At 35.9% G+C, this 64,639-nt stretch overlaps 2 protein-coding genes across 3 annotated transcripts; both read left to right on the forward strand.

Annotated features, from left to right (window-relative positions):
• The first annotated feature begins 2,009 nt into the window (after nt 1-2,009).
• On the forward strand, nt 2,010-37,855 carry ZIGA4 (ARF GAP-like zinc finger-containing protein ZIGA4). Of its 2 annotated transcripts, none has more exons than XM_082898853.1 (13): nt 2,010-2,523; nt 3,133-3,194; nt 7,330-7,417; nt 7,502-7,563; nt 7,649-7,745; nt 7,957-8,397; nt 11,224-11,916; nt 12,111-12,224; nt 12,316-12,426; nt 12,613-12,699; nt 14,187-14,316; nt 14,399-14,444; nt 37,149-37,855. In XM_082898853.1, exons 1-13 carry the CDS (start codon nt 2,428-2,430, stop codon nt 37,201-37,203), a joined length of 2,082 nt encoding a protein of 693 aa, XP_082754979.1. In that variant the 5' UTR covers nt 2,010-2,427; the 3' UTR covers nt 37,204-37,855. The 2 variants fall into 2 exon arrangements, with proteins under 2 accessions (XP_082754979.1, XP_082754978.1); XM_082898852.1 differs by having other exon boundaries at nt 2,041-2,523; nt 12,111-12,239.
• A 9,264-nt stretch (nt 37,856-47,119) lies between these two features.
• LOC114311906 (Presenilin-1) lies at nt 47,120-57,781 on the forward strand. Its single transcript, XM_028258071.2, has 2 exons — nt 47,120-48,877; nt 57,385-57,781. Exon 1 carries the CDS (start codon nt 47,335-47,337, stop codon nt 48,691-48,693), a length of 1,359 nt encoding a protein of 452 aa, XP_028113872.1. The 5' UTR covers nt 47,120-47,334; the 3' UTR covers nt 48,694-48,877; nt 57,385-57,781.
• Nucleotides 57,782-64,639: the final 6,858 nt, after the last annotated feature.

The following is a 64,639-nucleotide window of genomic DNA, read 5'->3' on the forward strand; positions in this document are numbered from 1 at the left end:
TAAAGATACTAAATTTTTTACTAAATAAATGATCAAATATCAATGTGAAATTCACAATTTTATAAGTCCTACACTAGCGGTAACCCGTGCTATGCACGGGCAAGTACCAAAAAATGATAAATAATGTTGAACATGCTAAAAATTAACAATTAAATACTATGATATTTATTAAGATGGGTATTGAAATAATATATTTAGTGATCTTACTATATTTAATTAAATAAATTTTAGAAGAAAAAAAAGTTGAACTGAAAATTAAGAGTAAGAGTAGATTCTGTAAATATAAGATATAGATAAAAATAAATTAAGTTTAAATTTGATGATAAACTATAAATATATATATATATATATATATAAGAAAATTAGACAAATCCTAGAAAAATGAGGTAGAGAGAAATTCAGTAATTGAAAAAAAAAAAAAAAGTTGAAATTTAAAATTAAAAAATAAGATAAGACAAGCTTGAAAAGAAAAATAAAATCTAATATAACTCTAATAACAGAAGAAATGGAGAGGGTAATAATTAAAAAATTAGATAAGAGTGAAATGCCACTTATAATTTTTTAAAATTCGTAAAAAAAAACTAAAATAAAATCGAGGTAGTATGTTAAAAATCATATAAGATTTAAGTGTCACTTATAATTTTTTAAAATTTAAATTTTGTGTAGTTAAAAAATAAGCAATTATGTTATCTTATTATACAAATTTTAACTCTATTTTGTGTCTACTACCTACAATTTAATCAAATTTTGTCTTCTAAAGCTACTTAATTGAAATAAAAAAGAATAAAAAATTATAAGAATATAGAAAGTGAAAATCAGATAAAAATAGAATAAACTTAATTAAAAATCAAAAGCAAGAATCGATCCTGTAAATATAAGATAAAGATTAAAAAAAAAATCAAATGCAAATTTGAAGATAAATTATACGAATATAGAAAGAGAAACTTAGATAAATTGAAAAAGTAAAAGAGAGCAAAAAAAACATAATATGAGATTTAAAACATGTGCTTCTTTTCACATAAGATGCTAAAAATTTTGCATAATTGGTTAAATCACCCGTTTAATTTCTTTAGAACGATATTTTTGTTCTCCAATCTTTTTGTCTAATTTCATATTGTCATAGAAGTTAGGTTTTGAGATTTATAAATTTATTTATTTATTTATTTCATATATCCTTGGGTAAGACATAAATTGATGAAAAAATTTGAATTAGAGTCAAACTCATCTTTTATTTTTAAATATTTTGAAAATCTTTTTTCTTTAAATATTTTAAAAATCTTTTATATCCATGTCATAAGTAATTAAAAAGTGAAATAAAAAATATAAAAAAAGATAAGAACAAATAGGAAAATAGAATGAGAGAAGAATGGATGTGCCACGTAGGAAAGAGGTTCATGAGATGTTAGGATTGAGAGTTTTGTTTTGATGAAGAAATTTGAATTAGAGTCAAACTCATCTTCTGTTTTTAAATATTTTGAAAATCTTTTATCTTTAAATATTTTGAAAATCTTTTATATCCATGCCATAAGTAATTAAAAAGTGAAATAAAAAATATAAAAAAATCTTTTATATCCATGTCATAAGTAATTAAAAAGTGAAATAAAAAATATAAAAAAAGATAAGAACAAATAGGAAAATAGAATGAGAGAAGAATGGATGTGCCACGTAGGAAAGAGGTTCATGAGATGTTAGGATTGAGAGTTTTGTTTTGATGAAGAAATTTGAATTAGAGTCAAACTCATCTTCTGTTTTTAAATATTTTGAAAATCTTTTATCTTTAAATATTTTGAAAATCTTTTATATTCATGCCATAAGTAATTAAAAAGTGAAATAAAAAATATAAAAAAAAGATAAGAAAAAATAGAAAAATAGAATGAGAGAAAAATAGATGTACCACGTAAGAAAGAGGTTCATGAGATGTTATGATTAAAAATTTTTAATTTTTTAAGAAATCACTACATTTATTTATAAAAATAATATAGATTCGTGTATACATGTGAGAAATTTAATCATTTATTTGGTGAAAAGTTAATAACTTCTAACATTTTCCATAATTTTATTGACAGATCGTCGGTACTAGCCACCGCTCATCCCTACATACATGGAAAGTGCATAGGGAGACGTAAACGTCATAATCCAGGTCGAACAGAGAGAGAGGAGAGAGAGAGAGAGAGATAGTGGTGGTTTTAATTTCTTTTTCCTCAAAATTCAAAATCCTAGATTACGCATCTCAATTTATTACTCTCCCACTAATGATATACTAATAATCCCTATACTCAACCTCATACCCTCGTTTCCTCTCCAATTTCCCTAGAAAATTCGTTTAATTTTCTCGGTTCTAGGGTTTGGAGGTACTTCACAGTGAAAAAAATTCCCTTTTTTTTAAACTCTCGAATTTTCATTTGCCTTTTTTTCGAGTCGAGGAAAATGAGTAGTAGAAAGGAAGAAGAGCGGAACGAGAAGATAATAAGGGGTCTCATGAAGCTTCCCCCCAATCGCAGATGCATCAATTGCAACAGCTTGGTGAATATTCTCTCACTTTGTTTCATTTTCCATATGGGTTTCTTGGGTAGTTTCTCTGTTGTTAATTAAGCGTTGGTTGTTGTTGCGTTCTGTCAAATTTGTTTGGATGCTGAGAAAATGTAGTGAGGGAATCAATATTCAAAATTTTGAATCTTACATATGCACACCCAAATGATTGGAGCTTAAATAAAAATCAAAATAAGCTACTTTTAAAGATATAAAATTGTTATTGAAATCACCACCCAGAAAGGGACCTCTATTCCACTGTGCCTATTCACAACTATTTGACTCGGCTGACTTGAAATTTTGTTCATTTATTGATATTGCTATTGAAACTTAAATGTGAGATCCAAAGCCTATGTCTTTCTCTATTCCCATTTTTCTTTTTTTTTGGCAAATGCGTGTCAACATTATTTTCTTTTGCTCTGGCGACAGTACTCTTTTTTTTCTAATTTTTTTTTGTTGTAACCAGTAACATTAGTCAATTTCATTTTTTTGGGGGTGTGGAAGGTTCAGTATTTTTTTTAGGGTTCTTCGTTGCCCCTCTTATTTAATTTTCGTTGGATGATTCATGTCACATTAATTATTATGATGTTAATTTGTCTGCAGGGACCTCAGTATGTTTGTACGAACTTTTGGACATTTGTTTGTATCACATGCAGTGGGATACAGTGAGTTTTTATTTATTTATATTTCAGTTCATTTGATTATTTTTGATTTCATTATTTATAGTTATGGGTATATTCAGGAAAAGACGATCTTGTGTTCTATACAATGGATTGTTTGGTTTTTTCGCTATGGACAAAATAAGTTGTTATATAACTTTGTTTTTACTAAGACAAGACATCCTACTTAGCTTTTTCAGTTACTTCCCAAATTTGCTTTGATAAAATTGGACAGTAAAGTAATCAGATGGTAAATTTGATTTAGATACCTTAAAGAATTTGACATATTTGTAATATAACTTCAACGGATTCATTTTAATTGTAAATGACTAGATAGTGTCATTTATTTTAGGCTGCATTGCCCTTTGTTTTATAGTTATGACTTTTATTTTATAACGTTCCTCCAAATCAAATGGGTATAACTTTCCTCTGAAGGTAACTTAAAAGGTTTATAATGGTAAATATTTTTGGGATCGCTAAATCACCATTTTATAGTGAAAATGTACCATGTTTTGCAATGTGCATTCTAAAAGTAAATCGCAATGTGTTAATGTTTTTTGGTAACATTGGTTTTGAGGGGTGGCAGTGGTCAATGGTGGAGAGCAGGGGAGGGTGGAGAAGGGGAAAGTAAAGGGGGAAGTGAAGGTTTAAGTGTTGTGAGATCACATTTTAGTGGATGATGTGCTAGGTTTTGATTGGGAGAAAACTGTTTTTTTAATGAGTAAAACGGACCAAATTGGGAAAGTCGTTGCTTAAAGGACCAAAGTAGAAAGGGCCTATACTTTAGGGAGTGAAAAACTAAATTACTATATTTTCGTGGATTGTCTTGGACTAAATCAGGAGCGTTGAGTGGGTGTTTGGGATTATATTTTTTGGTGGCTTTTTGGCTTTTTAGGAGATAAAAAATTAATGGGTGTGTTTGGTTTGGGTTTGTAGATTAGTTTTTGAGATAAAAAGTACGAAAACTTGTTTGGTTTACTTTTTTTCCGAAATGGTTTTGGAAAATTGTTTTGAGAAGAGAGTTTTAAAAAAGTGATTGATTTGATGTGTATGAGAGAGAGAGAGAGAGATTTTGGAAAGTAGGTAACCAAACAAAATTTTGAGATTTTTTTTGAAAAAATTTGTTTGGTTTGATTACTCTTAAAAATTTGTTTGTAGAGAATTTTTTCCAAAATTTTTTCTGAAAAACAAACCAAACAAGGCCAATGTGTTTGGGAATGGCTTTTTAGTTGTATGGGAAAGCATGAATGACTGATGTCATACTTTTTTTTGGCTTGAATTTCTTGTTTTACTCCTATGCACTAATGAGGGTAGTTTGGTCTTTTCAAACTAGTGCACTGGATTGTAACAATTGATAACTTAGGGGTTGTTTGGGATGATCTAAATAAGTGTACTTTTTGACTTTTTATGAAATGTGGGTTGGATTTGGGTTAGGTTTGAAGTGATGTGTTAGAGAGGTGATGTTAGGAGTTGTTTGGGGTGTCCTAAATAAGTGCACTTTTTGTCTTTTTGGACTAAAAAATTGAGAAAAAAAATATGGATGTTTGGGTTAATTTTTTGACTTTTTATGGAAAAATGTGTAATAAAAAATTGTAAAAATTGGTTTGTAGGGAAAAATTAGGATTGGGAGTTGTGCAGCCGTAATTGTTGATTTTTGGTGAATAGTGTTAACTTTTTAACTTTTTGAGTAACTTTTTGACTTTTTGACTTTTATGGACTTGCCAAACTTGGCCTAAGATAATGTGAGCTAATATCAATTGGTTTGAAGTTCAACATTCCTCCATTTAAATTTGTCTCAGTTTTAGCCATTTTCAACCGTGGTTACTCTACTGGTATAGAAACTTTAGGTACTTTGAATTTTGAAATACATTGATATACGCTAGGGATGGCAACGAAGTGGGTTTGGTTGGTAGACCCCTTTTTGTGACTCCTTTTATTTAGAAGAGAGCCTGAACATGATTCTTTCCCAACCTCATGCCAATGGAGGGTGGGGAGGCATGCCAAACTCAAATGAGGGATGTTGGGCTCCTGATAGATTGCCTACAATAATATTTAAAATTGATTTATTAAATTGTGAAAACACTATTGATGGAGGCCCACTTGGCATTGTCATAGTCACGTTGGAGTTAACATTGGAAAGGTTTTTTTGTTGTGGTGAGAGAGTGAATGAAGCTTTGGTTTTATAAGGAATTTGGTTTATGAGACTCTCCTATTGTTTTGAGATGGGACACAAGTGGCGTGAGTTCCTTAAATGCAACCACAAAAGTATGTTGTTTAGGAATGTTAGTCGCATGTCTCTCCTCTTTTTTGCCTCACTTCGAATTCACAATAGCTATTACATGCTTATATTTAATAATATAGACAAAAGCCAAGCAAAAGCTTGTTTGGATGTTGGGAAACCTTGATGAAGTGGGGTCGGGATGGTTGGTTTAGTCCGATCCCTATTCCAAATGCTGTTTGGGTTAACCCTTTAATTCTTTCCCCACCGCCCTAATTCCAAGCATCGCATCCCCATCTCAATAGGGGCCAATTTGGGTGGGTTACCTTATCTTCAAATTAGAATTAGATTACCATCCTAATCAAGTTTTGTGGTTGGGTTAATATCCTGTGAGAAGCATAAATTCTAAGGATATGCAACTTAATATTTGATGTAGAGCATGTTGGCAAGAAAAGAGGCCAATTTGTACTTTCACATAGAGTACACCTTACACATTAAGTAACCATGTTTATGTTCAATTTGACTTATAATTTTATTACATTATAGGTTGGTATACTAATTGTTGTTTTATTAGAGTTTAGTAGTAAGTGTATCTTAGTAATTCCAAATTTGCAAGTGTGAACTTTAACATGGTTCCATGGGTGTTATTTTGGGTCAAATGATTTTTTGGGGTATTATATGTAGTTTTAATAGTCAATTAGTAAAAGTTTCTTATTCTTTAGCAGTCCTAGTAGTACCTGCCCATAAAAAATTTATGTCAAAAAGGGTGACTTATTGCACATGGCTTTCACTAAAGCGGGGTCTGGGGAGAGTAAGATGTATGCGACCTTGCCATTCACATTTTAGGGAAGACTGCATCTGTGGTAATGACAAGCCTTATTGTTGAGTCTATTGATATTTACGTGGTGCTTCTATTTAACAGAGTTGAGTTATAAAAATTTGAAATTGTGTTTGTCTAATTTCCTTAGCCCTTGTGAGGTTAATTCGTTCTTTTTTTCAATGCAACGAAAGTTCTGTAGACGTGGAACCATTCACTACCCTTCAAATTCTCTCATTAAGCTCAAAAAGCCTACCTAATCAAGCTAAAATCAAGCCCAATCCTTTCTTGTGCCGTTTGGCCTTGAACATTATATGAAGAATTTAAATATTTGTTGTTCATAGAATTTGATTTGACCACCTAATCTCTGAAATCCAGCGATTAACTTCTTTGGGAACCAAGACAATTCCAACCTTGAATTGAATCCCACCTGAAACTCAACCAAATATTTTTCTTTGCTCCAAACCCACCATAAAACATAGTTGTTGGCAGTTTTAGTTTTAAGTTTCCAGAAAGCTGTCTTACCATTTATAATTGTTTATGTACTCTTTCTATTCAATGAAGATGAGTTGTGAGGTTTTGAAATTGTGTTGGTGTAATTTTGCCAAACCCTTGCGATGGTTAGTCATTTCCCCCCTCTTTTCCCTCCTCGTTGTCTTTATGAATAGCAAAAGTACTATTCCTGTGTTACCATTCACAACCCTTGCACATTCCCATATTCAGCTCAAATCAAACTAAGCCCTTCAATTTAACTCCATAAACCTGACCTGTTTTCTGAAAATCTAGTAATCTGTCACTTCAGAATCGGAGTCAAATTTCACTTATTTTAGTCTAGAAACTTAGAATCTTTCTTCTGTCTTGATAAGCCGAAAATGTACTAGCATTTTTTTTCGATAATAAAATCAATTGTAGGCGGCCTTACGCTATATTTCCTAAAGCTATTGTGCCTCAGTATTCTTAATGCTAAAAAATTTCGAGTCTTTGTTTTCATTTTCCGTTGGTTAAAATTCTCTATTAGATGATATAGTTTTGACCTTGGCACTCTTTGCTGATTTTATTCCTTTGAAACTTCACTTTAATATCTATTCACATTATGTGTGTTGCAGTCGTGAGTTTACTCATCGCGTGAAGTCTGTATCCATGGCTAAGTTCACTATCCAGGAAGTTGAGGCTCTTCAGAAAGGTGGTAATCAGGTATAAGTACTGTCAAAATTTTTCTCTGTGAGTGGCAGGGGTTTAATTTTTTCACTGATCAGACATTCGCTTCGCTTTGTTCAGCGTGCTAGGGAAACTTTTTTGACAGATTGGGACCCACAGAGGCAGAGACTGCCTGATAGCAGGTGCAAGATGCAGAATTTGTTGCACTGTTTCTATGCAATTTAGCATTGCTAAAATGGAAATTTTAATCTTGTATTTGTCTTGCAGCAATGCTGATAAAGTTCGGGAGTTTATAAAGAATGTTTATGTGGATAGGAGATACGTTGGGGGAAAAAACTCTGACAGGCCTCCAAGAGATATGCAGGCAATCTATTCCTAAACCAATATTACTTGTAAAAATGAAAAAGATGAATTCTTATCCAAATTGATAATTACATTTAGCATAGGATAGTTTGGAAATTTCTTTTTTTTTTTTTGTTGAACTAACAACCTTTTTGATTGTCCTCGTCTTTCCAGTAAATTTTCTTGCTTCATTTTGTGGGCTAATCTGTGGTAATTTTAAATGAAATTAACAGAACCCTAGGCACCATGAAGATGAGACGAGACGAGCCAGTTCATATCACTCTTATTCTCAAAGTCCACCATATGACTATCAATATGAAGAACGTCGTTATGGAAAACCAGCCCCTGTACTTACTAGGAAGCCTGGTTCAGATCGGGGCCTTTATGAAGGGAGAATCTCTAGTTTCTTCAGTCCTAGTCGTTTTAGTGACCAAACGAATGAGGACAGGTTTCCAAATGAGGGATCAAATCCCAGAGCTTCAGACTATTCCGTGTCTAGTGCCGGTGATCCATTCAAGTCAGATACCCAGTCACCAAATTTTCAAAGAGACATTATCAGTCCTCCTTATCAAACTTCAAGGGATATCTTAAATGAACACATTCAACGTCAAACAATGAGTACATTCTCAGAGTCAAACACCAAGACAGATGCAGACAGGGTTCACCGTCCACAGGTCTTGTTATTCTTACACCTCCTTATTTTTTCAACCATTGTTGTCAAATTGTGATTTGTTTTGCTAAAATAGTGGATTGTGAATGTATCAAATTTTGACTCGTAAGATTCAATTTATTTAATATAATATATAATTTTTTATATGTATATATATAAAAAATACAGTGTTTAAAATGAAGTAAATATCAATATAACTAAATTGTATTTTGTATTTACATATTAAAGCACGTATTTCGATAAAAATTAATTGATATATATATATATACATATTTTTTATTTCTTGATAGAGAGGGAAAAACACCGTCGTTTCATGCATTATGTAAACAAATAAAAAAAAAAAGAAAAAGAAAAAAGAAAAAAAAGAATTGAATTGTAGTGAATCATAGTGAATTGCAAATTGAATCACATGATATACTCAATTTTTTATTCAACAACACGGTTTGAATCATATTGGTTGAAACTCATATCGAATTCTAACAACCATGTTTTCAACAATGATCTGTTGGTAGTCTTGTTTGAGGTGTATCTTGATACAAGTTAAGCATTATGAATGCAATACAGTTGATGACTTCATCTTCTTTATCTGTGTAGTGTGCATGAATTCCACCAAATGACAGCCGGATATGTAGATTAGGGCAGATTTAGCAGGAGTTAGCAGCTTTTGTATTTGATGCATTGGATTACATCAAAACTGGCATCACAATAATTTCCTGTCAAGTGCTTCTTTTTTTTTTTGTGTGTGTTAAACTTTTTTGTTTTCTCCCTCATTTGACCACTTAGATTTTATTAAGCAAGTATATATCAGATTGTGTGGCCTGCAAACTATTTCATGGTTACAGTAAAATTGAATCTACTTAAATTGGAAATATGAGTACCTAGAATGATAAATGGACTGCTATTATAATGGATGTTTATCCTAATTTTTCCTCTCAAGAGTTCTGTAGTACATTGTAAAATTGAATTTTATATCAGGTTTTTAAACAATGTTTTGGTTGTTACAATGCATATCTAAAGTATCAGATGGTTTCCGTCAATGTCTGTCTTGCAGATTCTTTTTTTTAAAAAAAATAATCTCGACATTGCAAAGGGTCATCATTTCCAAGATTCCGATGAAGATTTGATTGTTGCCATGCAAGTTTAAAACTCACATTTGTAAATGGTTTTTTGTCATGTGGACACCCTGTCGGAAACTTTATAGAAGAAATGACTTGAATTCTTCTTCAACATCTGTTGGATATTATCACAATATAATCTGAAGGAATATCTCTCTACAGAGATCCTATTGTGTTGCGATGGTCCTTGTAAAATTTTGCTTTACCTGCCCTGATGAATTTGACTTGTGATTTGAGGATATTTCACTACTAATCTTTAATTCTTCCTGGGGACACTCTCACGTACAATTTATACTTCATCCCTCCCTCGTGAGTGGAGCCACTATCTTACTTATCTGTGTTAACAGTCTTCTGAACTATTTGCCTCTTTTTTTCTCCTTGTGAAAGATAGGTTTCTCCTGAGAGGGGTTCGGATGGCTCTTAGATACAATTATGCTTTCATATTTTAGGAGGACATTTAGTGTGGATCCACTTCTCTTTAAATTGCCTAGCTGGAGGTTTTCAGCATAGCCTTATATAATGATGTGTCTGTGAGTAGTTGTTGGAGCTTCTATTTCCACACATGGTTTCTTACTAGTGCACACATCTTTTTTGTTCGGAAATCAAAAATTAACTCCCAAACAAAATTATTTGATTCAGTCAGCTGTATCTTTGGTTCAGAAGTTGATTTCTGAACATAACTATTTGCTTTGGAAATCAACTTCTGAACCAATGAGTTTTGTTCAAAAATCAACTTCTGTACCAAAACTTCAGAAATTGTGTGTGAACTGAGATAATGCGGTGTGTGGAAATAGAAGCTCCCACAGTTGTTATTGATGATTCAAATTCTAGAGTTGTGGTCCATAAGAAAAAGTGCAAGTTTTTGACGTGGAATCACTGTAAGCATGATGAAAATATCATGTAATGTGAAGTTGAGGTTGTGAGCTGATGTTACTGAATAACTTTTATGAACTCTGGCATTCCCTTTGAAATCTTTCTTCTAATTATGATGGTCATTGTCAAGACTCTCCTCTGTCAGCTTATTTAGAAATCCTGATTCTTTAGAAGGTGGGTTTTTGCGCATTGGCAGGTGCTTGGAAAATGCTACTGAATATTGAATCATTGATAACCTCATTGCTGGAAATGGACAGACCAGCTGATGTTTGCTCACTTTGAGAATGTGCACAGCATTGTAAATCTTATTTGTTGCTATTGCTGTCTAAATTGTGCAGTACTTTTTTTTTAGCTGGTATTTGGTCACTTTGAAAAGATTAGAATAAGATGAGTTCTCTGGTATAGAATTAGAGATCTATTATGTGGATTCCAACGGATTCTTCAGTCATTAATTTAGTGCCTTTTTTGGTCTCTGCCACAGTTGATAGACATTGGCCTAAATGTCAATTTGGACGTTGTGTACACATTTTACAACTTTTGCATGCATGCTTCTGGTTATTAACATGAATTTATGTCTAATTGAAAAATTGATAAAATGTGGTAGAAAAGATTACTAGATGATCAAAATGTTTATTGTTTTTGTCTGACATATGGGTGGAAGCAATTATACGAAGATAGTGTAAATTTTGTTAGCACTATATTTATCCCTGTGAATATGTTAAATTGTGGTGTATGCATAGGCTGCGTAGTTATTATTTTATTGGTTATAAGGTAGTGTTTCTTCATTTTGTTAATGGTGTTTCTTCACCTATCATCTGACATTTCTTTACCCTTTTATTTAGAGAACTGCATCTTCAGGCAGCTTTGGATCATTTGACAGCAATTCCATGTCTCTCAAGTCAGTTAATTCAGTTAGTTTAGTGGATATTGCCTCAGAATCTGAGCAATCTGGGACCAACCAGGATAAACAGTATGCTGATCCCCCTTTACAACAATCATCAGTGTCTGGAAATTTTGGTGGCTTGGACCTGTTTAATGCACCATTTGCGCCACAAATTGTTCCTTCAGCTTCGGCCATTGATTTGTTTCAGTTTCCAGCGACACTATCAACTCCTCCAGTAGATTTGTTTCAGCCATCTTCTATTGCTTCAGTTCCAACTTTGCATGCTCATCAACCGTCCCAAACAAATCCCTCATCTTTAGATCTATTCGCTGATATGCCTCATCAGCAGCCAGCAGCAACCTTGGATAAAAAATCACCAGATGAGGTTGTCCCGAAGAATGAAGGATGGGCCACGTTTGATTTGCCTCAACACATGGCATCTACTCAGGGCATTGGAAATTCTACAACTGCAGTAGTACCTCCTACCGATGGAGGTTCTTTGGGAATGTTTGACCCACATTTACTGCCATTTACAAGCCTGCAGTGGCCAGCATTTGAAGATAGTAATGCTCATGTGCCTTCATCAATCACCACTCTATGGCATGAGACCCCGGATAATGTTCAATCTGCCAATAATGCAACGAGAACTCAAGTAAGTGATCTGACGTGACAATGTAAATGTGCTCTTCTGAAACTTCTCAGAGGTGTTGAGATCTATTAGGAAATCTTTTGCTTGGTGCGTGGTCATTCTATTCAAGCTGAGTGATAGGCTCCAAATTTGACGGATAAACTCAAATGGCTTTGAAATGTAACTTTTCAATTTTTTTTTTTTTTTCTTTCAAGCAGGCATGGAATGCTTTTGAAGATCCCACTGGAGTCATACCTCACGGGAGCATTCAACAAAGTAGTGAAGAAATTGCTGTGCATGCACCTTCTACAACTGTGAATCAGTATTTGGGTGTAAGAGTCTCAGAGGTTACATGATTGCTCTAGCAATTCTGAGGAGATTTTTTCTTTCCTTGTGCTCATTCTTGGATTTTTAGCTTAGCAGGACTTTGGGGATGGACTTCAAAGAGCTGCCTTGGATAATGGACCTCTTAATCCCAATGTACCATTACATGTTAATGGATCATCATATGCTTCATCTTCAATTCCTTCTATGGTTTGTGCTGTCTCCTTGCTTTAGGGTTATTGGTTGATTTGATCAGCTCTTTTCTTCCTATTTAACTTTGTTTGTTTGTTTGTTTTTTCTTTTTCTTTTTCTTTTTCCTTTTCCTTTTTTCTTGGATAAGTTCTTATTTCACTTTGTGAATTAATTTTTATTTATTTATTTATTTATTTTTCACAGGTAGGAACACAGTCCCATGCAACAGATGGCAAATCTATCAACCCATTTGATCATCCCTATGATTCTGATTTTGAATCCAGCAGTATGGTATGTTTCGTATATGTGTTTTTGGTCTTCCTAAGTAAAACTTTGACATTTAGGAATATACAACAATGTGCCTAGCTAAAAGAAAAGAGAAACGTATCTGCAATAAACCCTCTTCTTTCTCGCACTCTCTCTTGTTTGAGTTGTCTCATCAATATAGCAAAATATTGCAAAATCATAAAAATGTGCTTTTTAAAGATGCCTGGTTTACTCATTCTTAATTCAAAAAGAGATGGGCAAGATGAACACCCTTTTTGTAACTACTTGATTGTAATTTGTAAAAAAATTTAGTTTACAATCAGGGTTTTGAATGGAAAATGTCATGTGTCTAGCACGACACGGTAATTTTCTGACTAAAATGCTATTTATTTTTTGGGTCGTAAATGTCTAACTAAACAAGCAGTGAAGGCATTGCTTTAGTAAATGGAGAGCTGATGTTGATTGCCTCCAAGAAACTTAGATGTCTACTATTTTATGAAGTTTTAACAAGTATTTGGGGAGGGCAATGGGTGAATTGGATTCATTTGGATGCAGTCTAAGAAGCATAGACAAACCCAGACATCAACACAGGACACAAAATTTTCGAAAGAAACTAAGTCATCTACTGTCTAACGAAGTTAAGATGACTTACTACTGCTCCTGGATTCACCTAATAACTTCACATATTGAAAAGTTAAGATGACTCATTACTGCTCCTATGATAATTGGATGCCGGGGAGACTGATGAATTGATGTGGGCATACTTTCTCTTGAATATCTAATGCCATAATATGATGTTTCTATAATCTTTCCATGGTACATGGCTAGTGTGTCTTGATGCACACTGTAGGTTTGTACTAATATCTTTGATCATATGCGTCACTTGTTGAACAACCCTCTGGTTTTGTAAAGTGAAATTTAAGTTTAGTATATGGGAACAAAGTGTTTCCGACTTTATGTCACATGATTACCTAAAGGAACATTATTATCTTCAAGTACTGAAGGAGATAATAACGTCTACCTGTAGCATAGAAAGCACAAAATGCTATTTAGTTTTGGAAGTGCTATAACTTTTTAATTTTGTTCACTTACTAGCTGTGACTTTATTTTGTGAAGATATTTTCCCTTTCTATTTTATTTCTGTTGAAGTTATTTACAGCGATGATTCTGCTCCAGTAGGCTAGTTATATTAAAAATCAAATAATCTCAATTCTTGCAGTTTACACAGCTTACAAAATTCTCTTCTCTAGTTTTACATATAGAAAATATGCAAAAAAAATGTTCCTGTCTCTTGCTGAAGAGAAGTTTAATTGATCACTATTGTTGTAATATGTTTGAAATGAGTCTGACATTCTTTCTACTGGATGTTATCAGTGTAAATTTAAAAAAATAAAAAATAAAAATTGAGTTTTCTTGTATCTGGGAAAAAAAATTGTGCACATGGATTTTCTTGTGGCAAGTACATAGCTTGTGGTATCTATTCTAATTTCATGTTGTGTTTCTATTTGCAGTTCTTGGACATGAGTTCTTTGCAAGCTGCCCTGCCAAGTGATCAAATTCCAAATACCTTCCTTGATGGTGTAACTCAGCCATGGTTTCCTCAGAATCCGGTTCCGTCTTATATTCCAGCTGCACAGCAAGGTCCATAGTTAACCCCTCCAGGAATATTATTCTCTGGTTAACCACTATTTGCATCCAGTCTGACTCTGGTATGATTTTGCAGGTGCCTTGGGATTCATGGGAGGACCAGCGCCAGGCACTCAAATGCCGTAAGTTGTTTTCTTGCTCTCATTGTTGCATGTAGATGATCTAAACCAAATGGATGTACATTAGATACAAACTGCTGGTGATTTTGTGCAATTTATCTTTTTCTTGCTCTGCAGCTGAAAATACTGTTCCATGTCTTTATTTCATAAGAATAAAACTGGAATGATTGTTCCCTTTTTCTTGTGAAATGGTATCAGTGTCACTTCTTTTTGTGTGGCACTCATCAATTTGTGGTAGGCCAGTGAGAGTAATTGTTGAAGGAGATGCTTCTTTGTGGATGTGCGTTTCCTAGGCCAAACCAATAAACCTTATTGTGGTTTGGTCTTTGTTTCATTGAGTAAATATTTTGGGAATATATAATATTTAGAATTATATAGATTTGTGAGTGTTGTATTTTCATTGCAATTTCCTGTTATTTGGGTGAATTCAGGTGTTTATTTTTAGTGGGAAGGTGATGATTTTCTTTGATGCAAAACTACCTCCTTTGTTTCATAAATTGCAATTCACGTGGTAAATGGTGGTCTGGTTATTCCAATTGTGTCAATCCTGTTCTTTCCAAGTTTCTCACATGCTCCAATTGTTTAGCAAATGCTACCTCTGCCCCATTTTTTTGTGGCATCGTATACCATGCACGCAATTTAAGGAAAGCATCTTGAGTGATAGATAAAATGCCCTTTGTCTTATTTGCATGAAGCTTTGGAAATTGGGATTGTGTAACATGCCTAGGGGGTAACCCGTGTGCGTTAAACAGTTCGAACCCTCAGTCTGTTTGATTTTGTCTCACGAGTGCAATATGAAATGTAGACGAGAGTTCACATTTGACAACTTTTAGAAAATTCATTTTATTGCAAAAACATTTGCCGAAAATAGATTGCGTCATCAGATCTCAGAGTCGCCACTTAATATTTATTTTGGGAAACTTAGAAAACTCAGTACTCGTGCCAAGGCCACTGTTCGTCGTAACTAAGGATGCTTATGAAGGGGGAAGGTCATTAATTGAGCACCCTTGCTCACACGATTAAAAGATTGGCTTTTAGTAACCATGATATGATTTTTTTTATTTCCTTTATGTGTTCATATTCCGATTATTTAATAAATCTTAAAAAAATTACTATGTGAAGTATACATGTATAGATTGTGTCACTCACTTTGGAACAACTTGATATCATGTAGTTTTGAAGATGTATAACCCAAATAAATTGAGTTTACAAACATGAAAAATCAACATTATTCCAAATTAAGCGACGCAATCTCCACCCATTGGCATTCATACAGTTATATCAAGTAAGCAAATAGCCACATGGTAGGATGCTAAACATAATAAGAAAATTATGTACAAGCGGGATGCTAAAGCATAACAACTTACATATTTACCGACGTCCCGCGAACAGTTATAAAACAAAATTAGTAAAATATGCATGATCCTATATACAAAATCCTAAAGCAATAGGTACACAAGAATGCTTCTAAAGATCCGGCTTCTAAAACATGGCATGTGAAACATTGCAAAACATGCGATAGCGCACAAAATCATATAATAATCAATTAAAGTACAAAGATGCAAATTTAGCCGGATCTAGGCATGAATCATGTAAGTAAAAGCATGGATATGCATGGCATGCAAGATATACACATATGTACAGTTAGGGAAAGTGATTAAAGAATGTGATAGATAAGAAGTGGAGATGAGAAATTATTACAACATTTTAAATATTACAAATCCGAGGGAGATGAATAAATATTACAACATAATATAAAAATCCTCACAAATACTCAATATAAAATAAACAAAACAAAATAACAGTTTCAAGCGCCTCAAAGACTATCGGAGGTTGATCTTCTCAATGTCAGAAGGCTGTCCGGTTTTGCCTAGAAGTCGCGGGCACGGTCATGAAGGTCGTGGGCGCGATGGTGTATTTTTAAGTGGCTACCCGACTAACTAACAGGCCGGGTAGCCCAGTAGGCTCGGCCAAACTCTGTTTTCTTAGATTTCCACAACAAAAACAAAATTAAAAGCAATATATATTAGAGTCTCAACTCACTACTTTCAATTAAATTACAACAATATATAATGTAACAAGAAATCAAAGCAAAAAAGCAAAATAAGTAAGAAATGCAATAGGTTCAATATGACGTCCGATTGAACCCAATTCAATTTTATTATTTTGCGTCTCTTTTAGTCCAATTTTATTAGCCATTTTTATTACCTTTCAATTCTTTAATTATTTTGTCCAAAAGTAATAATTACATCCACTAATGAAGAGAAGTGTCAAACAAGAAGTTTGTTCTTGGCATGAGAGAGATATAATGCCCTGGTTATGAACCTCCGAAAAGATTAAACCATTAAGTATGGAAGGTCTCTTTCTCATGCGTAAAACAGAACTAAGAATAATATATATGGGACTCTCAACTCACTACTTTCAATTTAGATTACAACAATATATAATATAACAAGAAATCAAAGCAAAAGAACAAAATAAGTAAGAAATGTAAGAAAATGAAATAAATTGAAAATTCACATTTTCAATAAAAGATGAACTTCATGATTTCCAAACTTCCTTTTGATCACCCTAAGTGTATGAATTATGTTTTCAATTCTCAATTTGAAAACTTGGAATTCTGGCTAGAATGATGGCTTGGAGGTGATTTATCTCTCTTATTTTTGTTCACTTTTACCAACACCCACTCTTCCTATTGATCAAAGATACTAAAATTCAAGTATTTCAGAATTTTTGGAGGAGTTTTGGGTGTAGAAAAGATGAAATTTCAGTTGTATCGAAGGTATGGGTGTATATGGAAGATAAGAGTATTTTTAGTTTAAAAACTTAACTTTTCTCTATTTTTTTTTCACTTTTTTCTCTAACTCAAATGTTCTTTTCTTAGTCTATCCTCTTGCTCCTCTCAACAATTTGATGTATACATATAGGCTAAGCAAGTGGAGAAATGGTGGAAGACAATGTGGAAGACAAGATAGAGCATTAAGGAAGATAATGGAGTTAATAGGAGACAAAAGTGGAGCCTTATCTCCAATGGATCAATCACTAGGTAATGAAGGCTGAGTGTTTATGCATTTGGTGATAAATATATCAGAAAATCGGTCAATAGGGTGTCTCAACCGAACCAAAACTAAAAAAAAAGGGCCTGCTGCTGTCTCAGGCCGGGTCAACAAAATATGCTCTTAAGCCAGACTTCAAACGTGCATATCTCTCTTACTCGAACTCGATTTTAGGTGATTCTTGAGTCTAAATTAAAGCCCCAGAGGTCTACTTTCCAATGGTGGTGGCCTCACATCTAAATTCCAAATGTACGAAATGATATACCTAAATATTTTGAAAAGAGGGTTTTAAAGTCTAAAATAGTTTAGCCAAAAATGTGTGAATATTGGGATTAAAGCTCAAATTCCATCTCTCCTCTGAGGATTCTGTGAGAAACACATTCTGATTGTCATCATCGGGTAATCAACAAAAAGCGCCCAAGTTATCTTTGGATTTGGACATTCACTCGCGTCATTTAATGACTTTGAGTGAATGTCAAAGAGGGGCAATTCACATTGCATTTGGTGGAAATAAATGGAAGGGAGGTGAACTTTTTGAAAAATATTTAAAAACATCTTCTTTATAGGTTTGGAGCTGAAGGAAATAGGAGGGGATGGAAGAGAATTGGTTTAGGAAAATGATGAGCATCAAATTGTTAAGAAAGAAATGAGCAACCTTCACTAATTTAGGCATATGTCTTTGTACATTTAGAATTTAGATGTGAGGCCATCACCATTGGAAAATAGATTTCTGGGGCTTCAATTTAAACTCAAGAATCATCTAAAACCGAGTCTGGGTAAGGGAGATATGCCCGTTTGAAGTCGGGCTTAAGAGCATATTTTTTTGATCCGACCCGAGACAGCTGCATACCCATTTTTTTTGGTTTTGGTTCGGTTGGGAGACCCCACTGACCAATTTTTTGATATATTCATCACCAAATGCATATATACTCTGCCTTCATCATCTAGTGCTTGATTCATTGGAGATAAGGCTTCACTTTTGTCTCCCATTAGCTCCATTAACTACGTTATTTTCCTTTATGCTCTATCTTGTCTTCCACCAATTCTCTACTTGCTTAGCCTATATGTACACGTCAGATTGTTGAGAGGAGCAAGCGGATAGATTAAGAAGAGAACATTTGAGCTAGAGAAAAGAGTGAAAAAAGAGAGAAAAGTTGAGTTTTTGAGCTAAAAACACTCCTATCTTCCATATACACCCCATACCTTCCATACAAATTGAAATTCCATCTTTTTTACATCCAAAACTCCTCCAAAAATTTTGAAATACTTGAATTTTAGTAGCTTTGATCAAGAGGAAGAGTGGGTGTTGGTAAAAGTGAACAAAAACAAGAGAGATAAATCACTTTTCACCGCGTACACCTCCAAGCCATCATTCTAGCAAGAATTCCAAGTTTTCAAATTGAGAATTGAACACATAATTCATACACTTGAGGGTGATCAAAAAAAGCTTGAAAATCATGAAGTTCATCCTTTCTTGAAAAGGTGAATTTTCAATTTATTTCATTTTCTTGCATTTCTTACTTATTTTGTTCTTTTATATGTTGTAATCAGTGTTATCAAAGGCGAGCCTAAGCGCTCGCCTAAGTGTGAGGCGAGGCGAGGCGAGGCTTCAGCGCTTCATGCATACTGAGGCGAGGCAAAATGGCGAGGCGATGGAGAAGCGCCTGAAGCGAGGCTTAGGCGATGAAGCGTGAGGCGAAACGAAGCGACGCTTCATCGTATTTTTGCCTGATTTAAGTTCGAATCATCTGCTGAAGTCGATCGTCTGCCGAAGTCGAATCATCTCTGGGTCATTCTGCCGAAGTGAGTTCGAATCATTTTCCTTCTTCTGCCGAAGTGAGTTCGAATCATCTGGGCCCTAGATCGAATCATCTGCCGAAGTCGATCGTCTGCCGAAGTCGAATCATCTCTGGGTCTTCTTTTGCCGAAGTGGGTTCGAATCATCTTCATTCTTCTGCCGAAGTGAGTTCGAATCATCTGGGCCCTAGTTCGAATCATCACCTGCATCTCTTTGTTCGACTTCGAATTGAAGAAGAACACAGTCGAACTCGAACCTGTGTTAAAATTAATTGAATTATTTTTTAAAATTAATTTTTAATTCGCAAAAAATTATTTTTAAAATTAATTCAATTATTCAATTAATTATTTTAATTTCCTGTTATTCAATTAATTTCCTGTTATTCAATTAATTATTTTAATTTCCTGTTATTTAATTAATTATTTTAATTCAATTAATTCAATTTATTTGTTTGTTTTAATTCAATTAATTTAATTCAATTAATTTCCTGGTTATTCAATTAATTATTTTAATTCAATTAATTCAATTAATTTGTTTATTGTAATTCAATTAATTTAATTTCCTAGTTATTTTAATTTCCTAGTTATTCAATTAATTATTTTAATTCAATTAATTTCAACTATTTTAATTTCTTTATGTTCTTTAATGTTGTTAAAATATGTTCTTTAATTTCTTTATGCTGAAACATTGAATTGCTTGTTGGATAGAATTAATGAATTGCTTGAAAATATTTATATTTTTATCTGTATCATTTATTTTAAAAAAATATCATTTTTGGTCGCCTCGCTTCGATGAAGCCCTCGCCTCGCCTCGTCGCCTCGCGCTTAGGCATTCGGTGACCTTGTCGCCTCGATTCGCTTTTCGCCTTAAATAACACTGGTTGTAATCTAATTGAAAGTGGTGAGTTAAGAGTCCTATATATATTGTTTTTAGTTTTGTTTTAAACATGAGAAAGAGACCTCCCATACTTAATGGTTTAATCTTTTCGGAGGTTTATTATCAGGGTATTACATCTCTCTCATGCCAAGAAAAAACTTCTTGTTTGACACTTCTCTTCATTAGTGGATGTAATTATCACTTTTGGACAAAATGATTAAAGAATAGAAAGATAATAGAAAGGGCTAATAAAATTGGACTAAAAGAGGCACAAAATAATATAATTGAGTTGGGTTCAATCGGACGTCATATTGAGATTACAAAGACAACTTCGTCGCCCGGCTTTACCGTTACTTGTCTCATTTCATCTTCACTCTTTCGAAGCTCTTGAAGACTCTGCCTCGGCCTTGGCAGAGCTTCCAAAAGAAATTATTTCCCGCTGGCCATCAAATGCGGGGTATGACGGAACTCCAAATCAAGCCACGGAAGTGCTCTGTTGTTTCAGCTCTTTGTTTTGCTTTTTTAGTGCACTAATCTCTCCTCGAGCGTCTTTGTACATACGTTGAAGTAGGAAGAGTTGCGCTGATAATTGATACACTTTAAACGACTTGTTCTGCAATCGATGGGACAACTGAGAGACCGTGGTCACGGTTCCACACATGACCTTAACATATATGAGTTAGCCTTGATGTCAGACTGCGCTGCCATTATTTGCTCAACTGACATCGCTGGAAAGTTGAGAAAGGGGGAAGGAGGAGGGGCTCGCGGTTGAGGTTTAAGGGAGTTAGAATCGGTTATCTCCATCGTGGATTCGTTCAGGGCTGGAAAGAGAGAAAGAAGCGCGGGAAGAGGCCATATCAGAGGAAAGTGATGCAAAAGTCTTTCATAGGCCTTGGTTTAAGTAGAGAACGAGGAAGGAGAAGAAGACAAGAGGGAGAGAGAGTCGAGGCGATTATTGATGAATCAGGGTAGTTGGCTGTCGGCCGGCTGACGCAAATATCGAAGCCGCGTGTCAAGTGCGACATTCGAAGGGAGAGAGAAACAAATACAAGAGGGGAGAGAGATGCGTATATATATGTATATCTTTGTATGTATATATATCTACTTGTATAGACTTTGTATGTGTATATACATTAATGTATATGTATACTTCTGTTGTGTGTACTGATGCCTTTGTACAACGTTTAAACCTGGTTAAAACCTTCCATCTCTCCGTATGAATTACGTTGAGATTCGCCTGTTAGTTACACTATTGTTATTCTCTTAGGTTAAAACCTTCCCTCTCTCTGTATGAAATACGTTGAGATACACTTGTTGGTTAGACTATTGTTATTCTCTTAGGTTAAAACCTTCTCTTTCTCCGTATGAAATACGTTGAGATACGCCTGTTGGTTACACCCTTGTTCTCCTTGGTTAAGACCTTCTCTCTCTTTGTATGAAATATGTTGAGATATGCTTGTTGGTTACACCTTTACTGGGGGTGTTTGTTTCAGCTTTTTAGAGCCAACTTATGGCTTTTAGCTTTAAAAAAGTTATTTTGAACTGTTTGGTTAAACTTATTTCAAACAGCTTCTGATTCTAACAGCCTATTTTAACTCAAAAAAGCTGATTCTGAGAAGCTGTTCACCCCTTGCTTCTGATTATCAGCTTCTGCTGTGGACATGTTAATTTATGGTTATACTCTTAAATTTTTTTATTTTTTATTTTTTTAAAAATAGAAGAAGACTCAAATAGATTATAGATTATTATTATTATTTTTTATGAGAAATGTAGACAAATAAAAAATAAAAATTAATTGAAAAATCTATTTCACAGCTTATTTAACAAACACTACTCAGCAACTTAAATCTATAATCCAACAGTTACACCAAACAGATTAACAACTTCTGATTAAAGTCATAATCTATAATCTGTTAAGCTATAATCTATAAGCTGTTTTAACAGCTACACCAAACGGGGCCACTGTTCTCCTAGGTTAAAACCTTTTCTTTCTCGGTTTACTGAAAAGTGCTATATTTTAATCGAAATGGGAGCCTCGGAACATTGTAGAAACATTTGAAAAAATATTTTGAAAAGAGGATTTTAAGATCTAAAATAGTTTAGCCAAAAATGTATGAAGGTTGGGATTAAAGCTCAAATTCCATCTTTCTTCTGAGGATTCTGTGAGAAACACATTTTGATAGTCATCATTGGGTAATCAACAGAAAGCGTCAAAGTCTTAGGGCTGGTCAAAATGGAGTGTCTACAGTTGCCCCTCTTTGACAAAGCTCGAAGTCATGAAATGACGTGAGTGAATGTCAAAGTTCGAAGATGACTCATTTGACAAGGCCGTAAGACTTTGGGCAAACAATCAAAATTCAAACACAAGTGGTTGAACCTGAAGGTTGTCTACGTATTCCATTACAAGGAATCAAACCAGCGTAGTTCAAGGGTTATATGCACAAGACTATACTTGAAAACTGGACTTACACGCTTCGCAAAGCCGGTTATTTTGAAAATCCATGATCATGCAAGACAATGTAATATGCAATAATCAAGTCAACAACATATGAATGAAAGAAGCCTCAACTTTAATCAAAACAAATCTAACCGTGCCTCACACGGAAAGGAGTAAGCAAATAACAATTCTAAACACATTTCACACGAAAGAAGGGAACAGTGTAACCAATAGGCATATCTCTCTATATTTTATACGGAGAGAGAGGAGGTTTTAACCGAGGAGAACAACAATGGTATAACCAACAGACGTATCTCAACGTATTACATACGGAGAGAGGGAAGGTTTTAACCGAGAACAACAAGGGTGTAAACAACAGGCATATCTCAATGTATTTCATACGGAGAGAGAGAATGTTTTAACCGTGGAGAACAACAAGGATGTAACCAACAGGCGTATCTTAACGAATTTCATACGGAGAGAGGGAATGTTTTAACCGAGGAGAATAACAGAGGGAAGGTTTTAATCGAGTTTAAACGATGTTCAAAGGCATCGGTATACACAACAGAAGTATACATATACATCAATATACATACACATACAAAGTATATACAAGCAAATATATATACATACAAAGATATACATATATATATATATATACATATATATATATATATATATATATACGCGCCTGACACGCGGCTTCAACATTTGCGTCAATCGGCCGACAGCGAACTATCCTGATTCATCAATGATCGCCTCGGCTTTCTATTTCTCTCGTCTTCTCCTTCCTCGTTCTCTACTTAAACCAAGGCCTGTGAGAGAGGCAGGGCAAAAGGTTGTGAACTCTCTTTGCCACCACTTTGCAACCTTTTTCTTTTGCATCACTTTCCTCTAATATGGCCTCTTTCCACAGTTCTCACTCTCTTTCCAGACCTCAATGAATCCACGATAGAGATAACCGATTCTGACTCCTTTAAACCTCAACCGCGCGCCTTTCCTCCTTCCCCTATTCTCAGCTTTCCAGTGATGTCAGTTGAGCAAATAATGATAGTGTAGTCTGACATTGAGACGAACTTGTATATGCTGAGGTCATGTGTGGAGACCGTGACTACGATCTCTCACTTGTCCCATTGACTGCAGAATAGGGGATTTGAAGTGTATCAACTGTCAGCGCAACTCTCCCTGCTTCAACGTATGTACAAAGATGCTCGAGGAGAGATTAGCGCACTGAAAAAGCAAAACAAAGAGCTAAAACGACAAGCCACTTCCCTAGCCCGATTTGGAGTTCCCTCATACTCCGCATTTGACGGTCAGTTTTTTTTTTTTTTTACTTTTTTGAGTGGGCACCTATAGCTTCAACCCTTTTTAGTACAACTTTGATTAGGGATCCCTAAAGTTTAATAAAAGAGTTTTGTTTTGCAAATCTAAATGGCATGAATACGACACTTGAGCATAAAAAACCTTTTGTGTTGAATTTTGAATTTGAAAATGGTTGCATTTCAATGAATTCTGAACTGGATGTCGAGCCTATGACGAACCAAAATACAACTCACTGAAAAGAAGAAAAAAAAACCGAACGCACCCCTTTATGCTTGCTGGAATAATGGACACAAAACAAAACATCACCGGTCGACCGTCTGGCGAAAAAGCATCGCCGGTGACAACCAGCAAAAACCATCCCAAACGCTCCCATTTATGCTTGCCAGAATAAAATGGATACCACCTAAGAAGCACGGACACTTCTAAGAAGGTGACGTATCCGTGTCGTGTCTGTGTTGGACACCGATACTCTTTAGACACTCTTAGGACATGTGTAAAAGCAATTTTGATTTAATTAGAAAGTTGGAGAATGTACTTGTGTTGAAATCATGCAATTAAAGTTGTGAGTATTGAAAATTTTCCTTTTTTATCCAAATAATGGACTGTGTTGTAGAAGGCAAAATTTTGAGAAAAATCAACTTCATTAAAACTTTTCAAAACCATTTTTGGAAACAATCACTCGCAAGTTCGTCAAAGGGAGAGTAGTAGCGAAGTTTTTGGCTGACCACCCAATGGAAGGAGATGAAGCAGTAGTGTATCTGTTCCCAGATGAGGAGATTCTGCAGGTAGAAGAGGAATTATGGGCAATATATTTTGACGGAGCAGCTAACCAATACGGTTATGGGATAAGTGTGTTGCTGATAGCACCCGATGAATCCCATATATCCCTAGCCTTCAAACTCTGGTTTAAAGTGTCAAACAATGAAGTAGAATACGAGGCATGTATTGTTGGATTGAAAGCTGCTCTAGAACTAGGGGCAATAAGGTTGGACGTCATCGAAGACTCGAACCTGGTTGTTTTTCAAGCCAATGGAGACTGGAAGGTCAAGGAAGAGAAAATGAAGGTTTATCATCAGACCATGGACATTCTGATTCCAAGGTTTGAAAAACTGATGTTTACACATTTGTTGAGAGAGAACAACCGGTTTGAATGTGCTGGCAACTTTATCCTCCATGGCAGACATACTGCTTGCGGTTAAGATGCATCCAATTATCATCGAAAAGAAGTATACGCCTGCTTATGAGCTAATAGCCGCAATAGATGAGGCTCAAGATAAGAACCCTTGGTATTATGACATTTGAAATTTCTTGGAGAAGGACATGTATCCACTAGGGGCAAATGCCAAAGATAAGCGGGGAATACAGCGTCTGGCCGTCCAGTTCATCATTTGCGGGAATAAGCTGTACAAGAGAGGCCATTTGGGAATGCACAAGCTCTGCGTTGAAGAAGAGGAGTCAAAACGTTTCATGGAGGCCATCCACGGAAGAAAATGTGGAGCACACATGAATGGTGTGATGCTGGTTAGGAAAATCCTCAGGCAAAGTTATTATTGGTCAACAATGGAGGATTATTGTATTAATTTTGTTTAGCGATGCCACAAATGTCAAATTCATGCTAATCTCATGAACATTCTGCTGTCAAAGCTTTACAACATGACTTCACCATGGCCTTTCTTAGTTTGGGGAATTGAAGTCATTGGGGCAATCTCACTAAAGGGCTCAAATGGACATGAGTTCATCGTGGTGGTGATCGACTATTTTACCAAGTGGGTGGAAGCGCAGTCTTACTCAGGTCTCGTTTGGGAACCCTCATTTTTAGTTAAAAAGTCAAAAAGTTACTAAATTAGCCAAAGAGCCAACAACTCATACCAAAAAGTCAAAGATTCTCTTTTCTCTCTACTTTTTACACGTCTTTTCGTAAAAAGTCAAAAAGTCATCCCAAACATACTAGTTTTTTTTTAGTTCGTATTTTAGCCAAATAGCCAAAAAGTTACTAAATTAGCCTGTTCCCAAACGAGGCCTCAGTGTTGAAAGCGTCACATGTGGCCAAGTTCATCAGGAACAACATCATCTGCAGTTATGGGGTATCTGTAAGAATTTATGTATTATTGATTGATGTCTTGATTGATAGATTACAAGATGCATTAATTACAATTCCTATACAATCTATATATAGAAGAAAATGTGGTAGTAGGTGTAGTGGAGGTGATAGTGGGTTAGGTGAAGTGGAGTGTGTAGTGGAGTAGAGGTAGGTGAAGTGGAGTGTGTAGTGGAGTAGGTGAAGGTAATGTGGTAGTAGGTGTAGTGGAGGTGATAGTGGGTTAGGTGAAGTGGAGTGTGTAGTGGAGTAGAGGTAGGTGAAGTGGAGTGTGTAGTGGAGTAGGTGAAGGTAAAGATGGGAAATTCTAACAGCCCCCCGCAAACTCAAGGAGGAGAGAAACTAACCAACTTGAGTTTGGAGAGAGTAACAAAACAAGAAAATACATAAAAATAAAAAAGGATAGGAGACACTGTATGGTCGTGTCAGACCGTTGGTGAAGACACTGTATGGGGTGTCATAACGTTGTAGAGGACACTGTATGGTGGTGTCAGACCGATGTAGAAGACAGTTTATGGGGTCATGTCGGACCGTTGTAGAAGACAATGTTGTGACAGTTTACGGAGTCTTGCTGGACCCTTGTAGAAACTAACCGGAATCAATGTCGGGACAGTTTACAGAGTCTTGTCGGACCCATAAAGGAGCTAACCGGAATCAATGTCGGGACAGTTTACAGAGTCTTGTCGGACACTTGTAAAAACTAACCGGAATCAATGTCGGGACAGTTTACAGATTCTTGTCGGACTCTTAAAAAGTTGCACCCTCAAAAGGTGTGCCCAATTTTGTCAAAAGGCGTGCCATCAAAAGGCGTGCCCAATTCATCAAAAGGCGTGCCATCAAAAGGCGTGTCCACTTTGTCAAAAGATGTGCCATGAAAAGGCGTGCCAGTTTGTCGGGCGGCAAGAGGCGCGCGATACGCGTGGCTGCCTCGGCTATTTAACCAAGACGAAGGCTGAGGCTGAGGCATACCATTCTGAAACCTCTGAAACCAACCCTTCGCTGAAAAAACTCTGCCTCTGCGGAGAGAGAAACTGTGGAACACTTTGTTGCCATTCTGTCACCAACCCTTCCGAACATTACCAGTCTGAAATTGCTATTTCGCTGAAACACTTAGCAACCCAAAAACATGGCCTCTTCTTCCCGTCCAGCTACCCAGAACCTGCTCACGCTCTTTCCAGAACTGAACGAGCCCACAAGAGAAATAACTGGTGCGGTGGCCAGTGAACCTCAACCAAACACCTCTGGTTTTGCTCCATTGAACTTTCCGATGCGGTCGGTGGAGCAAAAAATGGCGGTGCAAACTGATATTGAGGCTAATCAGTATACTCTGAAGTCATGCGTGGAAACCATGACGGCGGTCACAAATTTGTCGAACCGGCTGCAGAGTAGGACAAATGAGGTGCAGCATTTAAATTCCCAGCTGGCTCTGCTCCAACGCATGTATAAGGATGCGCGAGCAGAGATAAGTGTGCTGAAAGCAGAAAATAAGGGGCTGAAGCGGAAGGCCACTGTGATGTTCCGATTTGGAGGTCCGCCGTATGCTGCAGTGGAGGAGTATGGAGGAGTGAACGTGCTCGGCGGCGTAGGAAACACGGAGGCAGCACCGTCAAGGGCCGCCCAGGACGGAGGAAAGAAGAAGAGATCTGCAGCAGAGTAGAGAAGAAAAATCCCACTGTGGGTGTTGGGTGTGTTATGGTGGTTTTTTTTTTTTTTTTTTTTTTTTTTTTTTTTTTTTCTCGTGTAAAATTATGATCGGGGTTGATCCTGACATGAATAAAATAAGTGTGTTTGGCAAACTCGAATGGTAGGTGTGGTAAGGCAGAAAAATCAACTGGAATGAATTTTTTTTTTTTTTTTTTTTTTTTTGTGAAAATAATAATAATAATAATAATAATAATAATAATAATATTAATATGGAAATCATGGAGTGGGCGGTGGTACAAAAATATTGTGTAGAAAAAGAGGGAGATGGTGGAAAAGAGAGGCCACTCATGTTATTAAAATAAATTAAGGAATTAAAAAAAGTGATATTGGTTTTGTTTTCAAAAAAGATGGATTAAAATAAATATAAAAAAAGAAAAAGAAAGTGGAGACCATGATGAAAGGTGGGAACAAGTGTGCTGGTGCTGTGTTGTAATGGTCAGAAAGAGAGATAAGAAAATAAAATAAAATAAATTTCAAGGTGCTGTGTTGTAATGGCATTGAAATATCCACCATCATAAAGAGTATCAGTGGTGCTGCATATGTTTATGAGCATTATTTGAGGCCTTTCTTTCTTAACCCACAGCAGACTGTTAACGTCTAGTATGTCCCAAGGAAGAAGGACATCTTCAGTAAGCCAGATGACATTCTAACTGCTGCTGAGAAGTACATAGAAGAACATGGCCCGGAAGCATTTGAGAAGCTTGTTAGCAAGGATAGGGAAACCAAGTTCAGGAGTAGCAATTACACGTATTTTGATGAGGACCACAGCTATTGAGCCTTGTTTGGCTGAGGGAAACACCTTTTTTCCGCTGCTGTTAGGAGTATCTTTCCGGTGGAGAAGCTGCTATGGACTATTTGGGGAGAGTGATGTCGAAAGCCGGAGCCTTGGATCTCGCCACCGGCGTCGGCGGAAAGATCGAGAAAGACGATGTTCTCTCCGCTGTCCAGAAGTATGAGCAGTATCACGGCTACTATGATGCCGAGAGAGAATGAGATGTTATGAAGATATGATGAGGAGGTAGGTATGTAGTAGACAATTCTAGCGGACTAGGTTGAGGTCCGGCGGGCGGCCAAGGCGAGGTTGCCGCCCGCCGGTGAAGCGAAAAAATATTAAATTCTTAACCTTGCTCTGATACCATGTAAGAATTTATGTATTATTGATTGATGTCTTGATTGATAGATTACAAGATGCATTAATTACAATTCCTATACAATCTATATATAGAAGAAAATGTGGTAGTAGGTGTAGTGGAGGTGATAGTGGGTTAGGTGAAGTGGAGTGTGTAGTGGAGTAGAGGTAGGTGAAGTGGAGTGTGTAGTGGAGTAGGTGAAGGTAATGTGGTAGTAGGTGTAGTGGAGGTGATAGTGGGTTAGGTGAAGTGGAGTGTGTAGTGGAGTAGAGGTAGGTGAAGTGGAGTGTGTAGTGGAGTAGGTGAAGGTAAAGATGGGAAATTCTAACAGTATCAAATGTGATCATTTCGGATAATGGCTCGCACTTCAAGAAAGAGGTGGTGGATTTGCTTGAGAAATACAACATGACTTTTCACAAGTCATCAACATACAGACCACAGACTAACGGAGTTGTTGAGGCCGCGAACAAGAATGTCAAGAACATCCTGCGAAAGATGGTGGAAACCTACAAAGACTAGCCAGATAAATTGCCTTTTGCACTCTAGGGTTATGGAACACCAATTCGAACATCCACAGGGGCTACCCCTATTCTCTAGTATATGGGATGGAAATTGTTTTGCCAATCGAGATTGAAGTACCGTCGTTGAGGGTCATGGCCGAGTGTCAGATAATAGGGGCAGACTTACAGCAGAACAAATTCGAGGAATTGATGTTGTTGACAAGAGAAGGTTGAAGGTGTTGTATCACATCCAAGCATATCAGCACAGAATTGTCAGGGCCTTCAATAAGAAAGTCAAATCTAGGAACCTCAAAGGAATATGGTGCTTAAGGACAATCAAGCCCCCATTCATGACCCTAGAGGCAAGTTTAGACCCAATTGGACTGTTCCTTACATCATTAAGTCTATTTGGTCAGGAGGAGCAATTATCCTAATGGATTTGGATGGCTTGGAGTCTTACAGCCGATCAATGTGGAGAAGTTGAAGAAATATTGTCCCTAAGAGGCTCGCTAGGCTAACAATCTGAAAGGGCGACCTAGGCAAAAGTTAGAGCATGAAAAATTAGAAATAAAGAAAAATAGAGCCCGCAAGGTTAAAACCCAAAAGGGCGGCTTTAGCAAAAGTTAGAGCGCAAATACTCGAATGAACCCTATCTGAACTAGACAAGGCCTGATTCCCATCTTTGGGATACATAGGCAATTTCATTCCGAGGTTTGGCCATAATCAACTCCAACTCAATTATCCTGTCCATTTGTTTGATCGGTCCATCTTTTGGTTGTGTTACTCCCATTTGGCAGAAGGGCCAGTTGTAAGATAAAGCAAGTGATGGTGAATGTAGTTGCGGGTAGTTATGACTCTTTCGATTCGGGGCTGTACATCTTGAGGATTGATTCTATGTGTGTCAGGTAGTGACTGTTTTCGAAAATAGTTTTGAAAAGTTTTAATGAAGTTGATTTTTCTCAAAATTTTACCTTTTACAAAACAGACCATTATTTGGATCAAAAAGGAAAAATTTCAGTGCTCACAATTTTAATTGCATGATTTCAACACAAGTACATTCTAACTTTCTGATTAAATCAAAGTTGTTTTTACATAAAAAAAAAAAAAAAAAAGAAAAACGAAAGGGCAAAGCGATGAACTAGGGTCATAGTCGAGTAAGGTTTTCTAAAGATCCGGTTTCTAAAACATGACATGTGAAATATTGCAAAACATGCGATAACGCACAAAATCATGTAATAATCAATTAAAGCACAAAGATGCAAATTTAGCTGGATTTAGACATGAATCATGTATGTAAAAGTATGGATATGCATGGCATGCAAGATATATACATATGTATAGTTAGGGAAAACGATTAAAGAATGGGATAGATGAGTAGAGATGAGAAATTATTACAACACTTTAAATATTACAAATTCGGGGGAAATGAATAAATATTACAACATAATATAAAAAGGAAAATTTACCTATAAGTCCTAGTTTTTGAAACGTTGAACCATTTAGTCCTAAAAGTTTTCTTATGCTCCATTTAGTCCCATTTTTACATCAACATGATGTGAATAATGTAAATGATCTGATGTTTCATTCTATAATTTCAAAATTTATTGAAATCTGATGAACATTAGATGTTTTTCATCCTATATTTTCAAACATTATTGAAATTTGATGAACATTAGATGTTTGAAATCCAATGTTTGTAACATGACTCTGATGTTATTAACATTGTATCTGATGTTACTAACATTGTAATGGGACCTTTCAGTCTATAAGAAAACTTTTAGGACTAGACAGTGCATAAGTTATTAATTTGGGATTTATTGGTGCATCCCCCATATAAAAATTCTCATAAACACTCAATATAAAATAAACATAACAAAATAACAGCTTCAAGCTTCTCAAAGACTATCGGAGGTTGATCTTCTCAGTGTCGGACGGCTACCCGGTTTTGCCTAGAGGTCGCGGGCACGATCATGAAGGTCGTGGGCGCGATGGTGTACTTTTAGGTGGCTACCAGACCAACTAACTAGCCGGGTAGCCCGGTGGGCTCGGCTAAACTCTGTTTTCTTAGATTTCCACAACAAAAACAAAACTAACAACAATATATATGGGAATCTCAACTCACCACTTTCAGTTAGATTACAACAATATATAATATAACAAGAAATCAAAGTAAAAGAGCAAAATAAGTAAGAAATACAATGGGTTCAATATGACGTCCGATTGAACCCAACTCAATTTTATTATCTTGTGTCTCTTTTAGTCAAATTTTATTAGCCCTTTTTATTACCTTTCCATTCTTTAATCATTTTGTCCAAAAGTGATAATTACATCTACTAATGAAGAGAAACGTCAAACAAGAAGTTTGTTCTTGGCATGAGAGAGATGTAATGCACTGGTAATGAACCTCCGAAAAGATTAAACCATTAAGCATGGAAGGTCTTTTTCTCATGCTTAAAACATAACTAAAAACAATATATATGGGACTCTCAACTCACCATTTTCAATTAGATTACAACAATATATAATATAACAAGATATCAAAGCAAAAGGGCAAAATAAGTAAGACGTAAGAAAATGAAATAAATTGAAAATTCATCTTTTCAAGAAAGGATGAATTTCATGATTTCCAAATTTCTTTTGATCACCTTCAAGTGTGAATTATGTTTTCAATCCTCAATTTGAAAACTTGGAATTATTGCTAGAATGATGGTTTGGAGGTGTTTGTGGTGAAAAGTGATTTATCTCTCTTGTTTTTGTTCACTTTCACCAACACCCACTCTTTCTCTTGATCAAAGCTACTAAAATTCAAGTATTTCAGAATTTTTGGAGGAGCTTTGGGTGTAGAAAAGATGGAATTTTAGTTTGTATGGAAGGTATAGGGTGTATATGGAAGATAGGTGTGTTTTTAGCTCAAAAACTCATTTTTTCTCTCTTTTCTCTAGCTTAAATGTTCTCTTCTTAATCTATCCTCTTACTCTTCTCAACAATATGATATATACTTATAGGCTAAGCAAGTGAAGAAATGGCGGAAGATAAGATAGAGCATAAAGAAAGATAATAGAGCTAATGGAGCTAATGGGGGACAAAAGTGGAGCCTTATGTCCAATGGATCAAACACTAGATAATGGAGGCTGAGTGTATATGCTTTTGGTGATGAATATATCAAAAAATGGGTCAATGGGGTGTCCCAACTGAACCCAAAAAAAAAAAAAAAAAGGGTCTGCTACTGTATTGGGCCGGGTCAACAAAATCTACTCTTAAATCCGACTTCAAACGGGCATATCTCCCTTACTCGGACTTGGTTTTACGTGATTCTTGAGTCTAAATTGAAGCCCCAGAAGTCTACTTTCTAATGGTGTGGCCTCACATCTAAATTCCAAGTGTACAAAGAGATATACTTAAATTAGTGAAGACTGTTCATTTCTTTTCTAACGATTTGATGTTCCACTTTTTCCTAAATCAGTTTTTTTCCATCCATTCATATTTCCTTCAACTCCAAACCTATAAAGAAATGTTTTTAAATATTTTTTAAAGAGTTCACCTTCCTTCTATTTATTTCCATTTTGTCCTTACTTGGTTTACTAAAAAGTGCAATATTTTAATCAAAATGGGAGCCTCGGAATATTGTAGAAATATTTGGAAAAATATTTTGAAAAGAGGGTTTTTAGATCTAAAATAGTTTAGCTAAAATGTGTGAAGGTTGGGATTAAAGCTCAAATTTCATCTCTCTTTTGAGGATTCTGTGAGAAACATGTTCTGATTGTCATCATTGGGTAATCAACAGAAAGCGCCGAAGTCTTAGGGTCGGTCAAAATAGGGTGTCTACAGATTGCATCTAAATATAAATTTCAAAGAAGGATAATATGGAAAGTAATGATTGAACTTTTTAAATTTCAAAACTTCGGTACAACAAATGGGACTCTCAAAAAAGTGAAGACTCAAATTGGGATGGAAGAGTAGTGGGCAAAGATTAAGATGATACACAAGAAAGGAAAAGTTATATAAGAAAAAAAGGAATTGCCATAGACGATTAGTATATGGAACATGGCAGGTGCTGGATTGAGAGAAAAAAGTCTAGTTCTAAAATTTTGCAATGACAGTAGTTACCTTGTTTGTATTAGCTTTGATGTTTGTAACTAGAAGGCAATGCTAACCCGATGACTTTTTTTACTGACATTTGGAACACTAAATGTGTTGCACTGTCCAAGGATCCGGGGGACATATTGGTGAATTTCTAGAAGCTTGGACTGTCGAGTATGCCATCTGTCTGGGTAACTGCCTTACCATTCCTAACTTCAAGTTGATTGTCGAGTCTTAGAGAAGCCACATTGTGCAAATAAATTGGTGTTTGTGTCTGTTACCAGATCAACCCTTCCCTTTGCAGATCAGGTAGAGAAGATGAATAGTGTAAAGTGGCCTTAAATTCCCAAATAATTACCTCACATTATCTGTCCATTCAAAAGGCGTAACGTCAATTTGTTTTATTTTTTATAGAAAAAATTATGGGAAAAAGAAAAACTATCGACACCTGCCATTGGAAGGGTTGCAATTGGAAGATCAGCTTCACAAAAACTTGCTTTTTTTAATACACATTTCTTTGTGAGAAATCCTACAAATTTGGCCTGCTATCTGAAGCGTCTTGTTTAAAGTTGTTGACATGATGGCTTACTTTGTCCTCTTTGGATGCTTTAGTAGTTAGTACTATTAATTTGGCATTGTACTAATCAAATAATGGGTCTCGATCATAGAGCATAAGACTTGCTTACATATTTCTTTGTGAGAAATTCTACAAATTTGGCTCACTATCTGAAAAATCTTGTTTAAAGTTGTTAACATGAAGACTGATGTTATCCTCTTTGGATGCTTTTAGTAGTTAGTACTATTATTTGTCGTTTGTACTAATCGAATAATGGGTCACAATCATAGAACACAAGACTTTGATATGGCAAGATGGGAGTGGCTCCTAGAAACTTTTGGGTGTGGCTTTGATGGGTCGTTTTGCACGCTAAAAATAAACACCTATGAAGCGTAGACATCTCTCTGGAGGTCACGTGCGAGTGCCTAACACGTGTCGGACAAGGACATGCGCCGGACACGTGTTGGACACGCTGGAAAGAGTCGAACATCTTGGAACACTTGGGACACGCTTTGTGGACACGTAGGGACACTAAGTACACGCTGGGGACACGCTGGGGACTTTCTTTTTCAAAAAAATTAAAATTTTTAATTTTTTTTCTAATAACGTACCTAAAGTTGAAGATTTTGATAAAATTAAATATTTGACACAAAATACATATTAAAAAATATGACATAATAAATATATAAAATTATATTTTTGTCACTGTCCCAACGTGTCGTATCTTGCATTTTTTGAAAATTTACATGTCCGTGTGTCCGTGTCATGTTTTGTGTCTATGTCCGTGTTTCTTAGATAAACACTAAACAATACCCAAATTCTTTAAAATAATGTCAAGTTCAGGTATTGATCCACAAAGGCTAATGTAAAATTAAACTAATTTAACTTGTAAGAGTTTTAAATGAATTTTGCTAAAAAAATTGATGAGGATTATATTGAAGCTAGAATTAAAATGAAAGAGAAATTAAATTATCAATAAATACTAAAGTTGGTGAAATTGATTTGGAAAAAAATCCTAGGGCAATGAATCTGCTACGAGTTAAATAAATAGGGTTTAAAATCGAGAATCAATTGTTATAAAGTTTGATCCACCCAATGTTTCACAACTGTAAGTTTGAAACATTGATCAAGAGGATTATCACCTTCAATGTACAGGCACAAGAAGTCATCTCAAGTAGTACTAGTCATTCGCTCTAAATTACGGTAGCAACACAACTCGTCTCTCGTAGTGTGACTCGTCTTATACTTTGAACACGATTACAAAGAAAACGTGTATAGAAAACATTTAACAATCATAGAAAGTAAAGTACTTGAAGAGATGAAAAGAAATATTATTATAAACTTCTAAAACATCCATACACTTGTTCAAATTGTTACACGAATCAAACTCAAGGAATAACCTCTATTTACTTGGCTAGGGTTTCATCAAAACCTTAGAAAGAGAAGCCTAGCCGCTCATGCAGGATTGAGAAGATTATGAAGAGGTTGAAGCTGCATGGAAGACCTTCAATCCTTCAAGTCCAAAGCTTTCAAAACCGTATCGTCCTTGTGCCTCTTTTCCAAGAATTTTTCCAACCCTTCAACAGCCTTCTTTTCTTCCTTTCACATTTTTCCAGCAAAATAGGTGAAAAAGAAAAAGACACACACGGATTCCAAGGTCGAGCAGAATAAGGCTGTACATGCGGAAGCTGTAGTCGCACGTGCGGGAAGGTTCCTCCGCACGTGTGGATGAAGCCAGAGAAGACTTTGTACTTTGAAGGTAGACTGCACGTGCAGGAAGGTTCCACCGCACGTGCGGTGAGTGTTTCTTAGCTAGAATTTCACTTTTTGACTCTATTTGTATTTGAGACGTGTCCATCCTGATTTAGATCAAACACTTGTAAACTATATCAAGTTATACGAAGAAGAGCGTTAAGAAATATCAATTACTGGCCTCAATGTAGCACATTTCGGCCTCAATCAGGCTTGTTAAAGAAGAGCCATATGTTATGATCAGAACTGCTTATATGACAAGTAACACATGGCTACTTTTTGGCTTATTGATATCACAGTTGTTATAAATGGGTTATTCTCATTTTTAGTACTGAATTTGATGGCAGCTTTAATATAAGCTTATTTGAACTTGTAGTGATGAACTTCAGAAAACATAGATTAATCATGCTTCTCAGAATCTTGATCCGGATCATAAAATCTGAAGATCCTACAACCCCAGTTTGGCCAAATCATCCAGATTGTACTAGGGTCTAAATTTTTTAGAATCTTAGAGTGGTTGCGTAGTCACAAAATCGTATAGAATCGCATTGCTATCGTGATTCTACCAATTTCTTTTCTTGTTCTTTATTTCTTTTGTGTATATATATATATTATTAGTAAATACTGTACAACAATTCGTGTTAGTATAGAAGATGCATGATTTCAAAATCAATTCATTAAGGTCCCCCTAGTTGAACACTTTCGCTTTCACTCGTTTTGTAGTTGTTTCAGAATATATGAAAATCCAAATCTTCCCTTCTGCAATCTAATTAAATTTAATAATTTATTTAGTGAAAATAAAAACTTGCAGTATATCTTCTTCTTTTTTTTTTTTTACATGTTTTAATTTCTGCTACAATTTTGAAGGGACTAGATCCCCAAACCAAACCCCCCTTTTTTGCACTAAAAACTTGTAAAAGTTACTACCTCCATTTAAAGAAAATTAAGAAATCAAATGAATCACCGAATCAAGGTCAACTCATTTATGTAGAATCTGTCAAATTAAACCCTCCATAACTTCATCTAATTATAAATTTGACTGCAATTACGTCACTATTTCCTTCATTGAACATCACTGAGATATGAGAGAATAGTGGGAACAGTAATTCTCGCATAACAACTAGTTCATTTCATTCTACCATTTTCATATTCCAATTATATGATTTTATAAATCCAAGCATCAATATAATATGATTAAAGTTTTGTTTCAAAAACTGCTTATTATTGTAATTTTTCAAGGATTTCAGATTTTGTTTTGCTATATCTAATCACGATGTTAATAACTTTGGAAATTTTCTCTTGCTCATCTTGATATAACTGCTACTTATTTGCATGCTACAATTAGATCTACAACAGTCTATTGTCTTGCAGAACTAACCGAGTTGCTATTTTTTCAGAAATGTGCCGGCACAAGGCCCTGTTGCTTCTGTTGGAGGAAATCCTTTCGCGTAGGGTTCTAATCAGCATGATAATTCTTTTTGGTTGGTGGTAGAAGTTTTCTAGTGATTGGTTTCCGTTCTCTTAGAGATCTTTAACTGCAATATTTTATTTTATTTTATTTTATTTTATTTTATTTTATTTGGTTAAATTTATCTGTATTATTTTATACTTTCAAAATAAAATATTGCTGTGGAAGGTTCTCCTTCATTGTGGAAGGCCTGGCCTGTACATTACGTAGTACTCTGGCTTGAACTGAACAAAGATTGTACGGTAACAATTCAGATGCACTTTGTGAATGTAGCTTGCAGAATTCAAAGTTCCCTTGGGCGAATTTGGGCTTCAGCGTTTGGCTGGTCTGTGTGGCCTTGCTGTGCCCTAGATAACAAGCCTCTGGGTAGGGATGTCTGTTTTCTATCCTTGATGGTTTTGCTTATTTGCCTGCAATTGTGCTTGCTTGTACTTTGAACGCTGGAAGCTACAAGAACACTGCATCACTTTTGGCCTCATCTTTTCAGAAATATGGTTCACTCATCACCGTGTGAGGGTATTTTCAATTATTTCTGATTTTTTTTAGGAATTAAATGATGGATTATGAGTGCATAAATTTTTATTTTTATTTTTAAACAGGTATGGGTTAGTAAAATGACTAATTATTTTCAATAAATTCTATGTGAGTGTCCTTGTTTGTCTCTGCAATTGTTGGATTTTCTTTTCATGATCAGTTGGCATATGATGTTTTTGGCTCTATCCCTCGATAAGCAACGATCGTTCTGTGCTTTTGACAGTAGTTCATGGTAAACAACTGAACTATCGGTTTAGCAATGTGGGTGAGCTCTGGCGGGCTTTAAACTGGAGTTTGGATGTTCAAAACACAGGCCTTTGTCATATTTCCATCACTTGGCCCTAATATTTGTTTGGGCTATCTAAATTTATCTATTAAGAAAGTCAATGATGTGGTAATGGCGATTATATAAAAAAGCATATGATAGTATTATTACAGTTAGTATTACTTTCCCCCTCACTCCCAATAATGTAATGTGTTGGATGTTGCTCGAATCAAAAATTTGTAGAGATTAAAATTGAGGGTTGTTTTAGCAATAACTTAAAATAGTAAAAAAATCAGAAAGTCAATTCTTCTACTTGTACTTTATGCACTTTTTATGTAAGAAGTAAAAAAATTAATTAAAATAATCACCTCACAAAACAACTTTAAATTTAAAGAGATTTTTGTAGAGTGAATTGAAAAGGGTAGACACTTTCTAATATTTTTCTAATATTATTTTTCTCTACATTTTTTCCCTCACTTGCTATGCACTAGTAGTAGGGATTGACTTTAAAGTGATAGCAAAATTAAGAAATAAAATTAGTTTTTTCACATCATAATTTTTTTAGTTTTTCCTTTTCGTTTTTTACTCTATATAATTTCACTCGTAAATCTATATCTAAAGATAGCCTGAATTGTCCTCAAAAAAAAAAAAAAAAAAAAAAAAAAAAAAAAAAAAAAAACCCTGAATTCATAAGTAGAAACAGTCTTTATCATGGATAATATTAGAAATATTAATTAATGTATCAATAAATATGTTAGGTGGTATTTTGATTAGTGTTCTCATTACTGATCTTTTACATCACTTTCTTTCTCATTGTGTACTATTATTCCAAATTTTTTAATTATATTTTTATCCTTAAATCATTATTTTGAATAAAATTCTACAACCAAATTTCTCCTTACACACCTTCCCTATACACTACTATCACCACCTTCCTCTTTTGCGGATTGCTTTCCACATTTGGTCGTTGTCCCCAAGCTCCCACTACCACTACCCCAAGCCCTTTCCGCTTCCACCTCTTGCCTCTGCAACCATTGCCATTGCAACCCTTTACCCACACTTGTGACCATCACCATTGCAACCATCGCCGCAGTGACCCACTACCCCCACGATGTACACGCTGCAATAAGAGAGAGATATCACAAGATGTGGTAGAAGGGGTTGTGATGGAAAGGAAGTGCTAAAAAAGAGTAGCGACGAGAAGGCGAGCTTCTATATACACACACCCTTTCCTCTCTATACAAATCCTTCTCAATACACACACTAAAAAAATAAATCCTAATATATTTGACTCACTACACACACCTATCATTCCACATATACCCCCAAATGTAAATCATACACACACACACCCCCTCTCACACACACACCCGTCTGTCACCCCTCTCACACACACACCCATCTGAGAACCCCTCTCACACCACACCCATCTCTCACACTCTCCAACGTTCCTCTCCAAAAGCTTCATCCATCCATTTGTGTCATTGAAGTATTGGCATTGAAGGGCATTAAAGAGCATTGAAATCTTCACATTTTAGGTTAGTTTACACAGATTAGAATCTTCTCATTCCTATTTTATTTGTAATGTAGGGTTAATTTTTACCATTTTCCGTCCACCATTGCAAGTGATTGCCGTGTTTCCTCATTCGGAACTGGTTAGTCGAATTTTTTGTTTTTGTTCGGCAATCTAGTTTCGAAAACAAAAATAATATTCGGCATTAGAGTTCCGAATTTTCTGCTTCTATTCGGCACTATAGTTCCAAAAATATTTACTTGGTTCGGCTTTCAAGTGTCGAAAATAATTTTTTTTTTCGGTTTTCAACTTCCGAATAGTAGCTTTAATTTCGGACAACAACTTCCGAATAAAATAGGTATTTTCGGTTGTGAACTTCCGAACAGGTTTTTTTTTTTTTTTTTCCTTCTTAATTAAAAAACTTAATTAAAACACGTAATCATAACACTTATTATAATTTAAAACACTTATTATTTATACACACACTCTCATTAATTTTACGCACACTCTCTCATTATAATTTAAAACACTTATTATTTACGCACACACTCATTACACACTTTCATTAATTTTACAAACACACTTATAATTTAAAACACTCTCATTAATTTTACACACACTCTGTTTATTTACACTTAGTATTTTTTGTAGATGATATGGATTCTGAATATCAACAACGTGTCCCACCTACTGCTTCAAATAGATGACGTCGTGAATTGGATGTAGACCATGAACGAGGGCGAGGGCGTGGGCGAGGACGAGGTCAAGGTCGTGCTCGAGGTCGTGATCTAGTTTCGGTAGAATATGATATTCCCAGTGCCAGTCAAAGTGGGGGCCGAAGCCAAAGACGAGTTGAAGGTTATGATATGCCTGACATTGCTGTGGAGGATACCTCTTTACCTGATTCTCTTCCTGTCCAGGAAGAGTACCTTACTCATGTTTTTCCAGGTGGACCGACTGATCCATCAATACTGCGGAGTTTCAATAGTCATGTGGCTGCAGCTATTTGGCACGGGGAGGTAAACATTCCTCAGTAAACTGAAATTCATTTGTATATGATTTTTTTTTTTTTTGTGTGTGTGTTGTATGGTAGTTTGTAATGAGATATCATTTGTGTTGTAGGAACGAGGGCCCCTAAAGTGTCATAATCACTCTTCCAAGATCCTTGCATGGCCATGGTGGTTAGTAGAGAACAACACCTGATTCAAAGCCATTATTGAGCAGTCTGGACTGTCACATTGAGCAGTCTGGACGGTCACAGTTAGCTCGTTGCACTTATCGGTTCGTCAATAAGCTTCTAATCTCCAGTTTTGTTGAGAGATGGCAACCTGAGACGAACACATTTCACATGACAGTTGGTGAGATGACCTTGACCCTAGATGATGTTGGCACTATTCTTGGCCTTCCCATTGTAGGCAAATCAGTCAGCATACCAGATGTGACAGATCATCATGGAGTTACATTACTCGTTTATGGCTTGGGGATTACTGAACGTGCAGCACATGAAGAGGTTTCTTCTGCTGGGGGCAATTCAGTCAGGCTTGAATGGTTGCAAAGTCAGTTTGCTGGTGTCATAGATTCAGACCCCGAGGAGGCTATACAGTGCGCTGCAAGAGCTTATTTGTTGTTTCTGTTGGGATGTACACTCTTCAGTGACAAGAGTGGCGGCAGGGTTCCTGTTGTTTACCTCGGCTTGTTGATGGATTTGGGCTCCATACATACTTATGCCTGGGGTGCTGCTGCATTAGCATTTTTATATAGACAGTTGGGGTTTGCTAGCCGGTCTGGGGTTAAGCAGATGGGTGGTTATATGACTCTTTTGGAGGCGTGGATTTATGAGCACTTCCGAGCATTCCAACCTCATCAGAACATGAGCTACAATGAAGACATGCCACACGTGTACCATTGGGCATCTAGGAGAGAGGCGGGTTCCTCCATTGACCATTTGAAATCTTTTCGAGCCGAGCTTGACAGTTTAGTAGCTACTGATGTAAGTTTACTTATCCTGCGATAATTTAACACTTCCATTTATCTTACCCTTTATGTACTTTAATGCAAAAACACTTTACGTTTACAGGTTATTTGGGATCCATACCACAGCTGCAGAGACCGGCATCCATGTAACTCGGTTACGTTCTACCATGGATACTTAAAGTGCTTAGACGTTGTCGAACCCTATCATCCAGATAGAGTTTTGAGGCAATTTGGTAGGGTTCAAACCATCCCAGATGCACCGCTAGCTCCCAGTCGTGGTGCGCGAGGCAACATATCTGCACGATATACAGTCATGTACAGATACTTGGACAGGATCTGGGAGGCTTGGGATAACCATGTGTTATCTGAGCAACGGAGGAGCACACCAGTTCGTCAGCCTTGGGAATGTGTACCGGGTTATATGGATTGGTATAAGAATATCACACATCTATATGTCGAGCACACTGATGTACCGCGTGTCCATGACCATCAGGATTTCAGCGAACATGCGGATGTAATCTATTATCCTCTCTTATGCATATGTAACTTACTTTTTTTTTTTCTAATATGTTCCCTAAAATGTGATATTCTTTTCAAATGTAACGTATTGCACTTGCACTGCAGATTTCACATCCTATTATTGACGCTGGTTATCAGGAGGGGATTCGCCATCCTTATCGACTTTACCAGGCTATCGAGAGTATGACACATGTTCTTGAAGGTCAGCACATTGACGAAGCTGGACCTAGTTCTGCTGGACCTAGTTCTGCTAGAGGTCGCTTTCCATCTTCGACATTTACATACAATCGTAGGCCAAGGCGTAGGCATACAGCTGATTCGTGACAAGTTATTTTGTTACATGTTATTTTGTTAGTTGATGAATCTTTTTTGGTGTTTTTTGTAAGATGACATTGTTGTAATGGTAATATTTTCTTATTAGAATGGAATGGCAACAATGGTATCGTAATGACATTGTAATGACATTTTATTATTAGAATGGAATGGTAACAATGGTCGATAACATTCAATCCACATTGCAAAACATAACACATCAACATAAAAAACACATCCATTAATTTCTTCCATAATTCTAACATTGTCAAATGCATACACGTGTCATGCGACATCAACAACATCAAAAGTCTCTCGAGTAGCTACATTATCATGTATAATGTCCTTGAAATGTTGAATGCGACGCACATATGCATCATCCCAGTCGACAGCGCAAGGGTGATGGTATTTTCTCCAATTAGTGGCAATAGGAGGAACTGGATGGCCTGGCTGCAACAAAACCTACACCAAATATCAATTGACTTAGTGGTCATACCTCATAACTTCTTGTACATGTACAAACCCAATTGATAAGTTTCTGTTATACCTGGACGAAATGATTTCCGTTGACAAACCCAATGGCAATCTCACGTCTATCAAGTTGAGGTATTGGCACTGTTCTAAGAGGTAAAAATGTGAGACATTGCTGTAAAGACAAGTGATATAACACAAAATTGTAGCACGATGCAACAAGATGCCCCATGTCTGGTATAGTCATCCAATGTGATTATCCAGGACTGTCTTCAAAGTATGACAATATGCTTGTCAATTCTTTAAACCTTTCATAGGACCCATAAAGTGTAATGTATTCCTCTTTGTGTGTGTGCAGCTCACCCAATAGGTCACGCCTAACTTGAGCCCAATCATCTTCTGTATGACCAATTGAAGTAGCTATAACCCTGAAACCACAATTCCCATCTGCAACTACATCATTGACAAACTTAATGTATGGTTTCAACCCAGCAGGGAAAGCATCAACATATGCACCAGGTTTCACTGTTCTAGTAATGTATGCCTTCCCTTTCGGATTCATCTTCTCCTTTCTCTTAACAGGTCGTTTCTTCTTGGTTTGCAGAGTAGAAGCTAACGTAGTGATTTCAGTGTCCCTAGGTGAGAAAGAATCATGTCCAGATTGCACTAACTCAAATGCACACGGGTCATGACGGGTAAAAACATTGATCTTCTTATGATCCCGAGGACGTGTTTTGGGCTTCACCTCCAGCTCAACAAGAAAAGTGCTTCCCGGATATACAATCTCTTTCAACTTCTTCAAAAGCTCCAACCGCATGGTTCTATCACTTTCATTAAACTTGTTCACAAACAACTCTACTTCTGCATGACAAGTCACCTCCGTTTCCTCTTCTTTCTTACATATGGAGATATGAAGTTGCCTCCACTGTGAGTGTATGGTAGCAAGTGGTGTAGTCAGCAATCTCATGGGCGCAAGGTAAACAATGAGTGTGGCGAAGGGCGCATCCACAAGCTTCAACATCAATACCAATGGAATTGGCTCTCTTACTCTCAACAAGCAAACACTCCAATGCAGAGATAGACACATTACCCCGTAGCACCCTGAATTGAGAAGGTTTAAATTGATGTTACACAACAGTTAGACTTTTCTCAAATGAAGCCTTGATATCAGTGTGTTGCAACTCAAGCAGACTGTGTATTTTCTCAAATGATGCCTGAAATGAGACTTGACATGAACCCAATTGTCTTTTAAGTTTTGCATGTGCACTCTCAGCCTTGTTCAATTCAATGTAAGTCAAAGTTAAAATCAAGTACATGGCACTTATTAATAACATATTGAAGAAAAGTAATCTTACCGGTTCGTTGTAACATTGCCACAATGCATACACGTGTCTATCCATGCCGCCACAAATTTGTCCTTGTAAGGAACCAACCAAGTATTCATGACGTATTTGACTGCACCAGGATAACTACTGAATTCCTTAAGTAATGATTTACGACGCTCCTCGTATTGAATTTCAGAAGATGAATACACTACAGAGTTCCACTCATGGTTGAACTTCTCCCATTTTTGCTGTGTCTCAAACATATTCTTGCATTTGGTCAACACATTCTTACTGATATGCCAACGACATAATAAATGTCTGGCACTCGGGAATATCTTCTGTATGGCATTCATCAAGGCTAGCTCTTTGTCAGTAACAATAACTGTTGGCACAACAAACCCATCCATGACATCACGCAATGTAGCTAACACCCACGTATAGTTGTCGACCCTCTCATACTGTAAGTATGCAAAAGCTACAGAGAATGTCATTTCAGTTGATGTCACTCCCACAATTTCAAGAAGAGGAAGCCAATATCTGTTGGTTTTATATGTGCAATCCATAATTAATATACGTGGGAAAGACCAAAACAAGTCCAAACTGGTAGGATGTGCCCAAAACAAGTCTGTCACAGTCATCGTGGACTCTTCAGACCGATGGCACTCAATGTAATTATACTTGGCCAATTCACCCAATAAGTGTTGCATCTGTGATCTTCCAACTCTCTGTACCACCCTGTTTCGATGGCGTACATTGTAAATGGTTTTAAGTGTGCTTACATTGAAGGCATCTCGCTATTTCAAGGTTACTAGGATTTCTTTTGGCCGAACCATGCTCTTTGACATATCCATTAATAATGCTTTCTCATCCTTTGATAGCCTCCCCACATATGAATGTCCCTCGAGGTGCTTCGCAGGTGGATGATTATGCAATCCGCATACTACGGTCAATGTCCATTCATCATGTGTGGTAAACCTGTGAGCCCTCATATCAAAAGGACAGCCACACTTCTTCGTACTGATTATTCTTGATGTATTGTTGCCATCATGTTTTAACTTCTTTGTTGCTCTATATTGGCCACTCCTCTCATAAGCAAGATACATCCTGGGTTTTTTTTCCCTCCACCATAGTCTGATGTTTTGATTACAATGACCAAACCATTTCTTTTTCCAACTTCACGTACCCAGTTGAGCAATTCATCATTTCTTTTGAATACCTACAAAGTTAAATAAATATTATCAAACATTTACATTTGGTGAGCAATTCGAAACATAATCGTTATAATTTCGTAGACTGAGCCTGTTCAGTTGTGAATTGAGTGGTGTAATCTAACACAAAATCCGTGCAAACCTGATTTCCTTGAGTTGACACATATTCCTGCATGTTTTGTATAACATTACAAATTTTTAATGGCATTATAAAGATTAATTTGCAATTTGAAACTGTAAATTTGGTATGCAGTTTGCAAATTTGGAATATAAAATGGAAAAAAAAAATTTACTTCATTCGGAAGTAGTTGTCCGAATTTTTTTTAAAATTTCAGAAGTTGAATGTTGTAAAAGTTACCTCTGTTCGGACAACAACTTCCGAATTTAAATATGTTGTTAGGACAACAACTTCCGAAATTTATTACTTTGTTCGGACATCAACTTCCGAAAATACATAATTATTTCGGTAGTATATTTCCGAACCAAATAACACAATTCGACTCTGGTTATCCGAACGACGCTGGGGAAAAAAAAATTTAAACTCACATTTCCTTCGCTCTGCTTCACATGAACACTTATTTGCTGATTTTCAGAAGGCAAATCCTCCATAACAATGATGTTTTCCCTACGAATGACGAAGGTTGATGAACTTGGAAATGCCAAAGCCCTTTGGTTTCACTTCTACCTCAATGAACATCATATACAGAAATTGATGGAAGAAGGTATGAATGAGCATCCACAAGCTACACACACGCGCGATGCAACAGACGTGAATTCACATCTGAGGTGTGCATTGAGATTTTTTCAATTAACAATGGTGTCTAAAATAGTAATTTCACTTAGGGATAAAATTGTAATAAAATTAAATATCATTAAGTGTGTGTATTGAGGGGATTAGGTGTGTGTATATAGAAGCTCCCGACGAGAAGAGTAGGCAATTCGAGAGGGGTGTTGCCGATGGTAGTGATTAGGGTTACAATTAAGATTAGGGTTAGAATTAAATTAAAGCTTGAGAGTTGGAAAGGATGACAGTGTTTTGAGATTTATTAGAAATTAGTAATGGTGCGAGTTGAAGACAATTAAACAATTTAAAATGGGTAAAACCTGTAATCCGCTTGCAACCTATAAATTTAATCAAAAGTAGACCCTTACCTATCTGTATGCATCTCTCAAATCGTCCAAAATCATTTGGGTAGAATAGGGTTGGGTCAGGCAATTTATGCGGGTTAGTTAATTTTATACCAACCCCTAATAATATATATGACAAATCCTACAAAATAAACGATTTGAATTATCGAAGTAAAACTCATGATGAACTCTATAAATCTCTCAAATTCTATCATATTGGGATCTCAACACTCAAAATCTAACTATTTATAAAAAACTAAAGGGTAAATTACACTTACAACCCCTAAGATTTGGATTTAATACATATCATCCCTGACGTTTGAGAAATTACACTGTTTTTTCTGTCATTGTAATTATTTAGACGAAATTAATGTTGGTGTAAAAAAGATATTGAATTCATACTCTCTCTTTTCTTACTTTGCTTTAAGTCTTTTATTTTTATTTTTTTCCTTCGCTTTAATTTTTTTTAAATATAATTTTTATTTTTATTTTTCTATCAAGAGTTATTTTTTCTTATATACGGAGTGATTTATGAAATGGGCCTATTAATAACGTGAATGAAAATAATTTCCACATCATTAGATGGTGGTGAAATGTAATCCGATCAAACATAAGAAAGCGTCGGTGTAATTTATCCAAAACTAAAAAATCAATTAAAATGGTAAACTTCCCAAACCAGCTATGAGAAAATGGTTGGGAGTTTCCTTTGACTTCATTTTGTGACTGCAAACTCCATTACTATTTTCTCTCTCTGTTAAATCTAAAAAAATGTCTCCTAAACTGCCCTCTCTCTCCTCCCTCCCCACCCTCAATCCCTAACCCTCACACCATCCATTCGACTAAATTCCCCAACCAAAAACCCAACAATGGACGGAAGCATTCTCGAATCCATCGGACTCGAAATCATCGGAGTCATGGCCCCAGTCTCGATCTGCATGCTCTTAGTCGTCCTCCTAGTCTACTCCCTCTCCTCCTCCTCCTCCTCCTCTGCCGCCGTACCCATCCGCACCGCCGCCAATCTGGTCTACCTCGAAACCCCCTCCGACTCCGCCACCCAGAAACTCGAAGGCGCTCTCCTCAACGCCCTCGTCTTCGTCATCATCATCTCCATCGTCACTTTCCTCCTCGTCCTCCTCTACTACTACAACTTCACCAATTTCCTCAAGAACTACACTCGCTTCTCCGCCTTCTTCGTCCTCGCCGCAATGGGGGGCTCAATCTTCCTCTCCATCATCCAACATTTCTCAATCCCAATCGATGCCATCACTTGTTTCGTCTTGCTTCTCAATTTCACTGTTGTGGGTGTTCTCTCTGTGTTCTCTCGTGCTGTACCCATTTTCTTGAAACAAGGGTTTATGGTTGCTTTGGGGATAATTGTGGCGGCTTGGTTTACCAATTTGCCTGAATGGACCACTTGGGTTTTGCTTATTGCACTTGCTTTGTATGATTTGGTTGCGGTTTTGGCTCCTGGGGGGCCTTTGAAGATCTTGGTCGAATTGGCTTCGAGCCGGGACGAGGAGCTTCCGGCATTGGTGTACGAGGCTCGGCCAACTGTGTCAAGAAATTCGGGAGTTCGGGGTTCAAATTTGGGTCTTTTGGTTGGTGGGTTTTCAGATTCTGGTTCGGTGGAGCTTCAGGTAGTGCCTAGGAACAATGAGAGTGATTTAGAGAATTCAGATTACACTGCTGTTGCAATTCGAAACCAGAGTGAAGTTGGGATTGGGCGTGAAGAAGGGGGAGAGACATCTCCATTGGTTCCTAATTCTAGGGAAAGGCGGTCATCAAGTAGTGGCTCTTCAGAGTACTCAGTGGACACTTCTGGGCAATATGGGCATGGTCATGGGCAATCTGAAATTGTGGCTGATGAGGAAAGGTCTCCTCTTGTTGAATTGTTGGGTTTGGAGGGTGAGAGAGAGCCTGTAGGGGGGGATGGGTCCGATACCTTTGTAACGGCTACGCGTGGCATAAAACTTGGTCTTGGGGACTTTATTTTCTATAGTGTTCTTGTGGGTAGAGCTGCAATGTATGATCTAATGACTGTTTATGCTTGTTACCTAGCGATTATATCAGGACTCGGGTGCACTCTTATTCTGTTGGCTGTGTGCCGCCACGCATTGCCTGCTCTCCCAATTTCTATCATTTTGGGGGTCGTGTTCTACTTCTTGACTCGGTTATTAATGGAACCGTTCATTGTTGGTACTTCCACGCATTTGATGATGTTTTGATCTTCTGTTTTACTTAAAAAACACTATGACTTTGAAGATGAAGCGATATATACCGGTCCATGACAATATCCTCTTTGTGCTTTTGTGACTTTGTCAATTGTCATGACCTAAGTTTGGGATCGGATGATTCATACTCCAATACCATCCGGTATCACATTGAGATGTAATTTGACTAGCTGCCCAGGTTGGTCTACCAATACTTCTACCCCTAATTTTTTGCCGTTAAAGTGCCTTGTGATATCTGCTTCATTTGATTTTATCTCAGCAGAAATGTATTGATTTGATTTTAACCGCATACTGTAGTAAACATTAAAAGGTATATATATCCGGGTATTTCTTAGTTGAATTGGATTCTCTAGGCGTTTTCTTATTTTGCTGGCATGTTTCTATTCCATCAGAGGTTAGCTTTTTATTTTTTATGCTGGTTCATTGTAATTTCGAATGGCCAAGGTTGAAATTGATGTTCAGCAACTATGGGTTATGAATTATCAATTGTCTAATATGATGCATCTCCTAATTTGATTTTAATATCTCATTCTATCCATCAGTTTGCTAACTCTTGAACATATTAAATAACTGTGCACTTGTGAAAGTAGAGGTTTATAGTTAGCGAGTATAGTCTATGTCACATGGATTGTTCAAACTAAATCAAATACCCGTGCCGGATACCTGACATTCAGACAAAGGTATGAAATATGTGTCGGATACTTTTCAAAGGACACTTCTTATATAATTGTATATAATATTATTAGTATATGTAAATATTGTTCTATAATTGGTAGAAATGTTTTTTTGATGCTGTAAGTTATATATAGCACCATTTTATTTCACATAATTTATTAAAAATATAAAAATATGACATTTTTTTGCCTAGTCCGCGTACTTTTAAATTTATTGTTTTATGAGTCTGACCTCTAGATACATACTTGCTAAGAAGTATGGACACGGACAGGTGACACAACACAGATACGACACGGACACGAACACGGATACAGATACGCTGACATGTTAATTTTAAAAAAATGAAAGACACAACAAGTGGGTGACACGTATGAAATATATAATTTTCTATATTTATTATATCTTATATATATGAATATATTATTTAAAGATAATAAAACATGTAATATGTAGAAATTTAATGTATAAAGAGAAATAGAGAATTGTATTATTGATTGTTGTATATTGATATCTATTACAATGATTCATGATTCCTATATATAGAAGAGGGTGAGTGTGTAGTAGGTAAGGAGTAGGTGAAGTGGAGGTGGTAGTGGTGTAGTGGGTTAGGTTTAGTGGAGTAGGTGAGGTGGTAGTGGTGTAGTGGGTTAGGTTTAGTGGAGTAGGTTTAAGTGGGTGAAGTAGGTGGAGAGTAGGTGGATTTTAACAGCCCCCGCAAACTCAAGGGGGATAGGAACTAACCAACTTGAGTTTGGAGAGAGTAACAAAACAAGAAAATACATAAAAATAAAAGAGGATAAGAGACACTGTATGGTCGTGTCAGACCATTGGTGAAGACACTGGATGGTGGTGTCATAACGTTGCAGAGGACACTGTATGGGGGTGTCATAACCATGTAGAGGACACTGTATGGTGGTGTCATAACGGTGTAGAGGACACTGGATGGCGGTGTCAGACCGATGTAGAAGACAGTTTATGGGGTCATGTCGGACCGTTGTAGCAGACAATGTTGTGACAGTTGTGGTGAGAGTTTACGGAGTCTTGCTGGACCCTTGTAGAAACTAACCGGAATCAATGTCGGGACAGTTTACAGAGTCTTGTCGGACCCATGAAGGAGCTAACCGGAATCAATGTCGGGACAGTTTACAGAGTCTTGTCGGACCCTTAAAAAGTCGCACCCTCAAAAGGTGTGCCCAATCTTTCAAAAGGCGTGCCATCAAAAGGCGTGCCCAATCCATAAAAAGGCGTGCCATCAAAAGGCGCGCCCACTTCATCAAAAGACGTGCCCGACAGAAAGCATCGAGCCATCAAAAGGGGTGCCTGACACGCGGCGATGCACGTGATTGACAGAGCGCGTGTCGGCCTCGTCGTCTCTGTCTTTATAAACCAAAGCGAAGTCTAAGGCTTGGAAGCATAACAAACCAGTTGAAACCTCTTCGTTCTCTGTAACATTCTGTAACCAACCCTTCTCTGAAACACTCAGCAACCCAAAAGCATGGCTTCTTCTTCCCGTTCAGCTACCCAGAACATAGCCTCTTCTTCCCGTGGTCTGCTCACTCTCTTTCCCGACCTCAACGAGTCAACAAGAGAGATAACTGGTGCGGTGGCCTGTGAACCTCAACCAAACACCTCTGGTTTTGCTCCGTTGAACTTTCCGATGCGGTCGGTGGAGCAAAAAATGGCAGTGCAAACGGATATTGAAGCTAATCAGTATACATTGAAGTCCTGTGTTGAAACTATGACTGCGGTCACAAACTTGTCGCACCGGCTGCAGAGTAGGACAAATGAGGTGCAGCAGTTAAACGCCCAACTGGCTCTGCTCCAACGCATGTATAAGGATGCGCGAGCAGAGATAAGTGTGCTAAAGGCGGAAAATAAGGAGCTGAAGCGGAAGGCCACCGTTATGTTCCGATTTGGAGGTCCGCCATATGCTGTAGTGGAGGAGCAGGGTGGAGTGATCGTGCCCAGTGAAGTGGGAAACACGGAGGCAACACCGTCAAGGGCCGCCCAGGACGGAGGCAAGAAGAAAAGACCGGCGGAATAGGCGAAAAAGTGAGGTCGGTGGGTGGCCGTCTGCAGAAAAGAAAACAAATCTTATGGTATTGTGGTTTGTGTTGTTGTGGTTGTTTTTTTTTTTTTTTTTTTTTTTTTTTTTTTTGGGTTAAAATTGTGATCGGGGTTGATCCCTGAGATGAATAAAAGATGGTTTGGTGTGCAAAGCTATATAGTATGAATGGAATTTGAAAAAGATTAAAAAATAATGTGAAGGAAAAATAAAGAAAGAAATAATAAAAATATATTTGAAATCAAAATGAAAAGATGGGGGAAATAAGGAAAGTGGTTTGGAGAAAATAAATAAAAATAATGGATTTTGAAATCAAACGGAGGAGAGAGAGGGGACAAGCCCATGTGAGAGAAAGAGGGGAAAAATGATAGCCGATGCACCCAAAAATAATCTAGCTGCTATTCACAGGCGCTTAGGGGAAGGAAATGGTAGCAAGAGACGGCCAACACCATATATGGCTATAGCAAAGAAATGGAGTATCAAGCTCAATGGGCTAGGATTTAGACCAGAGAGTAAAGCCACTGGTCCTGTTGAACACACACCTCCAAGGCTCAAATAATCAAAACATGCTTCACGCATTTCCTTCCTTGCTTGATCAGGAGATGCACAAAACACCTTATACAGGGCTCCAGTCATTCCTCCACCAGTTAAAGGATGACGCATGTTGAAAGCATCACCTATTAATAGTGCTCCAGGAGTAGGGTAAGGAGCAGCTGGCATACTTCTATTGGGCATTGTTCTAATACTTCCCTTATCAATTGCAGCTATAAATGAATCATGCAGCTCAGGTGGAACCTGGGGAGCCACCAGAGGGAAGCAAAGCCGAAGGCTGCTGCAAAGCCGAAGGCTGTAAAAGCGAAAAAGGAAAAGAAGGCTCCGGCTAAGACAAAAGCTGCTGTGCCAAAAGCTAAAGCCGCTGTGAAGCCCAAGCCAGCGGCAAAGGCCAAGCCAGCTGCGAAGCCAAAAGCTGCTGTGAAACCGAAGGCTGCCGTGAAGCTGAAAGCTGCAGTGAAGCTCAAGGCTGTGGCGAAGTCCAAACCAAAGCCGAAGGCGAAGGATCCTAACAAGAGGCAAATGAGCATGGAGGAGAAGCATAGATTGAGTGTTGGGTTGCAGAGTTTGCCCCAGGAAAAGATGCCACAGTTAGTGCAGATTATGAAGAAGAGGAATTCACATTGGCCTCAAGAGAGAGGATTTAGGCAGTGATGGGAAGGTATGTGTAGAAAATAAGCGGAATAGGTTGAGGTCCGGCGGGCGGCCAAGGCGAGGTTGCCGCCCGCCGGTGAAACGAAAAATACTAAGTGCTTAACCTTGCTCTGATACCATGTAGAAATTTAATGTATAAAGAGAAATAGAGAATTGTATTATTGATTGTTGTATATTGATATCTATTACAATGATTCATGATTCCTATATATAGAAGAGGGTGAGTGTGTAGTAGGTAAGGAGTAGGTGAAGTGGAGGTGGTAGTGGTGTAGTGGGTTAGGTTTAGTGGAGGAGGTGAGGTGGTAGTGGTGTAGTGGGTTAGGTTTAGTGGAGTAGGTTTAAGTGGGTGAAGTAGGTGGAGAGTAGGTGGATTTTAACATAATATGACACTAATTCTTATAAATTTATATAGTTTTTGTTTTATTATTGTATCTTAAGTTGTATTGTTCAAAATTATAATTAGTTTCACATATGTCTAATTGATATAATTGATAGAAATGTGTGTTAAGTGATTGACACGCGTGTCCTCCAAAGAGTGTCTGGGTCTTTAAAAAAATTTAAAAAATAGGATATATTTTGAAGAGTGTCAGACACGTGTCCTTAGGGATGGCAATTTAAACCCGGCCCGACGGGGACCCGACCCCCCGTCCCCGATTACAATGGTTTTTCCCCGAAAAATACTCCCCACGGGCCGGGGATGGTATTAAAAAATACATCCCCGATTAATTTCGGGCCGGGGACGGGGATAGCTTTCTCCGCCCGGGACCCGGCCCGGCCCCGTCCCCAAGCCCCGCCCCGTTTCCTCCCCGAAATAAAATTACCTTTATGCCCCTACTATCTATTTTTATATATATATTTAATATAACCCTTCAGGCCTGGATCACTCTCTCTCTCTCTCAGACCTCTCTCTCGAACTTCTGTCTCTCTCTCTCTCTCAGACCTCTGTCTCTCTCTCTCTCTCTCTCAGACCTCTCTCTCAGACCTCTCTCTCTCTCGAAGTTGATCACAGATTCACAGCTCCTCTCCCTCTCTCTCACCTGCTGCTCCACCCCACCACCGCCTCTGCCATTCCACCACCGCCTCTCGAAGTCGATCGCATCCCCCTCACTCACTCACGGACTCACGCAGACTCAGAACAGATCTGAAGAAACCGATCTGAACAGATCTGAAGCGAAGAAGCTCTCCGTCGATCCACCATCGCCACTCGAAGTCGATCGCATCTCTCTCTCTCTCTCTCACGATATATATAATATATATATATATATATATCTGTTGTTGAACACTTTTTTTTTTTTTCTTTTTTTTTTTTTAAGTTGTTATATATATGTTGTTGATTGATGATTGTTGTGATCTGAAAAGTTGTTGTTGTGTGTGTGTGTGTTGAACTTGAACAGATCTGCTGTTCATCCATTACACAGATTTTTTTTTTTTTTTTTGGTTGAACAGATCTGCCGGGGATGTTTCGGGGTCGGGGAAACCCGATCCCCGTTAGGGGACGGGGATGGGGGAGGTGATGGGTTCCCCGCCGGGGATCGGGGGCGGGGACGGGGATTTTTCTACCTTCGGGGATCGGGGACGGGGAGTGTCATCCCCGGCCCCGCCCCGGCCTGTTGCCATTCCTACGTGTCCTAAGAGTGTCCAAAGAGTGTCGGTGTCCGACACGGACACGATACGGATACGTTACCTTTTTAGAAGTGTTCGTGCTTCTTAGCATACCTGCACCCGACACCCATACCCGAGTCCATATAACGTAGAGTAGAGGTTAAAGCATATAAAGGTTAATGTATTGTTCTTCACATTAAAAGCTTTAGTTTGTACAGTAGTTAATAATTAATGAGTAGCTCTTAACATTGTGACCTTTGGCATTGCGGGTTTGAAATACAGAAACATCCTCTCCATCCCAGGTTAAGGGTACATACATTTGACCCTCCCCAGAGATCCCATAGTGGCAGCAGTCTCATGCACTAAGATGCACTCTAACATGCTTGAGAAAACAATATGTCATCTCTTTTTCTCCTCAAACAAGTGCATATTGTAAATTGAGTAATGGATAGTTCTTGTAATTTATTTTTGCCTCATTTCTTTTTCTCAAACAAGTGCATGTTGTAAAAGTGAGTAATGGATGGTTCTTGTAATTTACTTCTGCCATTTGGGAAATGCTTGTTGATTTGGTGAGTGCTTGATGTCCTTTCACATTCCGATTCATCTTGTGAGTTTTGGTGGGGGGCGAGAGTTAAGTGTTGTCCTCCTAATGATTTGGAATGTTTGGCTAGAGCAAAGTAGGAAAATCTTTGAAGATAAGAGTGGAAGTATGATTTTTTTTTTCTTTTTTTTTACTGGATAAAATCTAACCTCCAAGTCAAGTTGTTGTTCTGGGCATAGCAACCTCATAATTTAAGATTATTTCGTCTTTGATTTTTTGCGATTGATTTTGTATGTTTAAGTTGAGCTATGAGAAGAAGGCGATGAAGCTGTATGCCCTTTAAAAGGCAGAATAAAGCCCAATATGGATAGGTGTCCTCTTCCCAAAAGTACCTTGCACCTCAAAATCCCAAATTTACCATTAAACCAACCCAATAGTTTGATGAGGAGACAATATTTGTCCACAAATGAGCATCTTCATTAACAATTGGAGACCAAACCTTCTTTCTTGTGTTCAATCCTAATACCCAACGGGTTAAAACCTATTTTTGGATTGGTGAATGATGTGGGATAGTTTTAGAAAACTTGGAATTACATGGCCTATAGTCTAAAAAGCATGGATATGTGACACAACACAGACACGCCATGGACACGCCGACACATAAATTTAAAAAAAATATAAGACACAACATGTGGGGGACACGTGCAAAATATATAATTTTATATATTTATTATATATCATACATGAGGATAAATTATTATATTATATCATATATATGAATATTTAAGTCAAAATTAATAATTTTAAATCTAAAGGATGAGAATATGTAAAAATGTACATTGTTTTTTATTTTATAATTGGATTTCAAGTTATTTTATTCAAACTTATAATGCGTTTCATGTGTGCTAAGTGTTGAGAAGTGTTCGATAAGTGTCATGTCATGCTAGTGTCGGATATAATACGTTACCCTCTTAGAAGTGTCCATGTTTCTTATCCTACAATTGATTTTGTGGTGGCTTTAGGTAAAGGTAAGCTTGTAGTTTAGGGTTTTGAAAGGCAAAAGGGAGGTTCTAAAGTTTGTAGACCAAAGGGGGCTGAAATTATGCTTGTACTTCATATTTCATGAATATGTGTGTTAGTGTATGTCCAAGTTTTAGGATGGGGGAGCTTTGCTCGAAACTTGTCCAAGACTTGGGGGTACTAATATGGAACATGTCCTGCAAATTTGAATAAATTGGGTTTTTCATTGTGCATGATATTGTTATTAGAGAATATATTTGAATGGAATTTAAATTAACTAGAATGTGGTTGTAAATTGGGTTTTCTGTATCTTCATCAGAAAAGTAGGAAATCCTCTACCATAAAAAATGAGATTCTCCTTCTTTTCACCCATAGAGGATCGATCTATGCCTGATCATGTGTCCCATACATCCCATACCTATACCCAATTTATGTCTTGTTAACATGGGTTCATATTGGGGAACATGAAAGTCCATGTAACGAGTTTAAGGTGTTTGATTGCTGATTTTTAGAAAATTCTTGTTGGAAATATATGGTTAGGAGTTATGACAACTATTTTAAGGCTTCCATCTGTACTTAGAAGGCTAGTGGAGATATTAAAAATGTTTGTTAAAGTGTATTAAATGACAAAAAGGGGAATGCAATTTTGTATGTTAAGGGTTTGTTCATGTAGTAGTGTATATGGGTGTTCCAATGGAGATGTTAAAATGTGTTGTGGGACGCCAACTTTCATTCTCTCTCTCTCCCCTGTCCCTTCTCTCTCTTGACTGCTAGGGAGCTGGCTGCAGTTAACAACCAAGTTAAGGACTGATAGGTTTAAAAAAATTGGCTAACCCATCCACTGGAGCCCAAAATTGTAGAATTTGGTTGCTAATTGTGTAGCACCGACACTAGCATATGTGGTGATGCCCAAAAAGGTAGGAGAAAGGACTAGCGATATAGGCTTGTAGGAGACTAAAGAAGGGACCAAAATTGAAAATTGACGCTATGAATGTGGGATGTTTGAATAATTTCTGGAATTTTGGACATAGGTTGGGTGGTTTGTTCAGTTTGAGTTATGTTATTAGTTTGTAATATATGATTTTTAATTGGGTTAGATAGATCTTAAGAGTCCTTAATTTTTAATTTTGGATTTTGGGGTCATAGTTTGTTTAGATTAGTAATTGTCTTACTGTACAAAGGTAATTCTTCTAACTGAGCAGATAAATTTCTAAAGTTTTGTACCTTGTTGGGATTGCATGATGGAACCTTGACTCTCGGTGTGATACCTATGCGAATCTAGGTTTCATACCAATATTATGATGTGTGTTCTCATAGAACCCTATCTGGCAATTTTTGAAATTACCTAACTATCCTGGCTCTAGAACTTAATAAAACCATCCAGCAGAGCAGCACAGTAATCTAGAACTGATCCATTGTAAGAATCCCCTTAGTCCAACCTCGATTAGATGGGGTCCAAACCATGCTTATATAAGACTCCTAATTTGACCCTTCTGTTGTTATCATGCGGCACAATAGTTAATCTTTGAAATGGCCAAAGATTGGATCGCTCAAACTTCCTTTAATGCCATTGCAGGAGCTGATCTTTTTCTGCTTTTGATAACTGCTGTAAGCATCATGATGTCAGAAATAGTTTGGAGGTTTCAAGTAATTCATTCAGGCAGTATAATAGCTGGGAATTTTGTTTTGCTTTATTTTATTTTGTTTTGTTTTTGTTTCTTTTGGAGGGGAAGGGGGCAGTCGAACTTGTGCTCTCCTAGTGAGGGTACATATGTTCTGGCCACTGAACTAACCCTAGTGGTTGAGTTAATAGCAATTCAGTGCAATATTTCCCTAGTGTGTTGAAGACTAATGTTGGATGCTTCCTACCTTCTACCCTACTTTTGTTTTTTTGGTACTACGTGTATTGAAGGATGAAGTACTCATTGTTCATCGATTATTAGATTTCCTATTAACAATTACATTTTTTTTTTCTTTTGGGACATCGACCAATAAATCTTAAATGTTAAAATTGTGATCCAGATAGTCCCATGATTTTTCTTATGTTCTATTTGTTACACTATAGCCTTTTTAAAACTATTCTTTGTAGTGAAACATGTCACATCAACACTCTCCCAATCTTTTGGTGGGTGTTACGGTTTTTGTTGGACGATGGAAAAAGTGAGCAGTGTAGGAAAAAATACATTATAGTATTTTAGAATCTTTTCTTGTGGTGGTATATGCCACATCCCACATCAGAACTCTCTCTCCCTAAAATGACATCGCCATATACCACATCCCACATCAGCACTCTCTAAAATGACATCGCCTAACGAAGTAAGGTACAACCGTCCAACAAAAATTACTAAACACACAAAATAGGATTTCATGATTATATTGTCAATACCAACATGACTTATCAGGATAATAGAAAAAAGTTGGATGGATTGGAGTAAGCCTACGTTTGGCAAGATGGGTTTGGAGCTTTTTTGGCTAAAATAGTCACAAAAAAAAAGAATAGAATTTTTAATCTAATAAGACAAAACATCACATCTAATTTAAAATCATTATATTCTTCCTCTCATAAAAAAGTCAAAAATTCTTTCCAAATCAAGCTTCTTAGTTTTAGGTTAAAATAACTAAAAAAGTCAAAAAGTTAACCCACTTCTCAAACGGAGCCTAACTATTATTGAGATGAGACTTTTTGATAACTTTTCCTTTTCTTTTATTTTATTTTTGTAATAAAAAAAGCACAATACACAAGAAGGAAGAGCATGGAAAGGAGTTACATAGGAAATAAAATACATGCAGTTCTTTCTTTTTAAAAGAAGCCATATTTGTCTTCCTATTTGGTTACTATTTATGTAGGTTTGTCTTATGTTACTGGTGGACAGATTGACATTTTCTGCAACAAAGCATGTCCATCAGGTTATGATGAGGCTGTAAAATGTGAAACAATACAATGCCCATGTTCTTTTTTCTGAAATTGCAAATCAGTGGTAAGATGAAAAAAAATAATAATTATAAAATCCTGAAAAAATTTATCACTTAATTATTAAAGTTCATAAATTTTATCATTAATTTACAATTTATTTTAGAAACTTACATTGAATTGCAATTTTTCCTTCTTTTTTTAGTTCTTCTACTTTTACATTAACAAATTAGAAAATCGGATATAATTTATTTCCCATGTTCTTATTTTCCATCCATTTTTTTTTTTTTTTTTCTGACAAATTTACAATCTAAGCATGAACTTTACCTCTCCTTTATTATAAAGTTAAGAAGGTAGCTCTATCAATGGAAGTGATTGTTGGACGAGATAAACGACAACGGTAATTAAATGTGAATAAGCAATGAGTGGTGACCAAAGGAAATGGAAGAAAGAGATTAATGAATGGATTTTTTTTTTTTTGAACAAACGAAATTAAATTTTTTAAGATTACAAAAATTTAGTAAATTTTAAGATAAATTACAAATACACTTTTAGATTTGATTAAAATATTAATCATCTCTAATGGTTTCGAAAATTACATTTCACCTATTAAGATTTCTAATTTCATAACAAATTGTTTATTTTATTAATAAATTATCAAGTCAGTTAACAGTTTTAATAATGTTAGAAATATGTTTCAATTAATAATTTATATAATTTTATTCTTATAGAGAAGAACAATTATGAATTTTATTTTTTCAGTTAATTTTGTTAAATAAAAATTATGATTAGGAGGTATTTGTAATTTTTCAAATCACATGGAGCGATTTGTACTTTAAGCAAAATTCAAAAAGTGTATTTATAATTTACCTTAAATTGTATAAATTATTTGGAGCTTCCCGAATAAGTTCAAATTAAACATTTTAGTTAGTCTCATCTCAACTGTGACCCACCAATAAACTTTTATAAGAAATCAAATTTTTTCGGCTCGTCTTTTATTTATTTATTTATTTATTTTTGACAAATCATTAACATTAATCATAAATGTGAGAATAATTACACTAAACCGAATAATTATATATCTACAAGATCAACGACCAACACAAAGAAATCATAATACAACCCTTAGTTTAATGGGAAATTTTTTCATAAATTCCGTTTCTAACACTTTTATACCATAAAACTTAAATCATTTTTGATTATTCCATTAGGTCCCCTTCAGTGTAGTAAGACCAAAGTACCTTCCATCCATTCAAAAAACAAAACCATTTCTATTCGCCATATTTTCACTCTAAAAAAATGTATTAACTACACATCACTATTTAATGTTGATATATATTATACACAAAAAATTAACGGTGATGCTATATGCACCAATTAGCGTACACATTAATGTACTAACTAGTGTTATGATATTATTATTGACCACATTTATTATACAAATTACAAATATCCAAAACCATACAATGATGTCATATCATCTGTTTGTATACTAGTGTGTACATTAATTGTTACATGTAGTATTATTAAAAAATAAACATGATTTTTTATTGATTGTTAATATGTTTTGGTAGTTTCTATGCATTCAAATGTTGACTGTACGTGATGACGTGAATGTTCACATCAGATGACGTAAATGTGAATATTCACAATAGATGACGTTATGATAAATGTGATATTAAGGTTCACATCAACATTGTATCAAATTACACAACTACAAGTCTCAACTTTCATTTGAATATAAACATGTCGTGAATGTTCAAACTAAAATATATGAATGTGAATGTTCATATGAATTATGGAATATAGATATTAACATTATGAACAATAACATTTATATTCACATTCATATGTTTTAGTGTGAACATTCACGTTATCTAATATTAACATTATCAATATTAACATTTGTATTCACATTCATATATTTTAGTGTTAACATTCACGTCATCTGATGTGAACAATTATACTCATGTTATCTGATGCGGACATTTACGTCATCATGTACGGTCAACATTTGGATGCATAGAAACTATCGAAACATAATGACAATCAATAAAGAATCATATTTAATTTTGTGTGTGTAATGTATATCAACATTAAATAGTGGTGTGTAATTAATGCATATCAACATTAAATGTAAGGTTATAAGAGTCTAAGAAAATAATGTAAATCAAGAAAAAAAACCTTATGAAATAAATGTATAAATACATGAGACTAAGTGGGTTATAAATTTCCTTCATAGACTTCTTGGGTTAGAACACTCCTAAATAGGACTTATCAATAAAAATCCCTTAGAAAAATGGTTAGATTTTTTTTTTTTTTTTTTTTTTTTGTACTTAGATATAATGTTTATGAAAAAAATAGTAAAATAATTATGAATTTGATATGATATTTTATTTTATTAATTATTTTAATTTATTTTATCTTTTTATAAATTTTAACTAAAAACAAATTCAAAAAAATCTCTTCCCAAACAGAACCCATGTACATGTTTATTTGGGGTTTAGAATTGAGGGGATGCAGGCAGGCTCTGGTGAGATTGAATAAAAACATTATTGCTGCGGTTATATTAGATTAAAGGTGTAGGATAAAAATGTATTTGTACATCAGATTAGTAATAGTATTAATATATAAAATTAATATTTTTAATTTTTCGTAGTATTTTAATATTATATATATTTTTTTGTTTTTCAAAATATTAAATTTTGTTTAAAAATCATTTAAAAATTTATTAATTCCCTCACTTACTTTCTAATCTTAACTCTCCTATAGGATTGGTAGTCTTATCAATTGGGAAATTACTAGTCCAAAGGATAGTTAATCCCTTCATTCAAGTCTTTAACCAAACATTCTTTATCTTAAATGTTATTAATCCAATTTTTCTCTGCAAAGAGCCAAACAAACATGGCTTATAACTTAAGAAGAAATACTTTCTGATCCATAACTAAAAAACTAAAAAAAAACAAAAACTAAAATAAAAAAGTAACAATTAAACACTATATAAGGTATAACTAAAAATCTTACGAGTCATAACTAAAAAACAATTAATCATAATTAAAAAAATAACATAATTAGGCATCGTTTGGGAACAAGTTATTTTAGTAACTTTTGAACTTTTTGACTAAAATATGAAGTAAAAAAAACTAGTATGTTTGGAGTGACTTTTTAGTTTTTTTATGAAAAAATATGTAAAAAGTAGAAAGAAAAATAGAATTTTTGACTTTTTAATATAAGTTATAAATTTTTTGACTTTTTTAATAATTTTTTAATTTTTTAACTAAAATGTTAACTTGCCAAACGAGACCTTATACCATCCTTCAAGAGAAGTGTAAAGTAGCATTGTCCGAGTTTCTTTCATCCCACAATTACATTACATCCACTATGAAAATTGTTACTTTTGTTTAAATGAATGTTATTTTTCCAAAATAATAGTACATGTTTATCAATTTTATTTGGGAGTTTTTTTTTTTTTGTTGATAATTTCTCTTTCTAAGAGTTTTATTCCATTTAATTTATATATTTTTTTGACTATTTCATTAGATCCTATTTGAGGTAAGAAGACTAAAACACTCTCAATCTTTCTTACCCCCTATTAATGTTAATATTTAATGGTGATTGTTATTATATTTTGGTAGTTCTTATGCATTAAGATGTTGATTGTCATTATATTCATATTAATTTGAAATGAATTTTTGTCAATGTGTTGTCAAGTACATGACGTGAATATTCACATCATGTAATTGAAATAAATATTCACATCATTATATTCACATTAATTTGAAATAAATTTTTGTCATTGTGTTCTCAATTACATGATGTGAATATTCATACTAAAACATACGAGTGTGAACGTTCACATCACTATATTAGATGAGAAAGAATGTTCACATGTTGTGAATGTTCACATCATTACACGTTATGAATAAGAATGTGTTGTAAATTAAAAATATAATGAACGTTATTTTTAATATGTTGTCAATTAAAAATAAGAAGGTTCACATGTTATGAACGTTCACATCACTACATTAGATGAGAATTTTTTTTTCAGAAAGGTGTTGTAAATGTTCACATCAAATGAGAGAGAATGTTCACATTATTTTTAACATGTTGTCAATTAAAAATATATTTACATCAGATAAGAGAGAAAATTCACATTATTTTTAATGTGTTATCAATTTAAAATATACTCACATTATATAATAATATAAAATAATAACATCAATATTATGGGAAAATTGGTCTAGGGTCCCTCTCCCACTTTTCATAATGGAAGAGATCCACAAAATTATTTTTTAATGTCTAAGGTCCCTAAACAATCACAGAGAAATTTGACCTTACCAAATCAAAACTCATCTTTCTCTCTCTCTCTCTCAACTTCTCCATTCTCATACCTATCCAGATCAACTCTTGTTCCTCACCCCTAACTTCATTCTCCAACCGATTGAGCTCCAGCTTCACCGGATCTGACCTTCAACGGCATCGCCGAGAAACAAACAGTCAGTAGGAGACTCCAATTTCTCGAAACCAGATCCATAGCTGTGAATTATGAATCCTACTTTTCTTCGTTTGTTTAGTAATTTTTTAGAGTATTGAGAGTCCTATCCATTGATAAATTATTGTTGGGATTTTTTGTGATGTCCTTGTTGCCATGTGTTTTTGTCTGCAAATTTATTTGTTGTTTTTATTGCCAATGGCAGCATAAACTTTTATGCAGGCCTTAAATGTGTGTATATATATATGGGTAAGTTTTAAGCAAGCCTTGAATTTTACATAGTTTTCTGTTTAATTGAAATTCTGAGATGGGTTTGCAGGATTCTGGATAATCTTTCAGTCGCTGTTTTGAGACAAAGGAGGGATGGCAGTCCGTCAACCACTTATGAACATGGTTTCCGTGTGGGGTTCAAAGGAAATTATGCAGGGGTGAGTAGCGATAGACAACTGCTGCTGTAGTGTTCTTTTGTTAATACGTATTTTTTAATTTTTTTTTTTGGGTATGCTTTTACAGAGCAAAGAGGAGAAGTATTTTATAAATAACCACTTGAGCTTTAGAGTCATGTATCACAAGGATCTTGAGACTGATTCCGCTCGAATTGTTAGCTTTGAGAGAATTTCTGTAGAAAGGTTTGTCTGGAAATTTCTCTGGGTTAGGAAATTTCTCTGGGTATATTCAATGAATTTGTGTATGTACGTGTGGTATATATATGGTGTGTGTTTGGAGTAGTGAACTGAATTTTTTTTTCATTTGAACTGAATTTTCTCTGGGTTGAAACCAGAGAAATTCTCTGGTTTTTTAATTGAATTTTCTCTGGGAGCAACCAAGAATCAAATTTTCTCTGTACTTTTTTTTCTCTCTCTCTCTCTCTAATTTTATAAACACACTTGTGTGCTTGTTTTTATGAAATTTGATCTGGTATTGTCATAATCAATTCAGTGGGTATGGCAGTGAATGAAAGTGGGAGTGGAGGCAATGGTTTATGGTTGATAAATTCCGAAGTCAGAGAAATTTGGTGAAAACACATTTTCTCTGACAGTGTCCATGAAAGGCTAAGGAGGCCAGAGAAATTCAAAATTTCTCTGGACCAATTTTCTCTGACTTGAATTTTCTCTGGATCAATTTTCTCTGGATTGATGTTGAGGGACCTCAGACATCATGAAAATATTTGATGTCCTTTATACTATAAAATCATAATATCAGGGACCTTAAAAAAAATACCCCCAATATTATTTAATTTGTATATGAAATTTCTTATGCTTCGGTCCTCTCTCTTCTCTCTCCTCCCCTAACATTAAATATCAATATTAAATATAAGAGTATAAGAATATAAGAAAATAATGTAAATAAAAAAAAAACTTTATAAAATAAAAATATAAATACATGAGATTAAATGAATTAAAAAATTTTATTGACACTTTTAAGTTA

This window comes from Camellia sinensis, chromosome 12 (assembly GCF_055761805.1).
Source record: "Camellia sinensis isolate YWXY chromosome 12, ASM5576180v1, whole genome shotgun sequence".
NCBI lineage: Eukaryota > Viridiplantae > Streptophyta > Magnoliopsida > Ericales > Theaceae > Camellia > Camellia sinensis.

Excerpts from the sequence above, each read along its gene's own strand:
- ZIGA4 (XM_082898852.1), top strand. The coding sequence starts at position 2,428 with ATGAGTAGTAGAAAGGAAGAAGAGCGGAACGAGAAGATAATAAGGGGT. Across the intron at positions 8,398-11,223 it reads ACAGGGTTCACCGTCCACAG|AGAACTGCATCTTCAGGCAG; the intron begins GTCTTGTTATTC and ends CCTTTTATTTAG. Across the intron at positions 14,317-14,398 it reads TATTCCAGCTGCACAGCAAG|GTGCCTTGGGATTCATGGGA; the intron begins GTCCATAGTTAA and ends ATGATTTTGCAG.
- LOC114311906 (XM_028258071.2), top strand. The coding sequence starts at position 47,335 with ATGGACGGAAGCATTCTCGAATCCATCGGACTCGAAATCATCGGAGTC.